The 58932-nt window shown below is 33.1% G+C and overlaps 3 protein-coding genes across 3 annotated transcripts; 2 read left to right on the top strand and 1 right to left on the bottom strand.

Moving 5' to 3' along the window:
* Nucleotides 1-34441: 34441 nt before the first annotated feature.
* Nucleotides 34442-50423, bottom strand: LOC106124761 (uncharacterized). The gene is made up of 49 exons (XM_013321719.1): nucleotides 50296-50423; nucleotides 49784-49849; nucleotides 49576-49704; nucleotides 49378-49504; nucleotides 49094-49231; nucleotides 48679-48772; nucleotides 48138-48287; nucleotides 47693-47834; nucleotides 47224-47397; nucleotides 46756-46888; nucleotides 46431-46559; nucleotides 46255-46356; nucleotides 45979-46106; nucleotides 45437-45580; nucleotides 45111-45246; nucleotides 44796-44891; nucleotides 44617-44727; nucleotides 44457-44546; nucleotides 44200-44371; nucleotides 43933-44096; nucleotides 43472-43697; nucleotides 43094-43261; nucleotides 42804-42991; nucleotides 42609-42713; nucleotides 42237-42515; nucleotides 41890-41971; nucleotides 41438-41617; nucleotides 40980-41063; nucleotides 40790-40891; nucleotides 40417-40566; nucleotides 40103-40251; nucleotides 39824-40015; nucleotides 39564-39668; nucleotides 39206-39423; nucleotides 38915-39088; nucleotides 38424-38622; nucleotides 38187-38290; nucleotides 37900-38053; nucleotides 37740-37795; nucleotides 37500-37656; nucleotides 37231-37357; nucleotides 36974-37083; nucleotides 36714-36875; nucleotides 36496-36594; nucleotides 36331-36418; nucleotides 36137-36237; nucleotides 35607-35711; nucleotides 35275-35328; nucleotides 34442-34797 (listed from the first exon to the last, which is right to left on the bottom strand). Exons 2-49 carry the CDS (start codon nucleotides 49798-49800, stop codon nucleotides 34714-34716), a joined length of 6378 nt encoding a protein of 2125 aa, XP_013177173.1. The 5' UTR covers nucleotides 49801-49849; nucleotides 50296-50423; the 3' UTR covers nucleotides 34442-34713.
* Nucleotides 50424-50902: 479 nt separating this feature from the next.
* Pex19 (peroxisomal biogenesis factor 19) lies at nucleotides 50903-54731 on the top strand. The gene is made up of 8 exons (XM_013321817.1): nucleotides 50903-51070; nucleotides 51555-51725; nucleotides 52082-52132; nucleotides 52223-52308; nucleotides 52450-52575; nucleotides 52728-52879; nucleotides 53278-53398; nucleotides 53914-54731. The coding sequence occupies exons 1-8, from the start codon at nucleotides 51007-51009 to the stop codon at nucleotides 54022-54024; spliced, it is 882 nt and encodes a 293-aa protein (XP_013177271.1). The 5' UTR covers nucleotides 50903-51006; the 3' UTR covers nucleotides 54025-54731.
* A 1290-nt stretch (nucleotides 54732-56021) lies between these two features.
* Nucleotides 56022-58131, top strand: LOC106123856 (probable pseudouridine-5'-phosphatase). The gene is made up of 8 exons (XM_013320264.1): nucleotides 56022-56129; nucleotides 56356-56542; nucleotides 56788-56870; nucleotides 57083-57218; nucleotides 57325-57455; nucleotides 57527-57625; nucleotides 57724-57783; nucleotides 57870-58131. Exons 1-8 carry the CDS (start codon nucleotides 56022-56024, stop codon nucleotides 58005-58007), a joined length of 942 nt encoding a protein of 313 aa, XP_013175718.1. The 3' UTR covers nucleotides 58008-58131.
* The last annotated feature ends 801 nt before the right edge of the window (nucleotides 58132-58932 follow it).

The following is a 58932-nucleotide window of genomic DNA, read 5'->3' as shown; positions in this document are numbered from 1 at the left end:
TTAAGTTTACATATATAAAATATTGTGAATATTAATACACTGGATGTTAAGTTCTTGTAAATTTTGTAAATTTAATTTTAAATTTAATATTTTCTTTTGTAAAAATATTTAAAGCTGTCGATTATTGATATAAAGACTGTATTAGATTTTCGATCTTTTAAATATTTACATTGTCATTGTGTATTCGTTGGTCTATGACGAGCTTTAATATTGGAATATGTAAATATATGTAAAAAAATGTAATTATAATGAATAAATGATCTTTAAAAAGATGGACGGTCTTTGTTATTTACATTTTAAAGGAGCAATGGGGACGTCATAAATTATTAATGATTAAGGGCAAGCCGCCATCTGATTACAAGCTTAACATTTATTTTGTCTCGAAGTATGGCTTAGAGATTTGTAACGGAATATAAAAAAGGCTGCCAAAGTAGGCATTTAGTGCAGCACACTTGTAAGAGGAGAGTCATTAAATGTATTTCTTCTTTTACATTACGCTTAATAATATTATAATTAAAGTTCTTATTACCTACTACTAATTTCATCATAAGGTTTCGAATTCATATAGTTTCGAAATACAAAGCAAAAACCACAGTCAGATGAATAAATAAAATAAATAAAGTGAATAGATATTTAAAAATAAAAGTACATAAAAGTAATTATTCAGAATTAATATTAATATAATGATAACTTAAAAATGAAAATAATGAAACACGATGCCTTAACTTAACCCAATAGACAATATCGTTTGCTTAAACTGCAGCCTGTCGGACACGCCTCCAACTGCCGCCACGATACTACCTCCGAAATATTTGTATATTTATATCTATACAACCATAAGATGACAAACAAATAAAGCGTGAAGTATTAGGTTGGTTACTTAAAAGGTAAGTAATACAATAAATAAAATCAAGATAGTATTTGAAATATCATATTGAAGCAGACCACGATTATAACTGACAACAGTAACTGGATCATTTGACATTTTTATACATTTAGAATTCCATTTTTAAAAATAACATTATTCTTAAAATCTAATGGCAACTGTTACGAAGCAAATCCGGAAATGAGCCAGTGTGTTGACTCAACACTAGCCTTACTGAAATGTCGACTTTTATTTCCCCTCACTATTCGTGATTCAAAGTAATAATGTCTAAAACTATGAACAATACACCAAAATTAAACAGGACTAAAATTAGGTCTCCGGCACAACACTAATCAGACGAAACATGCTATTGCTTCCGATTGACGCCTGTCTTCTGTGTGGTCGTGGTATTTCATCGGGCGAGCCGGGACAATTCGTGCGAAGATGTTAAAGCCTTACCACTGTTAAATTACATCTACATCACATTACTACTGAATTTCAATTATTCTTTAGTATAATAATGTTATATTATAAGCAAGTTATCTAATGTTGGGTGATCACCGCCATTAATAAATATTCGTAAAACCAAAACGTTAAGAATATCCTAGATTTAACATTACTTCCAGGAATTGATTTAAACCGTCTCTGTTCTAAACAGTCGCAAAACAGTGAATATCTCTTGAAAAACGTGAAAAAACACATTGTAAGTATTTTATTTGAAAATTAAAATAGATCTTAGTTTATACAAATGGATGGTATTAGAAAACTTTCGTTGTAATATTTGTAAAGCTATGTGATGAACAGATCAAACTATAGCAAGGATTACATTGTGGTGTTTTATTTTCAAAGTTAATGCACTTTTTAATGAAAGTAAAATTTAGTAATAGATTCCACATACACAGATTGATTACTTTGATAGACCGTGTATCACTCAAGTTTACTAATACGATATACTAACAGAATCTTTTGTTTAAAATCTAAATGTTATTTTTTTCTTAAAAGTATAAAAGAGAAAGTATTACAGATAAATTGTTATTAAAATTAAAACTGGATCTATTTTACTTGTATAATATTATAAATGCGATTGTTTGGATGATTGATATATTCAAAATGGCTGTATAGATTTTGATGAAATTTGGCATAAATGTAGAACATAGTCTGGAAGAACAAATAGGCTACTAATTAAGTATTTTTTAAATAGCGCGGACGGAGACGCTGTCGACAGCTAGTATAAAATAGATAAAAGCTAATCATTGTGAGAGGTGTTTAAAGCGCAATGGGTTTAAATTACATGACAAAAAGACTAATAAACTAGCTAAACTAGACTGATCTAATTAATAAACAATACTTACTTTGGAACACAGAGTCCTTTAAGCGTCCACTTAGTGGCTAATTAACGATTGTGAATTCGACAGCGAGTACTATCTTGCCCGTCTTGATAAGACATGAGACAGATTTTGGTCACCTTCAAAAGGAAAAGATTTGGTTGCCACTTTTATCCAAGCAGACCGCATTACAAGAAAAGGCAGGAAACAGGTAAAGGTCACTTAAACCTTTTTACATGCGCTTAAATATTTGGAATCGATTTAGTCTTTATAGTTACCGAATATTTAAATGTCTTGCTTTATTTCGTCTGAATTTAGAATAAAATTTTAGCATTTTAACTTTTATCTGGCGGACGCAGGCAAAGCTTCAATTAAGATCAATTAAGTTAAGGACCAATTTAGTTTTGTTTCGATTTTTAAGTAATATCATTTATTTTGTTCTTTTAGATAAGAATACAGAAAATAGCGACAATGATATATACAAAATAAACTTTAATGATACTAAATATAAAAAAATATATAATATTTAATTTTAATTAGCGTTTATTTTAAACTAGCCGTTACCGCAAATCCGTCAGCCCGGAAGCGTTATTGATAGCCTATGGTTTCTTCCACGCTGGGTTCTATGTTTATACCAAATTTTAGCGACATCCATGCATCCGGAGATACTTTCAACAAATATATTTTCAACAAGGACAGGACAAGGAAAGAAAATAAAATAATTTGAAAACGATTTAAATACAATTTTATCCGATACTTTTTTATTAAATATCCAATGTTTTATCTACAGGAAGATTAATTTAAAAAATAATTACCTGCTGGTTAAGCTTCCTCAATTACAAAATGAGCGCACAGATAACGCGCATTTATTTGTAAGAAGGGATTCATATCAGGACGTATGAGATTTATTAACCTTTAAATACCGTCCGGAGATTTTATTGCAAAATAATATTATATTATAAATGTAAAATGTGCTTAAAGATGTAATAATGAGTAAAAAAGGATTAAAGATCTACTCGAGATGACTTACACGGTAGCCGAATACTAGTGCTATGAATCCAACTATAATTAATATTTTCAAAATTTATAATACATTTTTTTTCTTCAACTGCATATAGCGCCCGTATCTTTATTTAAATTAAAAAAGAACATTATATTTCTTAAAGATACTGTAGGTAAAATTGAGGATTCTTAGTAAACCCTAAGGCCTATTAATTTTTCAAAATATATAACGGACTCTTTTCGTGATATTTTTTGGTGGTAGAGATGTTTATGGTTACAATAATTCGCCATTCTTTTATTCTCGTCTGTACATGATTTAAACACAAGTATATAGACTCGTCCGCGTGGATATAGAAATAAATTAATAAGTTCCCTATTAGTTTCTACAGACTATGTTCTACATCTATGCTAAATTACACCGAGTTCCGTTATGTTATTCTGGAGATACCTTTTAACAAACATATTCCATCCGTACACCTATATTTTTCCCTTTTATAATATTACTAAGATTGTTTATGATATTTTTTATCTATACTATTTAATAATGCGGTAACACTTTTTTGTATGTTTGTTGAGAAATGTGTTAAAACACCTAAAAAAACAAATTAGTCATTCTAAAACGCGTGAGTTGGCCCAGTAGATAATTGTGTAGATTGCAACAAAGCTATTAGCCGTTAGTGCGTAGTCGCGCTCCACATGCCGACGTTACGAGGTGACAGACATACAGACCCGATAAAAGCGCATACTTGTCAGGAACGAAATAATAAAAGAGCACTCCTTTAAGGCTGCACTAAGTGAGGTGTTTGACCGATTACGCTCGAATACTGGCATGCGAGCGCCGTATACAATGGAAAAAGGTTCTGTATATTAGTTTAAATATTTTAGTAATAAAATAGACAAAATATCAACCCAATTTCTTACTAGATCCTTAACTGTTGAAAATATAAGTCTATATAGACTAGCCTTATTCTTTAGAGATCTGTTTCTTTTTTAACATTACTTCGACGTTAATTACAGATAATTTATTATATTATTATATTTTCATATTTTTTTATAAATTTATGGTTAAATGCGTATTGTCTGACTATCTCTTACAATAAATTGAATTATCTTAAAAATAAAAATCAATGTCAAAATATAATTTTATAAAACATAAAAATTATCAAAAGCAATTTGTTCCATCAAAACAGAGATTACTCAGGTCCTTAAACATCGTTGTCACCTCAGTCCTGCTAGGAGCCGACTTAATGGCGAACACTTTTAAGGAAAAAAATATAAAAGCCTTCATATGAATCATAGCCGTTATCTCCATCTTAAACCTTTCGATAAATGGAGTAAAGCAAAGCCAAAGAATAACTACAATACTTTGAAATGAGACTATAAAAACTTTCAAAGTATTCTTGTGTTCGATTCGAATATGAGACGGGGATGATTTCAAATGATTAAAATTTTTAAGCACGTAAAAGAAGAGTATGCAAGGAAAATTTGTGGACAACGAAATACGCACAAAAACTATTGTAATCGGAAAGACTAAGTCATATAAAATACCAACTTAGAAATGTAGAGACCGAATTCTACGTGTGAGCTCTTTCATTTGTCTTCCACGTGAATGTCCAATAAAATCTTAGTATTAGTTTTAGCTTAGTCTTCGATGGCTAATCTTTGCCGAAGACATTTACGCGGGAGGTCCAACAATTTGACGCGTCCCGCGGCCGATACGTTAGTTAAGTGCGGCGCTACACCGAAAGTATCCGTGGCCGACGTGCTCGACTTGCCTCGTATAAATAATGTACACACCACTTACACGATCTGTCAATAATTGCAAACCTTCGCCCACACTGAAATAAACGTAAAAGAATATTACTAAATATTTTTTAAAAAGATAAAAATAAATTTAACCTTTAATGACAATTATTTGAAACAAAAAGCAACTTATGATGTTTACAATATTAATAAAAATAAATACAGGAAACGTAGTTTATAAGTAAAAAATATACGTATAAAAATGTATCTTAGAAATAAATCTATTCTCAAACTTAATTAATAAACTTGTCATGACAAAATACTTAAAAACTTCCGCTTAAAGTCAAAGGATGTGCGCACAAGATATATTATAGTGCCGTAAATGTCCTTTGTAACAAAACGAAACAACTGTTCCCACCTTCCAGCGTAGATAAGAACAAAATAAATCAAGTACGTTTATTATCTGATATCATAACTTTCAACTGCGTCCTCAATAAAACTTGCCCGATGAAACACAAAACAAATATGTTTAGAATATGATCGTATTCACTTGTTTTATGATATCGAAACCCGAACAATAAATATAAAGATTAGGTCGCCTTTCACACAATCCAATACAATATTATAGATATATAAATAAAGAATACTCACGCCCGAAACACAGAGAGTTAGGCAGACTTAGGATCTCCATTAGACGCGTTCCTGGCACGTCTCTGTCACTTCTCCATTTCTACATCTATATCGGTTTCGAGTGCTTCTAATGCCGCCTTTCTTGAATTACATCGATCTGGATAGTAAAATACCGTCTGCCACGTCTATCTGCCTGAAGGAATCTTTTTTCAATCTTAATTACTTCTTGATATTCGTCCTAAATAATAGGTATCTTAGATACTATATCTAAAATATTAGGAGAGAAGAGCGTCGGTGGCTCAGGGGTCAAGCACTTGACTTGCAATCTGCAGGTCCTGGGTTCGAATCCCGCCATGTACCAATGTGTTTTTCGATTTCCGATTTAGATATGTACATTTATCCGACGTTCTTACGGTGAAGAAAAACATCGTGATGCAACCAGCACATATTGTGAGAAAAAATTCAAAGATATGTGTGAATGCAACCAACCCGCACTGGGCCAGCGTGGTTGAATATGGCCTAATCATCCTTAACTTAGGGTAGGCTCTGAGCCCCTCGGTGGGGACGTAAAGTAAGCTGATGATGATGATTATTACAGATGTTCCAAATAGTTGTATTGTTTTATAATTAGGCTTAGCCCCAGCCAAAAAAATCGAGCATTTAATAGCACTAATATATTTTACAAATTTTGATGAAAGTTATAGAAAGTAATTTTTTTTAAATCTAAATTTGTACCTGGACATAATCGTAAGAGACTATTAACCGCTGGACTATTTATCAATTAAATCCCACTTCGTATCATATCTGCAATATATACGCGCATGTTTCACGACCAATTTTAATGGTAACAATCTGAGATTAATGTTGCAAACGTTACCACGTTTAATTTGAAAATGTACCGATTTTACTGAGCGATAGTAACTCTGATATTGTTTACAGTTACAGAATTATATTTTCTTCCCACTTACGATTAAAACAAACACACAAGAACTGTAATATGTCTCTTTGTATATTGTTATAACAAATGTATAAACGAGAATACATGAGTCTGAGAGAGCTGCAGTCGCGGTTAGTTCTATCAGAAAATATGTAAAACCTTCATGGACATAGAAATTGGCATAAAACAAAAAACATGACAAGATAGCTGCAGTACTAAAAGGATTTTGTGATACGTTTTTAACTTAGATACTAGTTGGTCTATACTTGAAGTTTGTGAACAAAATGGGTAGGAAATAAATGTACTTGACTTGGTACAGTCGTGTGCCCGCACCGTTAGCGTCATTTAGCGATGTATTGTGCTGAGACGCTTTCCGATTATAGCTTTTTTAACATACGGTGCATTGCCCTTATTGCGAGTTAAATTCATCGATTAGGAATCGATATTGTAAAAGTAACGTTTTATGTTCATCGAGTAAAAATTGTCTATACATTTTAACTGTTTTTGTAACGAATAAACTTATTAATATTATACAATGACATATCAAATATTGATATTGAACTAAAATCGGTACCAAAATGTTATTTTTGAATATTAGTCTAAAATGATGTTTCCCGTTGGGCCGATCGGCTTATCGATCAATTTGACATTTGGTTTTTTTTCATTGGGTAAATTGAATCCATAGAATTCTTAACTCTATGAACTAAGGTCGATCGGTCTAACAGCAAACAAGTCAAAAATCATCCACTTATCAAAAGAGAAACCTACTGCTGGTATTTGTCACCTCTAAAAATAAAAATCATGGCGAGTATTTAAAATTATTCATATTGCTAACAATACATCATTATAACACGCTTATAAATATTTCCACTAAGACTAAGAATACATTATTACTCTAACATAAATATTACAATCAATTTAAAAAGTCAAAACTGATGCGTTTAAGTTATAAGTCATCCGAAATGGCGTATTGTAAAAGCATTGATAAATAGCCGCTAGAGCTACGAATCATTGAAATAAATATTCAATATTCACATTTACACCTGCCAATTATCGATTCTTTAATTCATAAATATTTAAACTATATTTCTGTAAGTAAAATAACGAAATAAGAATTTTGTTTAACTTTTTTTTTCATGTTATACAAAATTTTCTTATTGCTGCTGTTTTGCGAAGATCCATAAATAAAACTTTGATTTGTATGACAGTGGCTCAAATTGGATTCGGCTCATCTTTCCATTGCTGGATTGACTTTAACTTTGTACCTATCGTTTTAAAATTATTATATTAACTATCGCCCGCAAGTCCGTTCGCGCAGTTTTATAAAACATAATTAGTAGCCTATGTGTTCTTCCAGATTATGTTATATTCAAGATTAGTGTAGATGTTAATATCTTGTAAAAAAATGTACAAACATTCGCATTTATAATATTAGTAAATCTATTACTTCACAATTTTTAATCCTGAACAGGAATTTGAAATAAATATAAAAATGCCACCTCCATATTAAATGTCATCTTTTTAGATCAGAATTATCTGAGGTGTCGGCCATAACTGCCGATTTATTTAAATAAGGATATATCTAATTTATTAAAGAAATCAATGAACTCGCAAATGTATATGTATGTTTTAGCTGCCATATAATATGTAAAAATCAACAATAAATCCATCTAAATTATCTATTCTTGAATCATTTGGATGATGTTATGCATGCATTGATCAATCAATTAAATTATAAAATTGCATTCTTACTTATCAATATATCGAGATGTTTGATTTAATTTAAATGTTTAATAAGATGCCATTGATTTTTATAGACTATATGACTACGATCAATATTACTAATTCAAAAAAAAAGAAAAAATCTCTCAAATGGCATGCAGTATTTCAGCAGTAAATTATTGCGAAATATATGAAGGATAAAAACATTAAGTCAGTACAAAATAAATATATAATGCATAAATGAATAATTTATTCCATCTGTCATTTCATATTTAACGGTAGCGTGATTGTCTCTCGTTACACTTTGCAAGTAATTTTTCCTATCGAAAATATAATACAAAAATTCAATTAGCATACGTCTACAGCCGCGCGAATTCGGACGAAAGAGGATTTATTGCGCTAAGGTAAAGCCATATTAATTGCTTTTATGAGAAGAATACACGCGAGTCGAACCGATCTCATTGCCTGTGGTGACGACAAAGTCAGCGAACGCAATTACAAAAAAAATGTAAAAAATATCAGGTGTCGCGTGTTTTACTAGTTTCAAACTGTGCCAATAATATTTGCTAAACAATTTTTCACTTTAACCTGTTTATCATAAAGACTAGTTTGCGTTAACATATGTTGAACACGTTAAGAAATGTTAAATTCATAAAATAACTTAAGTAATTTAATGTAAGTAGCATTGGATAGAGTTCAGTTGAAAGAAGTAAGAATACTTTTTATATGGGTTTTAACAGTTATTTAACAAACAATTTATTTTATTTATAGCATTGGATTGGAGCAAATACTCAGATAATAGCTACCTTAGAATAAAGTAGGTTAAAACTTAGTTAAAGCTACATAGATCATAGATTTTATCAAATTTTTACAAAAAAACCATGGAAAGTATAACAATTTAATTTGATTACGTTTGGATAATTCTTTTAATTGATTTATATTAGCAACCTAACAAAAGTTGTTTATTTACAATATTAATTAGATCAACAAATTCCAATATTATATATACAATTTATTTTTTCCATTACACGTGTGTACGAAATGATTGTTTTTTAAAACATAAAAAAACACCAATGAATATATTGCATAATACCATCCTTTAATACATTTTAAGTCTCAAATTATTTTGCATTTGTTTAAAAGCAATGCGTCTCGACTATCAACCTACTTGGTGGGTCTGCGAGTCCGCCGGCTAGGCTGAGTGAATTTATAATGTTATTACATATCCAAGGTGTAAAGGAATTCTAGAATCAATAAAAAGAAATAAAAATATACGCATTATTGACGTCGCCATGCCGCGACATTTTGCTCCGCGGGCCGTTTGTTATATATCTAATTTACGTTTAGCTTTTGCCTGCCTGTAGCCCATGTGTTTTTGCAGACTATGTTCTACATATATGCCAAATTTCTACGATATATTTAACTTTAAAATAACCTAAAATAATCTGTATTACAACAAGGTAAAATATAATTATAAACTGTTTAGTAAAACTTGTGTTTTAACCCTTTAGCCGCAGGGAATTGATGGACGTTATTTCGCACTTTCTAATAATCATGATTACTGGTAATGAGTAATATTAATGGGCACTAAAAAGGTTGATATATGTATTTATACTAAAATGTACTTAATTGAAACGCTAAGTTTCTTATCTTTAAACATGTCTTACTTATTACTTATTATATCGTGTAATAAGTATTCTATCATATGAAATTTTTATCACATAATGTTAATATAATCTCTAATTACATAAAAACACCTAAACGAATAAAATCCATGGATGAACAGTCGGAAGCCCGAACCGAACACCATTAGACAGAAACACGTCTCTATCATAAATTATCATAATTAAACATTAATAAAAAAAATCAAGAAGATATAAACATAAATAAAACTCGTCATGGTTATGAATTTAAATTGCATAAGTCGGAAACATAGAGTATTGTAACGGTTTTTGGCCCTTACAAGTTACAAATTTATGAATTATTTAATTTGAATAACATGTAATATTCAATGTTACTCAATCAAATAGAAACAAGTAAGACTCCTTCGAAATGTACATTCTCTACCAATTAAGTTGAATAGTTTTGAGGAAGGTATTTATAGAGTTTGAGTGAATAAAGTAATGGTCTTTACTTTAAAAGCTAAAATTTCAAGATAGTTTAGGCCGAGATTAAGCTAACATTTTTGATAAGTTCAATGCTTTTCTTGTTAAATTAACGCCATTCAAGACGCTTTGCCCTGGCAGCCATCTGTTATTATATGTATCATCATCATCATCAGCTTACTATATTTCACCACCCATGGGCTCGGAGTCTACCCTAAGATAGAGGTGACCAGACCAGAGTAAACCATGCCGGCCCAGTGCGGGTTGGTCTTTACAAATATATTTAAATTTCTTCGCAGATGTACAATTTGTGATATCAGAACCTTTCAAAGGATATTAATTTTGTCTAACAAGTTTTGTTTCTACAACTTTAAAAACAACTAGATTTCGTTAACTATCATTAGGCTGCCCACTCAAGCAACTGTTAACGCAAAGCCGGGCAGTAAGTCATCATAATTTTGTCGTATATTTATACATTACAAGTCTCAGTTCTTTTTCCCATCATGCCAGAGGCCGCGTCGGACGCCGCGGTGCTCGACGGGTGGCCGAAACTCTCCGGACAAGGTGTCGCCGACGACGAAAATGCGACTAAAATTTGCCTCAGAAATGTCGATTGGCGATTACAAAAACTACACGCACGGCATTAGCCCAAATATGCGTTAATTGCCTTTCGTACTGTTTTGATTCGATACGGTTCGTAATTTAAAATATTTTAGAGAACTATAAATTAAAATCTTACTAATATTAGAAATGTGAGTTTTAGATGGAGTGGAATTTTCTTTGAAAGTATATCTGGAACGGCTCAACGGATCTCGCTGAAATTTGGCATAGATGTAGAAGACAGTTTTGAGGAGCACATAGGCTAACCAAGTTTATTAAATCCACGCGGACGGAGTCGCGGGTGATAGCTAGTCTTTAATATTACTTACATATAAAGAGAGATGGCTATGTTGTTGTTATGCAGGTGTTACAAGTATGAAACATACTGAAATTAAGTAAAAACGCGTGTAAAGCGACTTATCTACGAACATGTTACATTACATTATGACAACTTATAGCTTGTTTCATTTATAAATTAATATGTAACATAAATTGAGGAGGCGTTTTATTGTGTAGATAATTTTAAATGTACGTTTTTATTCAGTCGACATAATTTTATGTTTGTCATATTTTATAATTAAATTTAGATCCGTGTCTTACTTCAATTGTATTTTTTCGTTATTTATAACCTCTTTTTTTAATTTCTCTGGTAAGAAATAAAGCTGTATTTCTCAATTCTACTATACTATGTAAATATTACAGTAGGATTTCACTGTTGCAACATCTTTCTCTATATTTTGAAAACAGAATGGAAGAAAGAAGGAGGGAATGGAGTGAGAAGATACTATTTTACCAGTGGAAATGCATTATTATTTTTTTTTATAAGAGAAGGGGGCAAACGAGCGGCGGGAACACCGAGGTGATCAACGACACCCATGGACATCTGCAACACCAGAGGAACTGTAGATGCGTTGCCGGCCTTTAAGGAAATGGTATGCTCGCTTCTTGAAGGTCCCTAAGTCGTATTGGTTTGGAAATACCGCCGAGGACAGACCGTTCCACAACGCGACTGTAAGAGGCAAGAAATTGCGCAAAATCATATTATATACAAATATCTTTTAAAGTTGATGTCACCTTTGAAACACCGTGAACAAAATAGACAGGATAATAGACGAAATCATTTAGAAACAAAATACGGATCTTATCTGCAATAAGATTAGGCGACATTAATAAAAGAATAATTTATAGTTATATAAATTAAAATAAAACCTGTTCCATTCGAACATGAAAACATAATAATTCTAATTTATTGTACATGTTAAGCTTCGAATGAAATACAATATCAATACATAGAAAAGATTTATTTTTGCGAGATAACACAATAATGTCTTAAAAGGCAAATAGTTGAGATAACCGTTTCTTCTTCTTCGTATTCTTCATTACTGAAGGTCGTGCTTGTCCTGGTACGAAAACCGTTTAAGAATTCATATATCTATTTAATTCTTAAATATATATTGAATCCTGGATAAGAAATGAATGTCACTTTTAATGTAGATAATTTTAAGGTTCCTTACTTTAAAAGGCCAAATCGGAACCCTTATACCCTTTGTTGTCTGTCCGTCTGTATGTCAAGACCCTTTTTTCAATTAATGAACAGTTTCCTTGATTTCACTTAGTACTAGAAACTTAATAGTATTAAAGAAAACGAAGTTGAAATAGTAAAGACCTTCTTAAGTTATAGTGTCTTAGAGAAATTGAAATTCATTTTTAAACTAGCTGTCGCCCGCGACACTGTCCGCGCGGAATTAAAACAAACGTAATAAGTACCCTATATGTTCTACATCTATGCCGAATTTCAGCAAGATATATGTAGCGGTTCTGGAGAAACCTTCAAGCAAACATCTATCCATCCATCCAGATAAGATAGTAAGATGAGTATTACGTTGATCTGACACCAGAATTCCATTGCTACTCGTGTTAATATTTTCATCTCTCTCATTCTTGTTTAAGTAAAAAGAGACAGCAATATTAGTAAATACCAGTGTCATAGAATTCGAAACCTACAGCCTGTTAATAAAGTCAGCGTCTAGACATTAAGTTAAAGTTCAACACAATAAGCAGAGGATAAAAGACGTGGCAACGATCTGTAATACAATTATCTATTTTGATATTCGGATTGCAAATATATTAGTAGACGAGACTCTAAGATGGATGAATTATGACTCTTCGCGGTGTCTATTACGCATGTGTAAAATACGTTTATGTTTATATGATTTGTTTGTATGGGAGCGCGCTGATGACGTTAGAATGTAGGGGATAAGACTTAAATATATAATATTAAATGTGAACTTATATATAAAATTCTCCTGTTATAATGTTAGTTACTCCTCCGAAATGACATTGATTTTTATGAAATTTTATATGCATATTCAGTAGATCTGAGAATCGACTATTTTAACCCCGCGAGGACGGAGTTGCGGGCGACAGCTAGTAGTTTATAAAAAAGCAATAATTGAAAGATCTTTCTTGTTACATCTTGTAAATATACATCTTATAAATACTTTTCGAAGCGTTTAGTTTGATTGTTAAATAAAAAAATAATTTGACAATTAACGTTTACAACAGACGGAAGAACAAAACACGATGTATTCAAAGTTATAATTTATACATATTTTTAACTTTTGCTATTGCAACTATTAAACAAGTGTGAAATAAAAACAAAGAAATAAAGGCATAGTGCACTTATATTGATTGGGATAATAATATATTGAAATCGTTAAATGGAAAACCGGATTCCATCAGTAAAAAAACGACATAAAGAGGCAATAAAATGGCAAATGAGGGTCATTTCACGCGCAGATACATAAGTTTTTATAAAATAATTTTGAATTTATATTACTTGTTTTGGAACTAAATTCAATTTACTATATTTTATTTCAACGGAATTTTAAATTACGACTTCATTTAGTTGTTTATTAACCGTTTCTTTTATTTTAAACTTTAACCAAAATATAAACTGAATAAATTTATACTAAATTTTAATTCGTTCCAAAGACTAAATTAAAACTTTATGACAAAAATTGTTGTCTCTGTTTTTTCCAAGGGAATGTAAAAGATGACAATATGACTTTACGTGAGGGCTTTGAAATCGTATCCATATTTTTCTATCACTAACGATGCCCTCGTCGCGAGAGACGCCATTTTTGAATATAATTGTGTACGCTTCAATAAGTTGACAGCGGTGGCGTGCGACCCAGACGTCTTGATATTTTATTTATTTTACCTTTTTGTTTCATACATTTTTACGATCGATCGCTAAAACACACTTTTTATCGTATAACATAAACAACGCCCTTGGATATTCTTATTTTTATGAGATAGCTTTTATGTTTACAATATGTTTTACGTTTCGAAATCGATATTCTTGTATGTCCTTACTCATAAATGTGAAATAAAAAAATGTAACATTTGATAAACAATTGAATCTAAATTTGAAATTATTTAGTTTCGTTTTGACACGAAAATTCACAATAAATGGCAATTTATACATATTTTTGTTCGAAATTTTTTATATTATTTAAATATATTTTGCATTAAATTATTGTAGAGACAAGTCCTTTTCTTGAGATTCAGTTACAGTAATCTACTCTATGTGATACCCTTAACGTCAATTAAATGATAAAACCTACTTATTGTGGCATTAGCTAAGTGTTAGGCAAGTATCAAGTGCTATCAGTCGATTCAGAACGCGAGCGATTCACAACCATCGATTACTTATATTGATTAATTAGTCAGAGTTAGAGGAATAACAGAAATCACTTGAACGAAGCGGAGTCGCAGCGGGCGCATTGAATTAATGTACTCTCACAGTCCGCTACAAAGTTCTACACAAACGTGAGCTCGTGTGACTCCATATCGAAAATTCTCCGAGAGTTAACAAGACGTTATGAATGATACTTGGGATATACAACTCCATCAATATTTCTATTAAGTACAATAAACGATTAATAAATATTGCATATAGCTATTGATTTGGCACGTCAGAAACTAGAGTATTCAATTGCTCGCTGTGCCAACTAGATAATAATCAGGCTGATAATATGAAATTTGCAATAACACTTCTAACAAGAGACTCGAAATTATATCTGTTATCAGGAAATAAACAAAGGGTTAAGATAGGACTTGAATCTTTTGCCTTATACTACTTGATACGTAAAATCAGTTTCACGTGTATAACTTAAACTTGTTTATATTTAACAGTGACTGAAATGTTTTTATAGTAATCTTTTTGTCGCACTTTTATGAATGAACGAACCAACGAGTTCGAATTTAATCGAAATGTTAAACCTTTTGTACAAATATTCGTATTGCCTCGTTTACAGTAAAAAACCCACACACTTTCCATAACAAGGTGTATAAAATTGCTAAAGAATCTCCTTAGCGAAGGTTTTTTTTTGTTTACACATATATTTTTTGTAACATTTCCGAAATGAATATCACGGTTTGAATTGGGGTTCACTCGATTCTAAATGTCGAATATTTTGAATCTGAATATATTTTGTGTACAAGCGATAATGACTCTTAAATCAAATGAAAATTAAGTTGAATCTTATAAAATACTTTTGGCGATCCACGATTGTAATTGACTTTTTGATTCACAAAATAACGGAAATGGAATATCGACGAACAAATTAAGTTAATTTGATACATTCGATATGGGTGGAGTTGGGCGGTGAAATAAACCTCCCTCGCAGACTAATTCGAACTCACAATTCATTCTGCTAAATAGACTTCCCTGCAGAAGCTGTTTTATGAAAACACAATACAAAAAACGTAACACAAAAGAACGACACGATATAAAAGCGTTTTATTTCTCTTTCATGCCCTGATATTTTTAATAAAATAGTTTAAACGCAATCACTTCTAATAAATCTTTATAATTTACAATTAGTGCTTGTCAAATTTAATTAATTGTTTGAAATTATTACGTAATATTTGTATTTATAATATATTTTTAAAAGGGATTTCGGTCTCAGAAACCAACTATAAGCCCCTTTTATCTTCTGATCGTTATTATAAGTGCTTGTACGAATTATTTAAACCTTTGAACGCAATAAACAGTATCCTCATCTCAATTAAGACTGAATTCGAATCATAATATTTATTTTTATTTATTTGTAATTATGATCCTTGTGTGAATGTTGACAATTTGAATGCATTAAATATTATTGATATTACGTCACATTAGATGAAATTCCAACATTCTGACCCGCACAAAACTCATGGTCCGGGATTAACCCTTTATTGGTCGGCGTCACGAGTGACGAGGCTCTTTTCAAATGAGGAATGTCTTTTTTTCTATCGATGTTTGACAATAGAGTTTGAATTCGGTTAGTTAAGGCCAGTCACACGCATTCTTTTTTTTCTTTTTTTGACAATAAGAATTGGTGAATGCATGCGTACAGCGTATCTCAAACTTAAGATTTTAAGAATACAGGCATCTTACATAAATGTTTTTTTTTTAATTAACAAATTTCTATAAATGTACAGAGGGGCAGAAAAAATGCTTGGATTGTGTTTAAGGCATGCTTAAGAGGGTCGTGGCAACCGAAATTTATATTAATAGGGCGATTTGGACAAAAATCTGATTGGCAAACCATATATAGAGTGATGATATTCAGTAAAGTACTATTATACTGATTGTAATAACATTCCCTAAATTACCAAATCTAGTAAACCTTAATAACTGAATATTACTCAAATAATAATATAAGGAAATTTACAAAATCTCCCAGGCCCGGTTCACAATGGGCGCAAACATCTTGTATAATATAAATTTTATTATTAGCTACATTACATTAAAATCTCATCATGACTAAGTACTAGACTTATTAGTCCTTAGGCTAATGAACCATACAATAGCGTACGAGTAATTTAATACGCCTTTGAAGGAGGACATTAAAAAGTTTGAGAAACGACATATGCAGTTACTTTGAGCGCTTTAGTACACCGAAAGAGGGTTGCTTCTTTATAATAAACATTTTTTTTCGATAATAAAATAAACCTAAAAGCTTATACTTTAAGGTTGAAATTACATTACAAGATTTCGCATAAATACGGAATAAAAAGGGCATTGAATTATATTTTTTTTTACATATTTGCCTAAAGAGCTATACAAGAACTGGCTTGATTTGAAGTGTTGTCAAAATCATAACCTCGATTAGTTTAAGTGGGAATATTTTATTGAATGAATGAAAGGCGAATGATAAAATAAATCTTTCGACACCATTTTATATTTTAAAGTAAAGTGTAAAGATATATTGCTTTGATGTTACACAAATTCCAATGCAATTTTAAGTCTCTCTCATTAAACTCTCATGATGAAAGTCCGAAACAAACGGTGACTTGCGAATAGACAGTCATCTGTATATATAAAAGAAAGTCGTGATAGTTACAATATTTATAACTTAAGAACGGCTTTACGGATATGGTTGAAAATTAGTGAGGAGGTAGCTTAGAGCCAGGAGACGGACATAGGACACCATTTATTCTTTTTTTATTTTATTCGAAGCATTGAAAAGCTGCTTTTTATTTAACTTATCTATATATCAAGTTTTTTTATATATCAACGCGGACGGAGTCGCGGGCGACAGCTAGTATGAAATAAAATAGTTTTTTCGTTATAAGTAACGTAAATATATATTTTTTATATTACATAGTAATTTTATAAAATTTACAGATAGATGAAAAATGGAAGCCTGGGTGGGCCACTTGATATCTGGATACTTTGGTTACAATCTCGAACGACGCATATCAATTAACTTCCTAGAAATTACGTACGTGAAAGTATTGTTGTTAAAAACTTAATTATACTTTGTACTTAAAATGAATTAATTTAAATAAGTATGACATAATTACGTAAGTAACAAAACTATTTTTTTTTTATTAAATTCTCAAACTGCACTAATGAATTCTTTAATAAGACATGTTTATTTTGACATTAACATACACGTACTAAATATAAATTACACAGTTTGATTTAATAAGGAAATTGAAGGCAATTGAAAGCCATAGAAAATTAAAAAGCGATTGATAGGTTACTACGCAATATCTTGTCATCGTGAAATTCCACTGTCCTGACTTGTATTGCCATATATTTGTGTCTCTGTTTGTTTCAAATAGAATGAAAGAGAGGATAATATGTTTTTATTTAAGTGTATCGACAATGAAACCCAAAGTTTCATCTAACGTCATGCTTACTGCTTTCAACTTAGGCCATTCGTCCACAATGCAACGTCGAAACTAATATTGTATAGTTGCGTCGCGGTAATCGCATCGCTTGCGCTCTGTACACGCAACGTTGAGTCTTCTACGCTAGCCGTCTATTCAGCAAGTACAGGCATAACAACCTACCATTTTGAAAATCGCAGCGACCTTGATCAACAGGCGATGACAGATTGAAATGTCGGGGACGTATTGTGAACGAACGTCTATCCACTTTGTAAGTCGCGTAGCGATTAAATACGCTATATACTTCCTTGTGTACAAACGGCCTAACGATACAATATTATTATTTAACATGTTCAATGGACAAAATAACATGTCTATTGTATATTTATATTCGTACATTGAATATAATCAATTTATCATATAGTTTTTATGTTATAAATATCAGGGCGGACAATTTAAAATGAGCAATCCATTTAAATCCCTATATAAAGAGATAGATTGTTGTATAATACTAACATAATGGTTTTCAATTTGGCAAAATACATATTTTGTTTAACTTCTCTGAATAAAATTCTTCTGCAATACATTCACTTTAGTTTCCTATTATTATCAATAGCTCTTTGCTGTTTAAAAAGAAATTAATAACGATAAATAGCTGCTTACAAAAACTAGAACAAACCAAGAATGGTGATACATCACTAATAATGTGGCTAAAATGGTCGTACTATTAAAACGATCTAGTGATGTTCTGTGCATATGCTGAGAAGAGTTTTTTCTTTCATTTAATGTTGCTATTATAATATATTTTCAATATTATTTTGAGGATTTTTTAGATTAAGGTTGTGAAATGATATTAATAAAACTTCGGGTTCTCAGACCAAAACTCCGTTTAAAACAAATTTTTATTTACAGAGACATTGGTCTCAGAAACCAACGGTTAGTCCCTCAAAGTTTTATAAAGTACTATAATACAATAATTATTTAAATCTTAACAGTGGTAGAGCCCGCTTTAACATCTTCGCACGAATTGGCCCGGCTCGCCCGGTGAAATACCACGACCACACAGAATACAGGCCTGAAGTGGAAACAATTCCGCGTTTCGCTTGATGAGTGTGCGTATGTCTATGGTCAACGGTCACTTCGCTATTTCAGCGATTTCAGATGGCCGCTCGCTCGTTTGCCAACTTATGATATTAAAAAAAATCATATTAGATCCTGTCCGTCTTAATAAAAAAACTAAAATAGTATTAGAAAATATTTTCTTGATATAAAAGGCATGTAAAGAACAACACTAGTTCCATACAGCTATCCTTACAATTATAGTTTTTTTGCAATTTATAATTGCCCGTCCTTTATTGTGTCAAAGAGTTATTGAGTGTCGCATAGTAAAATACGCCTCCTCATAATATTTACGAACATCATAAAACTAGTAATAACGAGATATGACCGAGCCTTACTTACCATGAATAGGGCTTTAACAAACTGAAGCTAAAGTGCGTACAATACCTTATTTAGTGTTCAATGTGAACTTAGGTAAATGTCATAAATAACCAATTTTTTTTCATGATATCTAACATTATTCTAAAGGAAAGTTGCCCGACTGACTTATGTTCGTATATGAATCTCTATTTCGTTCACTAACCTCTTTACTAAGACAGGCTATAAACCGCGTTATTTTGTGCTTATTTGATCTTCGCCATTTTAGTGTTGACGGGAGCGGTACGTTTTAGTATTACTGAGGATATGAGCTAATTATAGAAAGAATTATCTGTCAGGAACTTCAACAGACGCGTTTAAGTCGAAACGAAGCAAAAACTATAATTTCCAAGCAATGATCTATTCATTTATAGAGAATCAGTAATTTCATTCCGACCTACTGGATTCCAAATAACTTGTTTTAAAAGAGTGAGATTTAAAGACATGTCCTTGATAGGAACAATTAGTCGGAATTTTTAGTACAAAAACTTTTGGGCTGTTGAGTAAAAACATTTTCAGGTTCAATTAACTAGGAATTATCTAAATTCACAATTATAGTTCAATTATAATAATTTAGCAATAATTAAAACAATAAAACGGTCCTTTGATTGTTATTTTAATGATACTTAGCCAATTTAATGGACTCGTTAATTTTCATATTAAACTTGTAGCGTATTTAGCGTAATTACTGACTGCAAAAACTATTGACAATATTTTACCGCTAAAAAAGGTTATTTTTTGCGTCAAGTTTAAAATAAAAGGATAAATTTACAACTGTAGATTATTCATAAATATACATTTTTTAATATAAGACTAGTTGTCACCTGCGTCTCCGTCCGCACGGAATTAAAAACAATTTAATTAGTAGCCTTCCAGACTATGGTCTACGTCTGTTCAAAATTTCAGCGAGATCCATATATCCATTCTGGTGATATCTTCTAAATAACATCCATCTTTTTTTTTTGAGAAAATAATTACGTTATTAATAAGACTTCTTTTTCTTAATCTTACATACATCCATCTTGGCGTTATGTTTATATAGACTTTTAGGGTTTCGCGGATGAAGTCACGTGAAATCTACTAGTATATTATAAAAGGATATACATTATATACTATGACTAAACTTCATGTTATCATTATAAGGTAAGGAAAACTAGGTTGAATAATATACGCATTTTTTCTACAACAATAGTGCTAAATCTCATACAATTGTAAACCATAAATCTTACACCTCAGTATTTCACCAAAATTCAATTAAGCTTAGCAAAAACTGTTTCATTGTAACCTCCCCAACGCTATTAGGTTACTGTGATAAATGAAAACGCGCGATTTCTATGTCACGCACCTTTTACTCCAAATCCTACAGAAAAAAAAACTATTCTCTATGGATTAGTATTGACAATACAACAGCGCTACGAAATTCCATTGAAATGTACGTGATGAATATTTATTTTATCAGAAAAATTGTTTTGTTGCTGAATTTATTTATCTAATTATTTTTAATATGTTTATTTATTTTTCGTCTCTTACTTAATTATTAATATTTTTTTAATTTACACTGTAAAATATGTAAAAAGCACAAAAGATTGTCGTTTAGTAATCTCCGGGAATCGCTTGGATAACATCTGTGTAATATATGTTTATTAAAATATAATAATAATATATTTTAAATCTCTAGTGTGTCTGCACCCTTAAACTGTCTACGTCAAACAATAGCTAGAAGCCTTCAAAATCCGGAGTAAGGTCTTAACAAAATCAGATCTATTGTTGCGGAGCAAGCTGTTTGAAATGTCGAAATATGAGAGCAAAAGGTGCGTCAGCTTGTCGGATTTGCTTTGACAATAAAATATTTTAAGTATATTACAGATAGATTTAAGCTTTGATATAGTTTTATTAAAACTCTTTGCAGCTTAATAGTGGCCAGTAAACGACGTAGTTCACACTTGTTTACAACAAGTATGGTTTTAGCGCTGCTCGATACTTTTTTGCGCTGTGAGCGTGTTGGTAAGGCTTCATTTGTTTCTTTTTAATTTGTAATATCCTACGTTGATAAGGTTTTAATATATTTAGTTTATTCGTCTACGGCTGGACGAAGGGTCGAAGGAGGGGACGAAGTGTAATGAAACGCGACTACAAATAACGCACATAAAAAAGAAATGCAATTACTATTATAAATTATAATAATTATTTCCACATCATTGCTGAGTTATAATAGGGTAGGAATTTTAAGTCAGCAATCTCTTCAAATTTTATACAAATAGATATCCAATAACTATAGTAATATAGCAACTACCAAGTATGTTACGTACCTCAATAAAATAACAATAAAGTCAACTACACAACTTTAATTACTTAAGTTTAAAAAGCACGTGGCCTTGCAATGTCGGATATAAGTATTTAAAAAAATAAGTAATCATGTTACAACTGTCACTTAGTATAAAATAAATTGTTATCTAACAATCATCGAATTAACATGCCGCCACTTTTTGTTGCGATATTATAGATGTTGATAAAAAGTGATCACCGTTTAACAAAGAGTTGCCGACAAGAATTAGATACAATTCAACTAACCTGATACTCGTATGCCCAAACTAAGGATGTAAAAATCCTGATCTGGACGTGCTTCAATCGACTTTAGTTTTACATTATTTTCTATTGTGCGTAGAGGAATTAATTCCATATACGCAATATATCGAGGGTTTTTATATTCCAGGTCAGGGTAAAATAGAGTTAAAAAGTTGTTTGTAAGTTTACAAATTACGTTTGCTATATAAAAATGAGAAAGGCAATGGCAACCTTTTATATAGAAAACCTAGACCGTATTTTAAATACATTTTAGCTTAACATAAGTCAATATTAAGATATAAATGAGAATTAGATGGATGGATGGATTAATGGATGTTTGATAGGTGTCTCTAAAATAGGTGCATGGATCTCGCAGAAATTTGGCATAGATGTAGAATGTAATCTAGAAGAACAAATATGGGTTACTAATAAAGTTTTTATAAATCTGCGCTAAAGGAGTCGCGGACAGCTAGTAAGTTATATTCCTTATTAGCTACAGTTGATTATTTGGGTCTGAGATCTGAGATATTAGTTTATCAAAACGTAACGATTTAATATTTGTTTCCTAATATTGTCTCTTTCCCTCTCTGCTAATCTCTTAGAAGACGGAAAAAATTGTCTTCTACACTTACTCCCTTATAACTTTACCTTAGTTATTTCATTTAAGAGCAGTGACCGCATAAATTTGAAGCCTTGTTTTGTTTTTAATAAAAATTAGTGGTCGTGTGATTTCGTGGACGTGTACACTGGCTGTTTGCCGACGAATGTCGCACGTCGCGCTGCCTCAGTGTAAACAAGGCTTAATCCCTTCTACAGGATGACGTCAAAACTCATTTAAAACAAAAAATATATAAATATAAACGCTTTCGTATTACTTCGTTAGTAATTTAATGTTACAAATATTGCTTTATAAGTTTAGTATTGCTAACTGAATTGAAAAAATAAAAGGGTCAAATATTTAATTTGTTTAGACTTTGGAAACTCGAATTCAAGGTCATTTGCAAAAAGTTGTTAATTAAATGTCTATGACAATAATTCAACTAAAGCATAGATAGTGCATCCTGAGAAATATATTAAGGTTTATTTTAAGATTTAAATTAACAGATTAATTAATAAGATTTCTTACATACAAATATAGTAACCAAAATCCACATCAATGAATATCTCCTGTAACTACGAAATTTCTTACCGTGGGTTTCTGTAAGCAAAATACCCGTTTAAAACATATGACGATATGTTTATACAGAGATTTTGGTCTTGGAAACCAATGGTTCAGTGAAACAGTAATTCATTAACCTCTATTTAATTCACACCAATTTAAACGTATCTGATCGTGAAATTCCGTATACGTTATCAAGTTCAATCAATTCAAAATTAGTATACATTAATAAATGTTTATTCATGACATATAAAAATGTATAAATTCCACAATTTATTGAATTTAAAAATGTTAACCCTGTATCACTCTTCACATATTTCGGGTGGTCCGTTTTTTTATTGCGGTCGTAATCTCATTTGTTACCTTTTTAAATTCACCTTTATAGCCATAGACAAGGAAAAAAATGCCAACACTTCATAGTAATTATTAGAAAAAAATAATCTTGTCAAATATTCATTGTCTCTATTTGTAGAGGTCTCGTTTGTGTAGGCAATTCGAATTGAATAAATGTATCCCATTAAAGTCGGACTCGACGTGAGGGACGGCTCGCGAAGTCGCATGTTGGCGTGATTTTGTCAAATGTGTTATGGACACACGAAAATTAAATAGACTAGAGGATTAAATTCACTTATTTACCGCGACGATAGCTTAGAAGAATTTGAAATCGAACCGTGAGTTCTCACTGCCTAAATAATTATATAACATACTACGTCGCCAGCGACTCCGTCCGGGCGGAATTAAAAAAGACTTGAAGAGTAACCTACGCGTTCTTCTATACAATATTCTACATCTGTGTCAAATTTTATCAATATCCGTTGAGCCGTTCCGGAGATACCTTCAAACAAACATCCATCCATCTAAACATTCGCATTTATAATATTTGTTAGATTGTTATCACTATTGTTCATGGAAAATTAGAGGTATGTCAATACCTATATTAAATTAATCATTCCTCTCATATTAACAGTCATAAATTAAAAACACATTTCTGCTTTTAATGTATTTATATCCGTAACATAATAAAACAAGTTTAAAAATTGATACAATTTACATAGTAATTAAAAGTCTACTACATATTGGTCATCATCAACTAGCGCTTGCTCTTACAGCGGTCGTCTTCCAAGCATCTCTATCAGCCGTCGTAATTCACTCCCTTCTTATGCATGTCCTTTCAAATAAGTCACTTATACTTTCTTCGATCATTCTCTACCTTTGTTTCCACATTTAATTTCATTACTTATATACAAAGCTTACTTATTCCATTAATATTAGTAGTTAATAGTGGCAGTATACCCAGACTGGTAAAGTCAAGCGTAAGTTTTTCACACATAGTAACATTACGACAGGATGCGGTGTCGCCACCTCGGGAGGAATAGGCAAAGCTGTTGTTTGCGAAATACAGAACATAAGGCTGTGTACACATTAGTGTTATTTTCTGTTTAAAAGATAAGTCGATCAAAAGGATATCGGCTACGGAGAAACAGGGGATAGTGATTGATAAATATTCTCGCAACTTAATATAATAAATTTGAAAACTATCAGCGTAATAATACGCCTTAATATTACAATTAGTAGCAGGACCATTGGATAGCCCTCAGTATGTAACAAACATATATTATATGTCATGCTGTAAGCAATATTTTCTTGGCTAGGTAATTGCGATTTCATTATTGAATTTCAAAAGTCGATAATGACGTAATTTTATCGATGATGACGTCATTATAACGTCATTTTAATTAGAATTTCAGAGCTATATAGAAACAATGAACATCGCCTTTAGGCAATAAGAATATGCATTTTAAATTATCCCGTTAAGTTATGAGCAAGTGAGAGTTAATGTTACAGAAAATTGAACTTAAAAAACAGAATACACAAAACAATCTCCTCAGGGTATACATGAATTAAGCAATATATTTCTTGTTATTGATTAAGAAATTAATTTTATTTGAATAACCAATATGTCAATTTTTAGAAAGTTCGTTTAATACAAAAAGTAGTTACATCGTTGTAGTTTAATATTTTAAACCGTAAAGACGGAAACAATTAAAAATTTTATGAAGACGTAAGATAACTATGCATTTATTTCAAATCAAAACAAATGAATGTTTATATCTATGAAATATCTCTACCGTAAGTCTGTTTATTCTATAAGTTTCGACTTAAGTGTGAAAAAAGAGCTTTAAGTTACTATTATGCTTCTTCTTCGTCGTTACAGTCTTTTCAGACTGGTCGTGGTCATCAAGTATCAGAGACCCGCTTCACCAGGCGCCACCACTCCTCCCTAGTTATTATTATGCTACGTAAAGGTATTTTTATAATGCTATGAAGCAAATACTAATGAATGATTACATTAAATTGTTAATGATTACCCTATTCTAGAAACAACTCCTAATGATTCATTTAACTGTCCGAAAACGGAGAAGCTTTACACGGGTATGTTTGTAAGTAATTATTCTAACAATTAAGATGCCAAATTTGATGAGAAAAGCCGCCGGTGGGGTTGATATACGTATATTTATTATTAGCCCACATACCAGAGCATTCGGTCGGCGAGGAACAGACGCAGACAAAGTCGGACGCGCGGGATATGTCCGCCTGTTTACGACAAAGATTAAGCGGCGAACAGAACATTTACTTCTTTGTTGATATACTAAACTTTTTTTATATCTGAAATTAAATTTATCTTTTGAATTATGTATTAGATTTAAGATCTCTATTTTAGATCTTAAAGAGTAGTATTGCATATAAAATGGGAGTAAGCAGTAAACATAAACCCATATTGAACTTATTAGTATAAATGTTCTATTTGGTGTGATCAAATCTATTTTTTAACTATTAAATTAAAATGCAATTTATAGAACGAGACAAATTCAATAATAAAATAGTATATTTTAGGATATCGTCGCTATGCAGAAATCTCTATAAGCAAATATTTCTGTTGTATAATTTCAAAAACATTATACGCATAAAGATAAAATCGAAGCCCTTAAAATTTCTCAACATTTTTAATCTATATCTCTACCAACACAAACACACAAGCAATTAACATTACGATATACATGTGTGTGCTTAATCATGCAATGCGACACATGTTAAACACGCCTTAATACAACTCAAAAGCATTTTGTGCATTCGTCTGCGTCTTTCTTTTAATTTTCACTTTTTGTTTTTAATTTTTTTAATTGCGGGCCTCTGTGACATTTTGTAGATGCCAAATATATCAATCTAAATTCTAAAGTGAACCTTTTGTTCTTTGATTTAAGGTTTAAATTAAATGAAATCACATTTAAAAATGCATTTTAACTGCAATATTATAGCGATATGGAGAGACGTTTTTTGGACGGCCATTTTGGGAAAATTGCCGCGTCTTTTCATTTTCCCGCGTAATTATTATTTTCTCAGTATTGATTTTGGTTTTGCTTTTACTTTTCAGTTCGCTATCGTCTGGTGACTTTAACAAAAATTCCTATTCAATGTCTTACAAACGAGAGTCATTAATATGTAAGTTAACTTATGATCAATTTATGAAAACGAAATACTAATTAAATTAATTACTCTATAATAACGCTTTACAATAATGAGCAGCGACATAGCGCTTATTGTCACCAAATTTAGATTTTTTCATTAGGAGCAAGCAAGATGAATATTGTGGATATTAGAGATATCAATATTCAAGGGTTTATTTACTAGTGATATTTAATCTAACTAATTTATAATACTAAATTAATATATGAATAAATCAAGGATATAAACACGTTTATGTGTACAAATTAAATATTACAAATGAAAAATTTAATTCTAAATTTGAAGAATATTATTTAAATAGATTTTTAAATTGTATTGGAAATATTTTTTAGTGTTGTATTATTAAATTTTTAACTATGTTTTACCGTTTAAGGTCATTAAACAGTTATTAAAAAAAGACAAATTTCCTACTCATACTGTTCATAATTCATAGATGCTTAGTATACTCTTTTAATGTCGTTAAAATTAGAATTATATGAGATATTAATAAAGTGATGTTCATAAAATATTACATTTTAATATGCGTCTCTGGTTTGAAGTCTTTATATCAAAAAGCGTATGTTCGAATAAGGTAAAGGAGGCGAGGCGAAGTGGGAAGCATTCTATGCGCGCCCGTGTGACAGCCTACCGGTGGGTAACAATATCATAATTACGAGTACGAGGGGACTCGCCGTCCTAAGCAAACATGCATGTTTGAATAACTTGCACATGAGCTATGCGGTCAAAATTACACATATATTTTTTTAGAATATATCAGTTGTATGTGTTATCTTAAACGTTATGTTTTTAAAAATAATTAATTTTATGTTGCAGGATTTAATTTTGTGAGGATTATAAAAAATGTTGTGAAAATTGTCTCTTTGATAATGACTACTATAAATTAGGGATTCGAAATAAGGTAAAGATATCATTTGATGCTTAGTTTGCGTTTAGAAAAGTATTTATGATCAGTCAAATGAAATAATAAGACATACTTATACCAGATTACATAATCTGACCAAAAACATTTTTCTTATTTCTTATATTTATATGTTTCTAAAATAAATATTATGACCGTTTAGTTGCTAAGTCAGTGGACGTGAAGAGCAAGTTCCCGCGCAACAATACACCGCAAATGAGGCAGCCATTTTGAAAAACGAATTAAAAAACAAAGCAAGGCAGAAGCTTCAATTAGTCGTACTGTTTCCCTCACACTACTCTGCGCTGTCATAATCATCAAATTAAATTATGTATATTTTAATAAGAAGTTTTGACAAGTAGTTAAAATCACGATTAAAATGTCACTAAAATTCTCGTATAAACTGAACTAAAGGTATGATAGAGATTTGTATTCCTAATCGGTTTTTACTTTTACAGAGTGTATTACTCTGTTACATAATGTGTCTTTAAATATTACTATATTAGGTTACAAAATATATGAACCTTAATAATATGAATTATTATCATCTCCATTTTAGTATATACATTTTATGTAGCATTTAAAATAGATACTAAACTTAAAATAAACTTAAGCTTGCGTCACTATTGCAAATTTCAAAGTTTACCCATATCAATAGTTCTTAGTTTTTGAATAGCACTACAATAAAATCGTTTCCGTTGTTAAAATTCAAATGCATTCTTTTGATGTGAAGGTGTTTGTCAAAAGGCAGCCGTATCCGGGTCGATAGGCAATACAATAAATCACTATATTAGTCACAATTTAGTTTAGACTCGTCTTCCATAAACATAGCAAAGCTTAAGTGTGCTATGAAATAAATCGACCGAAATTAAATTAAAGCCTACACACACTAATAACCACTTGAATAATTTTTGGAATGTAACTTAAGTTAATTATTAAAAATATTATAACTATCGTGTGCAACAATTCTTGACAAGTTTTGTTATAAAGTTGTTTTACAGTATTAGGTAATTTTTATTTTACTGATTGAATATTATTACACTCAAATCTAATTAATTCATTTTTCATATTCACTTTTGTCCAATTGTCAAAGATATAAAAGTTAAGGATAATATCTTGCAGTATACGACAAGCTTTACGCAACTTTGAAGTTCGGAATTCTTTTCCATTGTGTCTACAGGAAATCGCAAGGCTTTAGTTCTTGTCTGTCCATTTGTATTGTTACATTTCTATACATTCGGAGACACGTGATAACTTTTTTGTTTCAAATAATTTAGAAGTTTGCCTTCAAGTTTTAAACTTACTTAAGCAAAATATTTTTAAGTTAGAGATAGGAATTAATGCATCGGGATGACAAAACATGACTAATACCGATATAAACTTTTGTACCAATCTAGAATGACTCTTATAAAAAAAAGACATATCTCATACTAATGACGGAACTGAACAGTAATATTGTAGTGTAATTCACTCCCTTTTCTTGTGACGTTTCATGACCTAACTATTCTGGTCCCAGTTTTAGGCCACTCATACTCGCAACTTCGTTTAAAACTTACCTATTAATCTTAGTCACAAATAAACACGTGTGACTTATGACGAATTTATATCAGTAGTGGTTTAAAATGCTAACAGTGCGTAGAAAACGTACCTGTGTGATGAACAAGCGGCTTCGAGGTCCCTATATCTTTTTTTGTGACACCATTGATCAAAAAGTCAATGGCATTTATGTCATTCCGCCAGTCCCGCGGCGGAACAGAAGGCTGATGCACCTTTTAACTGATTGTAGAAACCAGAGAAAGATTCGGCAGATAAATTATTTGTAATAAATCAATGTCACATGCTTGTATACGCTTTCCTTTATGTCGCTACTAGATGCTTTTTTTTGCATTTGTAAAAATTCACAAAGATAGATGAATCATTTTTGAATAATATGCAGTTTTTGAATTAAAGATTTGCTTAGATAATAAAAAACTTACGATCATGTATAACAGATCGATATTTTGGGCTATAGAAATACTTATTTACAAGTTCGGTTTTCATCTAAAGATTGTCAATATTCATTTTCCGAAATTAATTACATTTTGGTTTAATTTCATTTACTTTGTCCAAAATGTCAACTATTTTGCTCACTAAGTGCAGTGAGCACATCGAAAGTAATAAGGTTCATTATTTCTATGTAATTCATCAAACGCAATAATTAGGAAAGCCGACACCGCGACATCGGCACGGCATGGCATAGCGCAGTCTCCATTTCTTGCAGCTAAGCTTTTATTTCCCCGGACACAATGGGCGCAGGATCCTAAGCCGCTCGCCATTTCGACATGCAGATTAGTGATGTAACGAACGCGAATATCGATAATAGTGCTGCTATCTTGATCTTTTTTTCCTTTCTCAAATAAATATTCGTTATGCTTTACATTGTAACTGCAAAGTCTTACTTCAGAATAATGGTACAACGAACTCAACAACTTCATGCATTTATTTCATAGCCGTGATTTTACTATTTTAATTTTAATTTATTTAAGGATCACATAATAACGATCCCCTGTAGGCCTTATAAAAATTTACATTTAATTTACTAAATAATGAAAGGCAATTCAAGGAACGTCGAAAAAATTATCGATATGCAGTACATCACTATCGTCATTTAATGTCCTTCATTTAATTTCGTTCACGCGGCGTGTGACGAACGAGCTTCGAGAAAATCGGAAACAAGTCGTCGAGCACAGCCGTTTAATGAATATATTTGACTATAAAAGTTAATAGCTAATTCCAAACAGTTCTGTAATAAACTATCGTGCTTGCCAGATAAAGGAATAATGTAATGTCACGTATACACAAGAACTACAGCTAAAGTAAAGAATCTAGCAGTTACTACCATTTAAAATATCGCTTTTTTCATCATACATTTTTTTTTAATTATAATTTCTTAAAATATTTTTTTTATAATATGAAGGCTTGAAGTAAACAGTAATCAGAAATAATTAAAATGGTTACCGATGTTATAAAAAGAGTAGAAAATGTAGAGCAGTTATGGTAATTGGCTAAAAGGCTTTTAAGCTGAAAATTGTATGCTTTTAAAATACAACTAAATAGAATCCATCTAAATTCTTAAATTGCAAGCTGAATTTGTAAGAATTGAGCAATATCTTGATCCGGCTTCAATAGCAATAGCTTCATTCAGGGTCCTGTCACATCAATATTACAGGGAACGTTAAATCGAAAACCATTTGTACAAGTTTCTGCCTATGAAATGTAGAGTAGTGTAGGATAAAATAATACAAAAAATATTTGATAAAATTAATTACGATTTGTCAAAGATCAGTATCTTTTAATTATTTAAAATAATTTACCAACCTCCCGTACACTACGTGAAATTGAAACATTTCAAATTAAATTTATTTAGTTTAATGCGTTTCGTAGAAAGTTGCGCGTGTGTCAGTGCAAAAACTGTCATGTCTGTCGACGGAAGCCGGCCCGCGTCAACCAATGGGGAACGGCCGCGCGCAAAAACTACGTAATTAAAAATTCGGGAATCAAAATGGCGGACCCACCTGTGTTACACTCGAGTGATAAGGTCATTATTTTGTCAGACTAGAAAAAAAAATACTGAAACAAACAATTTCAAATCTCCTTTAATCGTATGCAATCACACGAAAATTCGATGATTTACAATCTATGAATCATTAGTCGCCACAAACTAGTCATCAATGTAGAAAAGTAAGGATATATTTGACTATGCTATTGGATAACATCTATTTTTATTAATAGACAATAATAAATTATTTAAACTAGATATTCCGCGAGTCTTAGATCTTAGAAAATCAAGTTCGGAATACAATAGGGTATAAATGTTTGATGCAAGTATATATGACAGCACTCGGCGGTGTCTATAATTCAGACGGGCCGCTATAATGAGTTGCTAACGCCGTAAATAACTCTGTTTTATGGTCGGACTTTAGTTTTATTTGAAACATATATCCTTCTTTCACTATAATTGAGTATTTGTAATTTCTGTTTTAACTACGTCAAATAAATTCTCTAAATTTTGAATTGTCAGTTATATGTGAGTATAGGCTTGAGCTTGCTTTAATTGTCCTCCTAAACATTTGATGTATCATAATTTTTCTAAAACTCGAGCGTATTCTTACAACTAAAATAATTAATTAATACTCGGATATAAAGGATAGATACTGTATTTTAAATTTGGTAGCAGATAAATTACTGTCTGGTCTAAATAATTTCAGCAACAATTTTTACAGGATTGTGTTTAACCATGAAATTAATATAACCTCAACGGACTATTAAAAGTCTGAATACTTACCTAATTCTCGACTCCTGTGTAAGTTGTCTGTTAGTTCGATACACTGCGTAGTGTACTTACCTGAATTTATAAGTAAATTAAATAGTCAAAGTATATTAGACAGTTGAAGTTAATATTCGCGATATAGATATAAGATAGAGTGTCGTAAGCATCAGTAGAAGGAGAGCTTTAGTTTAAAAGCGAAGAAATAAGAATAAAAATGTAAACGACCGCTTTGCTCTTGTATTAGACTTCCCTCTAATTATTATGTACCAACAGAGGCCCGCTCGGTTCGTTTTTGCCGCCAATTTGCGAGACAACTCGTACACATCTCAAATGTTTGTCGCTAAGCGGCTTCGACAGTTCAAGGATTTGTCTTTGATTTAATTTAAAGGGGAGACCGTGACGTCACACGATCCTGTTAAATACGTGTCTGGAAAGAGCAAGGGATAATCCGTGATCACACGTTAGAAAAGGATGTACAATTTGAAAAGTGAGATTTTAAATGATGGCTGCAAAACTTGACCGAAGAAGTTGTCCGTAACATATTGATTCGTTGCCCTCTATTTTATCTGAGGCCATGGGAAAAATAACTGAGCTTCATTATGATACGTTAGAGATTTACAATTATTACAATTCTTCGAGATTTTGCAAATTTAAGAAAAAAAAATGTAATTGAATATACAATGACTATAAGATGCAATAAAAAATGAAACAAAATGACTACATACTGTGACTTTATTTTAGGCGTAAAAAATAGCAATTGTACTGAAATAAAAAATATCATTTAACATTTTTTCAACTGTTCGAATTGTATCGTTGACATTAAATCACCAGACAATGTTTTTGTGAAATAATATGTACGCAGTTTTTTTACGCCTTTAATAAGATATTTTTAATATTTTCGTGAATTAGCAATACGCACCTATTTCGAGATTATGCCTACTAGTAGATTTTCTCGTCCGTTTTCCGACAAAAAATTATCAGTCACTTGCATTATTTATTTAAGATAATGATCACTATCACACTTTTCACTATATTTCACCATTGATTAACTTAAACACTTTTATAACGTAATTATCAATATAAACAACACCTCCAATTTCAAAGGGAATAATTATTTTGAGAAGTGGGTATACTTTAAAATACATGTAATCAAAGAGTATGTATCTACCAAAGAGTATGTAACTACTTCGTACATAACTGACAAGACTGGCTGAATCACCATAAAGCACGATGAAGAAAAGTAAATGTGACATTTGTTTTGTTTCCCTTTCTTTCTAACCAAAGTACTTAGAGAATATTTTTTTTAAGTATTTTTATAATATCTTCGGTTATGAATTTTAAATATTGACATATAGATTATAGTATCACTTAATCGAATGGAAAACAATGTCATATTAATTTTTATTATAAGTTTACGGTTATAATTGAAACAGAAAATATGTTGTTTACATGAATTTATATATCTTTATATACGGGCGTATATGATATGAAACATTTAAATATCGGCACAGTATCATCAAATTTTCCAGTGAATAAACTTTATAATCCGGTTTACTATCATATGGCACCCCTACGCGTACAGTAAAATAATACCATTGATATTTTAGTCAGTTTATGGTATTTAATACTCTCTTGAGACAGTAGATAAGAATGCCACTGTTTTGCTGTTCGTATACTATATTTATTGAAGGTTAATGTGTAATTAATTTCCTCGATACCAAGAATTTTTTTTAAATAATTTATATGTACTTTTGACTGCCTAAACACAAATTTAAAAACATATTTTTTTCTCAAAAATTGATATTAATATTTGTACATGTATTTTTATTGTTTAATTGGTTAAATTGGTTCATATAATTTTATACGACCATATAACACATGTTAATACTAATTGGATAGCAAAATTTCCACTCATCTTTTAGGCAGGACTGCTAAACTGTTTTAAAATATGTTGACTATAAGTCAATAGGGTACGAAAATACGAGTAGAACTTACTTCGCTTACTGACAGTGTGTACACTTTATTGCAATATTACTTACCCGCTATTCGTAACAACTTACAAGGCAAATGGATGACCCAGATAGGTCCGACACAGCAATGAATGGCCTCACACCTATTAAATCTTTATCGCAGCCTATTAACTACTGAATACGTTTTTTGCTATAATAAAACTATAAATAACTGTGAATCTCCAATGCCAAATAACTTATGCAAAACTATATTATTTTTTGTTGAAGTTTCAACAGTGAAAACCTACTGTAAATGGCTGCTTCTTAATCAAAAATTGGAAATAATCAATTGTTTCAGATGCATTATTATGTCTTTTTAGAAGAGATGATAGGCAAATATAAAAGATAGGAAAGAATGGATAGAAAGAATGTAAAGAATAAGGAAAAAATAAGCCCGCAAATAGTTTTTAATTAATTTTTATTGTAAAACTTCCTCGTTTTGTTATTTCACATCATAATTTTTTGGACCAAATCACTATAACGTGTTCAAATATTTACAAACAATTTACAATATATTGTCGACTTTCTATTTTACAATAAACTTATCGATTTGAAAATCAGCGTTAGATAATTTCAAATTTGTAGATATCGATGTACAAATACACAACAGAAAAGACAAAAGGAAAAGTACTCGATGAAATTGAATCGATATTTCATAGACCAATATTTTTTTCTATTTTTCATACTTGTTTATTCTCCTTAAACTTGTTACATCCATACCATAGATTGCAAACGGTTGAGATTCCTTGAACCGAACCTGTGATTGGAATAATTCTTTCAATCATTATCGAGTTTACATTTTTTTGTATTAAATATTAGCAGATTTTTGTGAATTTACTAATATTTCTTTCTTCCATTCCAACTAAGCTCTAGGCTTGTGCTAGGATATGGTTTACGACAATAGTCGAATGGTAGGATTCGAACTCTCGACCACGTGATCGGAAGTCTGTAGCCTTAACCAATAGGCTATTGGCGCTTAAATTGCCGATACACATACAAAAACTTATCGTTGTCTCACTAGTTCTCCTTGAATGAAAAGAGAAAGAATTCTTAGTAAAGATGAGGTGGCAGTGGTCCCAAATAGTCGTATACTAATTCTGTGTTTCCACTGTTGAAACAATTGTATAAAAACATATTTTCATCCTTTACATCCTTATTGAAACAGCTGAGATAAGAATATATTTCATACAAGTGTTACGGAAATCTTTTAATATTAGTCAATATATTGCCTTACCTCTGACTTGGCAGGAGACAGGTTATCCGCATTCTTATCTGCACCTCCTTCATTCTGTAATCATTTCATAGTTAAAGTACACATATGTATATAATATTTTAACTCCTAATTTTAGTTTAAAGTAACAAATTCATTGATCTCCAGAATACTTCAAGGCAGACTGCAAGGCTGCGAGTTCAAAAACAAGAATACATTTTGAAAAGATCTAAGAGAAAAAGTTATAGAATCTGATTTAAATTAAAGCCAAAATTATACCATAGAATTAAACCGTAAGTAACTATATTGGTTGAAAGAGAAGACTAAGTATTTGTTTTTAAAAATATAAAGCTTACCGCATCAGGTTTCTTCGCATCGTCCAAGTCTTCGGACGGGACCTTTTCTGGTTCGATCACATTAGGCGGTATGTTAGCACGGAGCTTGTCTGCTAAAGTTCGAACCTAACACAAACACATACAAATGTCATTTAAACATAATTTTATAAAAAAGTCCTATAAGAATACTCTTCTTTCCTTAATCTTACTAATATTATAAATGCGAATGCTTAGATGGAGGCAGACCCAAAACAAAATGGAAAGATGTAGTAATAAAAGAGTGTCAAGTCTCAGAAGAAGATGTCATGGACAGAGCGGGGTAGAAGAGACGGATTAGAAAAGCTGACCCCACCACCTTGTGGGATGCAAGCTAGGCAGAGAGAGAGAGAGAGAGAGAGACAGATTCTGGAAGACCACATTATTCTACTAATTAAGTTTGTTTTATTCCGCGTGGATAGACTCGCGGGCGACTGCTAGTCTATCAATGAAATGAAGAGTTTATTAAGATGTGGATGTATGTGAATGTGTGTAATGGTGTACGATGGTGTTACATTGGGGTACTGTGAGAAGCAGGCGCGGGCGCGGCCGATGCAGGGCGGTGCCACAGCTCGCCCATAGCGGTCGCGGTCCGCCGGGTCGAACATGTAGTAACCTACGCAATTACGTACACCAAATAATTAATTACTTCAACCAAAAACAAGACTATGACCACCTTTTCTTTAAAAAATAAAGGAATCATTTTTACCACGCGGTGTTCTGAATAGCGCTACAGCAAATTCACCATTGCCAGCCACAAATACTCCAGAACGTTCTTCACGGAAAAACTCAGTCACCTGAAGAAATTGCATAATTTAAAAAGCACAAGTTCATACGTAAAAATACAAGACCTGATGATCTAAGTTATGTATACCTGAGTCTCCAGGTCCTCGTCGACGAAGCCAGTTTGTCGCGCCTTGTACACCACCACGCGGCACACACAGTTACCCGGAGTATAGAATTTACGTAGGATCTAACAAGCATTCATTATTATGATTTGACCAGATTTTACAGTGGTTTAATACAAAGAAATCGCTTGAATGAATGGTCCCCAAAAATAAACTAAGTAAAGAAGAAAAACGCCATAGTAACCTGTTGGATTCTAAGGAAGGGCTGTGCAGGGCGGTAATGAAGGTAGCTGTCCTGGTAGAGCTGGTCTCCGCTGTCCAATACACGGTCCAGCGTGGCGGCGCACCAGCGGCACACGTCCTCCACGCGAGACATAGCCACCGCCATTACAGAACAAGCCAGAGCCTGCATCAACATACACAGTTTAATTTTAGTGGTTCATATTATGGACACTAAAACTCAAAAGAAACCCCAAGTGCTAAAAGATAATGCTACGTGTGTACCTGTTTGCCTCTAGACGCTGCGGAGAATCTTCGACAAGCCATCGAGTGCTGAGCTGACAAGAACTGTGTGCCGTCATTCAGCACCAGCCATCCGTTGGAATTGCGTTGTCCTATACAGCAAACATAAATGACTAAGACATAAGAAATGGAAGCCTGGCAGAAAAGACAACAGCAAACAAATCGGTTTATTAATCTACTTCATAAGCAAACTCTTCCGTTACGATGAGCCTTTAATATTCGATCCTTTAAAGATATACCTTTCAGCCTGGCATCCTCCTTGTCTCTATTCTCAGTGGCGCGTTGTGCATCGAGACAGGTCGCGCTGCCCGGCGGATGCTTGCGGTCTTGTTCAGCAGCACGGCGCTGGCTACCGTCGACGTTCACCTAAAGATTATCAAAAGAAAACAACTCCTAAGATTAAGCAAGAAACAATGGAAAAAAGTCTATTCCAAGCGGTAGATCTAAGGATGATGATGAAAATCTATTTAATTTTTAACAAGAAGTGGCAAAGGCTGTCGTTTCTTACCTTGCTAGTAGCTGGTATAAGAGTGACGCCAGGAGGCGCGCGCACCAGCGGCGGATCGACTCCGCCAAACTTCCTAATGGGCTGCACCGTCACCGACATCGCGTAGAGCTGGAAGTCGTGCTTCAGACGTTCTCCTGGTGGCACGTTCTGGAGATATCTATAAACGGTGTACATTATCGTTTAATTGTTTATCTAAAACATATGAGCACAATATACTATTTAACATATAACAAATCTTACGCAAACGCCATCAACTTCGGTGACGTGAAAGTCAATACGCAAGCTGCACCGTCGTCCTGAAATTATTTCATAATGAAAAAGGAGAATGTACAAATTATCCCTTTGATGATTTTCTGATAAGGAAGGGGTGGGATGGAGATGTGGATTTGTCATGTTCAACCTGTGCATCTGCCCGGAGACCCGTAGCGCCACAAGCGTGGGGCTCGAACATATAGAACGGCGGCGCGCCGGGGTAGCGCCACACCGCCACCGCGTGCGGCATCGACCACAGGATGCCCGTTGAGTGGTCCTCGAAGAAACGCTCCAGCGCACATCTGGACCAAGCAAACTGTACATGTGAAATCATGGCGCCTAAAGTGACGTCCTTTTTTACCTGAGGTCAGTTGTTATCTTCCTCTAACAGCTTCTATGAATATCTGATGCTAACTAACAAACGAACCATTTTACCTGACAGTCATCTCCGTAGGCTCTCTCTGCTCAAGTTTGCCAGAGTACGCCGACTGCAAGTCGTATCTGACGTAGTTCACGCCCAATATGAAACGTTTCAACACCTGGGAAGTGTTGCAAAATTAGAACATACTAAAGCCGTACCAAAGGTATGTCCCATAAAACATTTCTATAAAACAATGGAAGATCCCCAATCCTTTCAGCGTTTCTGGATGGCTTCATTTGTAAGTCTGTTACCTGCAGAGGAAGCAGCACGTCTTCCCCAGGTCTGAACTCATAACCCAGGGTAGAGAGGGATGCGGCAAGCAGCTTGCCCCCCACCGCCATGACGTCATCGACAGTGCGGCGTGTCCACAGCGGCGGGCGTCGCACGTGCGACATGCACGCGCCCGCGATCGCCCCGCACGCAGACTGCAGCAGTGCGTCTCGTGTAAACCTGACGATATTATTTATTTATAACTGTTGCTTATAATGATCCAAGAAAAGCTGGTTCAGTTCCGTCCAATTATCTGGTAACTGATAGACATAACATGGCTACTTCTGTACGCACAATCTTTTAAAGGTCAACAACCATCAAACTAGCTCTGTTTAGAAACTCCAGAACCATCCATTCTTAAGACATTTACTATTGCAATATAACATACTCATATTTTTGAGGCACATGACAATTTGATCTGAACTGCCTCACAACCAGTAGTTAATCTTGCATTTGGTATGTTGGTACTAACTTGACGAGATCAGGCGGCCTGGTGCCCCGCAGTATAGTGCGGCCGCGCGCTGTCTCCACGTAGGCCGTGAGCACCTTCCACTCATAGCCCTCGTCTGGCACCGCGCCCTGTGGGCTGACTGCGCTCGGACGTTTTGAGTACTCCCAGAACACCTTCACTGATGATATGCTGTATCTAAAATTAGGGCAAAAAACCTTTATTTATATCAATTCTTGCTTGATAAAATCCGATCAATCTTAGTTCCCTTTGTTTATCTTGTAACATTGAATCTCTGTAAAGACAAAAACTTACTTGTTACTTCCCGGCCGCATAAGTGTTTCAATATTATTATTAATAGTCTCTGCTAGTTGATCAATAGTGGCAAAGAGGACAAGTGCTGACGCCCCGCCGGGTGAAAATCGACCTGTGGGACCTACTGCGTGTGGTTCCCACAGGCAGTATCCGTTGCCTTCTGAAGACTTCCATACTCCAACACAGTATCCTTTAGCGCAAACTACGCCATAATTATTCTGAAATGATTAACCTTAGATCGTAAAGGGATTCTAAAAAGGTTTTTAAGTCAGTGCGAAACAAGTAAGTTATGAGGTTAAATTTAACTCTTATTAATGTACCAAAAAAAATTGTATATGTAGATTTATACATCACTTACAGATTCAAAGAACGTCTTAAGCCCTCTTCTTAAGTTCAATACAGCTCCACTGTTACCAGCTTTTATGTCTCCCTGCACCGCGTCTCCCTCGACCTCGAGTTTCACCTGAGGAAGAGATGCACACCAAACAAGGAAATTTTCTACGTCCTCCAAAGAAGTATTGAGTTATTTCCAAAACAGCTTAACGAAAATAATCCAAATTGAATAGAACCTAAAGTAAAGTTCGAAGAAAATAAATTGATTTCATTATGAAGACTTACATTAAAGTTGGTGACGTGGAACTGCGGCTGCACTTCCTCCGGCGTGAGGCGCGGCGGGTTGGCGGCACGTGGCAGAGACGTAGTGTACAGCCGGTCACCATACTTCAGTATGGCGTCCACCAACGACATCTTCCAGTGAATGTATGGCTCTATGTGTTCCACTACGATACCCATTACGGCATTCGCTGCGTCCTAGAGTATGAAAAATTACAATTTTGTTTATTCTCTCTAGTTAAATGAAGGCACAATCCTAACCTTTTATTGAAGTAACATTCATACCTGATTGTCTCTGTTCGGCTGATCCATGAAGTAGTTCTCGTTCTGGGCGACCCGTCCTCGTAAAGACGCAACCGCGCGACTGATGCGTGTAAAGTATTTGCCCATCACCGAGTCCTCCAGTGGCTCTATTAGAGCATCTTCGTCTTCTTCTAAAATGTTCACAATCACCAATAAAGTTAACATTAAATTAGTTTAGTCGGTCAAGATTCCTAGTTGGTGGTATTAATATATCCCCTCTCCGTACTATATGAAAAACAAAAAAAATTAAACTACTGATTCATAAGAAACTATAAGAAAAATAAAGTAATAACTACCATCTTCATCTCCTCCTTCATCGCCTCCAGCAGTTTTCTCTGGCTTCGGTTTCCGCTCCTTCAACACCGATGTCAGTTCGTTTATGATCTTAACTTTATACAGCTTGTACGGCGCTAAACATTGCTTCCTATCCAGCCCACCTTGAAGCGCTGTAACGAAAACCAAGAACTAAACGTGTGAAAAAAGCTGAGAAAATACCAATGCAATTTTGTAGAGTCGTGCTATACGTGACTAATCTATCTAGGATGAGAAAATTGACAAGTATAGCCATAAAAATGGGTACATGTAGTAATAAAATTAGTAAGTTGTGCACATTATTCTCGTATACTTTGTGGTTTTATTTTAATAAGATATTAGTGAAGTAACACTAACTCATTTTATCCAAGAACTCTCCAGGACTAGCGAACACCATAAGGGCGGGTGTTGACTCTGGAGGGACATATTCTGGCTCCGGCTCGGGTTTTTCTTCACCTTCTGTTATTTACAAAGTCAACGTAAATAACATTATTTAAAATAATAAAAGTCCGAAACACATGATGACACATCATATACGCCATCTTACCTCCTTCGGCTTCCTCATCCTCGGCTTCCTCAGCGCCTTCACCGGCCATCTCGTCTTTTATTCTTTGTAAACGTAGCTCATCACCTAAACGCAATACTTTATGCTTATGAGTTTTCAGGCAGAATTTGGTCGAGTGACACTTATACAAACAGGACAAGAAACTATGTTTCTTCATTATCTTTCGTCGGAATCATTTAAAAAGTCGTTACAAATATAACTTGTTAACTACCGCACTCAGAGACTAACCGTTGGTTTATGAATCCAAAATCTCTGTATAAAACATACCGTCAACATTGTCATTATCTTTGTCAAAGAGATCTTGGTCTGAGTAACCCACGGTTATTGGTACCCTTGATATTTCCTGCGATTTAATATGCAAAATCTATATACAGGGTTTCTCTTAATGACCATCTTAAGTGTAAAATTGAGAGACACTGTAAATTGTTTAATAAGATTACCCTTCTTAATTCTCTGGGGTGTTAGCAAGCCTTTCGTTAAAGTGGGTGCAGGGTCGAAGGCCACCACCTTCCCGCCCGGAGTCAGCCAGACACCCAACTGATGGTAATCACCCACCAATAGGCACACGTAGTTAGGTTTAGTTGGATCCTCCCACATCCTGAACAGCGCGTCTTTAATTTCTGTTAAACAAAGAGAGAAGATAACCTTAATTACATTGGTTTCAGAATTCGTCTAAAACTAAATGGTGTGCTCTAACAGAAATAAAGCTGAAGCCCTACAGGCGGACACATGAGAATTCAAGAAATCTTTATGAAATTATATTGATAGTATGTATGTTCATTAAAACGATAATTTTAAAAATCCAAATGTTTGTGTTAATTATGTGTGTGTGTGTGTGTGTGTGTGTTCTTTTAATTGTTAACTGTTATAAATAACTTAAAGTTGGACCTACGTTTCATTGGTTTCTCTTTGATTTCTTCTTCTTCCGCATTTTCACCGAGTTCATCGTTTTCAGCCTCTTCTTCGCCACCCTCCTGCAGAGATAAACTACAAGTTACGAAAAAGTATCTTTACATAACTATATGAGTACTGTACTTTTTACGCTTTTTAAACGCCTTGCGCATTTAAATAGCAATATAACTTTGCTTTTTATTGTTCTGACATTGCATCCCAGGCAAAATAAAATCTTAAATATTTTTGTACACTTGGGCGATCCTGTAAAGTAGCTAAAGACATGGAACTTAATAATTTAAATTTCAATTGTTATCCTTTCCGAGGAGTTCCCCCTTATCAACTCACCCCTTGAGGTTCATCTGGAAGACGCAATGGTAGTGTGACAGGTTCCTCCAACTCGATGGAAAATGTGTTGGCACCCATTTCGAATTTCTCTGTCAAATCTTCAGGAGTTACATCTTTGCGACCAGTCTTCTTTACGTGGTTTAAGTAATATTCAGCACCGGCATCTAGGAAATTGTACATGTGGTCTTGATGCATGTGCGGTGGGGGAACGGACGCAGTAGCAGCAGTGAACGCAGCTGCAGCAGGCAAAGCTATGGTGCGACCGGCCATATCGTCCTCCTAAAAATATCAATATTACAATTAACAAGCAAGCCACCAATTAGCAACTTAATCCTTTTCATATCTTAGGTTTTCTGGGATATTGGAACTTACCCCAACACCAGCTCTTTCCGCAGCCTTCCCGATGGCAGAGTTCTCGCCTCGTGGTCCCATCATTATAGCAGCTGTTCCCTTTGTGATCCACTGGAAAGCTTTGCTCTGTAAAAAACAAATTGCAATGATATAAATTTCACAAGTAATTTCTAATTTCACAAAACCTATCACATAAATGCCTAATTATCAAATTACCTCAAGTTTAGTCTCCGGTGCGCCAATGACCTCATTCAGTCTGGTCGCAGTTATGGCGACTGGTGACAAGTTGAAGCTGTCATCGGAGCCCGGGGGCAGGTTGCCGAGGATGACGTCAGCGAGCGCATCCGGCCCGCCTTTCACTCTCACCAGGCACGCAGCCGCACGAGCATCATCCGATGGATATCCTGTAAACAAAATATATAATTTCATGGCATAGGATAGACGAGGAGAATATAAAGAAATACAAGGGAAAAGATACAAAAACACTAGTCAGAACCAAAACCTACCGTTCTCATCGCAGGCGTGAGGATCGAAGAGATAGTAGTGGTCGTCGTGCTTCCATACAGCGTTAGATGCGCCGCGCGCGGTCACCACGGCGTGCGAGTGTTCACGGAACAATTGGCGCAGCGATTGCTTCAGCGACATCACCTCGTTCGATTTGGGGCTTAATTCACCTAAAAGTGAATTAACTTGTGAAAGGCTTTCTCGTACCATTACTCGCAGTCTTTCAAATAGATTTTCATTAAAATTTATAAAATTATATTTTAGAGTCATTGCTTAAACTATATGCTATGCTTACATTACATCAAAGAATTTACAGTTAAATTTAACTTCAGAACGGCAAAGTCAAACTGTAATATGCAAATAATTATCAACATATTTACCGGTATAAGCGCTATCCAATATATCAGTTTCGATACAATCGTAGTCAGATATTCGGAACTTGTCCAGCACGTCCGCAGCAGCGAGAGTCCCGCCTGGCGAACCCCCTTCCTCTTCTTCTTCAACATTCTCGGCTTCGTCGGTCTTGGTGGTTGTATCCAAGCTTATACCCATTCGTTCAAGATTCTCCATTGTATTTTGGTAAAGTATGTCACCGCGTGTTAAAGACTATAATAAGACAAAATTCGATTCAAGTTTACTATGAAAATGTCATTTTAATTGGTCCTACTGGAAGGTTGGAATGTTTTAAGATTGGAGGGTTTCATGTGGTTGATTGAGTAGTCGGTCAAATAGTCGGTCGTTTAGTTGATTGATTAGTCGGTCACGGATTCAGTCGAGTACTTGGTCGACCGGCTGGAAGCTAAAAGATCTACTTAAGAAACAGTTTCAATTAAAGTGTAACCTCGTCGATTTGATCAGCGGTCCATTCTGAGGGGTCTACGATGTGGGCTAATGCTATGGCCGCGATGGAGGCCGGCGTGGCTTGGCGGCCGCGGTGCTCCTCGGGGAATCTCTCGTCTGCCTCGTGGAAGCGACCGCGTACTACCCAACGGTTGGGCGCGACGGCTGTTCAAAACAAAATAATTTATGACTTACATTTATAACAATTTGCTGGTCACTATCAAAATACAATACCACTTTAGTCTGGTCTTACAATTTCAACACTTACGTTTTAGTTTGTTGACTGGTTCCGGCATCTCGCCCAGCTCCTGCACGGTCACGTCAGAAATGCTGAACGGCTTGCGCTTCATGTCATTCGTGCAGTCCAGCAAGTGCTCGCACAGTCGCGATATCCGCGTGAAGTATAGAAGACACGCCTTACCACCATCTTGTAAACCGACCTATGCACCGGAACACAAAATAACGAAAATAATAATAAGACGTCTGTACTGCTGCAACTTGAATAGAATAAATAATAAGCCTTACCCTATAACCATATCTGTCCGCTGGCCAAGGATGGTAGATGTAGTAGCGACCACCCTCATTCCAAATAGCCACTTCGTACTCTCCGGGGATCTATAAACAATACAAGAAAGTTAACCACAAACAAAAAACAGAATATACAGAATACACAAGCTATCCTAACCTGCAAAACGCCGGCGTCCGATTCCTTGAAGAAAGCCTCGATACCTCGACACAAGTCGAAGACTTTCGGGTCCGATGACAGTATCTTACCCCATACGGCTATACCACGTTCCTGTTCAGTACAATAGTAAGTTATTGTCAAGTTATTACCCCATTTCACGCACAGTTGTAGAAAATTACCTTATGCTTGTACTCATGGTCTCGTATTCTGAAGGTTTCTTTTATTTCCCCGAGAACAAGACGTCTAATCGGTCCACCTCTTTCCAAAAGTGATTCCTGTTAATCAATTCAATCATTTCATCCAAATTATTGTAAAAGTAGATCTTTTGGAATAACTTTATTCAATATTTATAACACTGTTCTATCTTACTTTTCTAAATATGACGCTTAGACTAGGACAAATTCTTAGTACATCGAATAAAGTATCTGTCATTTCTAAGCTCTACCTGATTACTTAGACTGTACTTCTATTAGAGATTGTTACGATATTTATACCCTATAAATATTGTAGCCCAAATCCAGTGTTTCATCTAGGATATCATCGTTCCAGGCTCTCGCGCGCAGTCGTCGCAACATGGCGAGTGCGGCCACACAACACGCGATGCTTGTAAATGTTTTAAATGTCTGATATCTGTAAAGTAAGAACACTTGACAGTTAAAATATATAAAAAAGGAACCTATCTAGCAAACCAAGTGAATTATCAATAAAATTTGCAAAGAAGTGACGCATTTGCATATGACAGAATCAAGAAAACGTTTACTCATTTCCTATTGGGTTACCCTCAAAAATATCTAAGGTGATATACAATTCTTGGGATTACCTATAACTGGCCATGTGTCGTGTTGCATGCAAGATCCACTTCTCGACATCCATCTGTTGGAACTGTGAGTGGAAGTTCTGGTCGGCGATCTCCACCGGACTGTGCAGAATCGTCTCCGACTTGGGTAGAGGGATTATGTCATCTCTAAACAAATATTGAAAATTAATTTTGGTAATTTCAAGTATAACGTAGCATCTCTAAATTCCTTCGTATGAAATCGTCTCAAACCAATAATTTGGGTGGTACCTCCAATTTATATTTCTACATATTTAAATTAAAACTGGCTGTCAGCAGGACTCCGTCCGCGTGGATATATAAAAAAACTTAATATATAGATAAGTTAAATAAAAAGCAGCTCTTCAAGGCAGAAATTCGTAAAAAACCTCCTACCTCCTCACCAATATTCAGCCATATCGGTAAAGCCGTTCTTGAGTTTTAAATAGTGTAACTAACACGACTTTCTTTTATATATATTATAATATATAGATGAAAAAGATCTACGATCTAGTTGATGCATTGGTGATTTGTGACACTTTATTTACCTTCCATAAGTATGTGCGTCTGTATGTGGACTGTAGAGAAAGAAGTCTTCACCGCGCAGCGACATTATTTGTTCCTGAGTGGGAGCTGGAGGGGGTTTCTCGGGAGGTACAGGCAGAGTTGGAGGAGGCTAACACATTATAAACCTTTTTAGTAAGTATAAAGTGCGAATTTCTTTATTTCTACGTCCTACGTCCCTTTTTAGTCTAGAGTAAGTTATTTTTTTAAATCTTGATTGGTTTATAAATTCTTTACTGCAAAAATATTTAAAAACATACCTCTTTTGGAACTTTCTGATAAAATTCTCGAACTTTCTTCCTAGACGTTGCTCTAGAGGTCGCTAAGCTGACCGCACTCAACGAAACCAGAGGATATTGTCCCTTAACAACGAGTAATATAAAACAAAAACAAATATAAAACATATTATTGACAACAAAAAAGACAAAAAAATTACCTCTGTCAATTTTTTCTCTATGAGCACATTCATATGAATACTTTCCCATTCGCTTTGACAGTGGGTTTTTAAAGCTTTCAAATCCAATTCATACTTAGGTTCACGGGTCAGAGGTTCAATTTGTACAACCTGCAAAGAAACATGACTTAGTATTGTTGTCTCCTTCTTTCTTCTCCTCTACCGTAGCATTCGTAGCGAGCGTAGCATGTGTAGCCTTCGTAGCAAGCGTAGCGTAGCATAAACAAAACGGAAATTTAAACGACTGAAGTTATCAAGTTGGAAATTCTATAAATACATTTATTAAGTAATATTGTTATCAACAGACCTCAATATTAGTTAAAGTAATCGGTGGTTTTGGAGTTCCCCTTTTAGCTGCACTGAGATCTCCGTAGTTGGCAAGAAAGTCTAATACGAAGGATGTGATACCAGCGTAGCGAATGAACGCCCCAGCACCATATCTAGTGATAATACATTGAACCAATATCATTACAAATGCATAGTTTTAACAGTGAAACGAAAGCCATTGGCACTAGCAAATTCGCAACAAGGAGGTGAGTCAAAGATTTAATTCTTTTCTATAGTCAAAATACGACAATAGATTAAGGTCATAAAAAGAGGAAAGGATTGTATGGGTATTCCTATAATAAACCATAAGACTGATGAAGCATCTTATTAAAATCCAAATTGATTCGTTTGACCAGAGCCATTGCTCTTTTTTCAAGACTTTTACCTGCTTTATTTCCTAGCAATATTACCTAAAACGTTCTAAAGATTAGTGCTTTTGCATACTTACAGAGTATTCGGCTGACCCAATTCATTAAGCATGTGCGGATCGAATATGTAACAAATAGTTTTAACAGTGCTATTCGCCTCCGGTGGCGGGGGATGACCCCAGATTAGGAAATGCCTTTCACCGTCAATACTCAAAATCATCATGTATGTACTGCCATTTAGTTTTTCCATTAATCTAAAAGAACAATAATAGTATTTTATTTCAATTTAAAAGGAAATCTAGGAAATGCAGCCATGTTTTTTTTTTATTTTTTTTTATAATAGAAGGGGGTAAGCCAGCGGCGGGAACACCGAGGTGATTCACAACACCCATGGACATGCAACACCAAAGGAACTGCAGATACGTTGCCGGACTTTAAGGTAATGCTCGCTTCATTGCAAAAAGGTTAAGATAAAGGTGAGATTAGATTTATTTTTAAACTTTTGGTATGATATAGGAATAAACTATATTTGATAGTCAATAAACTTACGCCAAGAGGTCGGACTGAGCCTGTATATTATCAGGATGTTTCGCCAACAATCCTGACATCGCCTCTGTCATTTTGACGGTATATTTCTTGTCGTAAAGGTAAAACGATGTGAGTAACTGATTCAATTGTAGTTGGGGTTTGCCTATAAAACAAAACATAGGGATTAGGTCTGTATGAAATTTAAAAAAAAAATTAGTCGCCTATATGCTCTACGGACTAGCAGGAGAAGGTGCAAGACAGGCGACTTTGACGATCTCTTGTGTCGGAGGCCAAGACCCAATTTGGATCGATGCGCCAGCGAAGTATATGCTCTACATCTAAGCCGAATTTCAGCGAGATTAGTTTAACCGTTCTTGAGATGTTTTCTAATAAAGATTTAAACTGTCAAATTTATATTATTAGTAATATTTAAAACAAGAGAGTTGGAGAATAAAGTAATTCAAACCTTTATAGCACTTAAGTGCCACCATACAGCGCTTGTAAAACCTATCACCCCATTCTATCACCTCGTCAACGTCTCTCTTCACAAGCTGCGCCGGTGACTTCTCTTCCAGTAGGGCGCGGCAGATCACTGCTATGCAACCCGTTTGAGAGCCTAAAATATTGTCATCCAAAACATTAGCAATAAAATGAGCCTAGAAATTGACCAACTTTAAGCCAAAAAATAACTAAATTACAGCCACAAATTTAGGCAAGAATTATCGTAATCGGCCCGGAAAATTTAATGGAGGAAGGTTGTTCTGTCCTTATAATAATGCAATGCAACGCTTCTTTATCAAAAAATCAGTTTTTATTCTTCGTGTAAATACGTAATGTTAGGAAGAAAATCCGACACTGTGCCGGTGTACTGGAACAACACTAGCCTTACTAAAATGTAAACGTTTATGTCCCCTCACTATGCATTCTGACTTGACTTTGTAACGAAAGCCCGACATTCGCGTCAAAGGATTCTAACTAATAATGTCTAAAAGTATGAAGATAATTACCGCAAGCAGTTGATGAATACTTTTTAGAATTACAACCTACAGTCCCTTGTAGGATCATCTTGTTTTTCTCTATTTGCATAAAGCTATGCCATATCTGTAATAAAAAGTTAAAATAACATTTTCAGTAATTAAAAAAATAAGTTTGCCACCTGCAACGTTTTTATTCAATTGTGGTGGAAAGTCTTTTATTGAGAGCATTTTACTCAATTTACGTGTATGACCTAAGTGTAGACATGGTTTATCATAACTTGACGAAACCACTATCGCAATTCCTAGCCCTCAATATTCAGGCTAAGAGCGTTGTGAAAAACATTAAAGTGTTGACTTCATTGTCGTCTTATATAAGTGCCCACTTAAGTTCTTTAAACACGCCTAAGTTAAAAATAACTTAATCAACCACTCTATGTTTACTTACTCTTCTCAATTTCGCACATTCGTATAACGGCTGAGTGATTTCCTCGGCGGGTATCCGTGGCAACCTGGGGCGGCGTCTTCGACGTTTCATATATGGAGGGACCCATTTTCTTGTTTTAAATTCAGGTTGTTCTATTATCTGCAATAAGCGTTGCGTCCAGATTATTGTTTCATGACTACCTTCGAGAACATTCCCTGAACATTTAAAGTAACTGTAGAAAATATTATTTTTATCTCAACAGTCAAGCTTAGGTTGTGGTCACTAAAGTAACTACTGTTACTAACAATCGGTGGTAATCTTTCCGGCGGTGGCGGTGGTTTCCATGGTCTCGTTGTTATTTGCACTTTAGTAACTTCAGGCCATCGTTTTTTGAATCGAGTTTTTCGCAACATCGCTCTATATTCAGCTTCTCTGTAATGATAAAACACGTGAATATAACTTGGAAAATTTTCTTTGATGCTAGAATACTTCGAGATTCTTACTCTCTAGCAATTTCTGATGCTGTCTTCGGTATCTCTTCGGGTACTGGAGGCAATGGTTCTTCTTTCCCTTTCCCTTTACCTTTTCCTTCTGGCTTTTTTTCTGTGGGTGCATCTCCTGCAGCGGTTCCTCTACAAATAAAGTAATCGATGTAGCCTACACTTTATTTTTTTTCTTTCACATATATTGGGCAAAGTTTCGAATACCTACTTCTTTTTATCAGCCATTGTAGTTTTATCTAATGCTTCTTCATAAACAATTTTTTTTCAATTTTTTCTGCAACAAAATATTTTCGTTTTAATTAACTCTAAATACAAAAATTGATGGAGAACTAGGATTTGAATATGTAAGATTCGTAGTTCCTTTCTATTACTTGCTTTACCTTAGAACCACGTTAACTTATTGTGGATTTCTGAGACCAAAATTCCCGTTTAAAACATTGTTATCTCTGTTTTGTCAAAGATTTTGGTCTTAGAAACCAACGGTACCGCCAGTCTGAAAGTTACTAGACTGCCTAAGTAAAATTTGTATTAATTAAGCTAGTTAACTCTATATTACAACTACGATAATTCCAGTGACACACGGAAACCAATAAGATACACATGTTTATTCAACGAAGAGAAAGTATTTTTAATAAACTACATATCAACGAAAAATATATACTTATTTTTTTTTAAATACCGACGATTTACTAAAACCTATTTTAGTTTTTGCATACTCACGTTTTATTTTTTCCGCTTTTTATATTTTATTTTTGTAATTTAAATAAAAAACATTACAGTTTAGAGTTTATATTCCATGTTTACAGATCTAACGCAATTTTTTGTTTAGAACATTTTTAAACGATTTGTTTTTATTTGGCGGCACCTTTCAAAAGTAGTGTTGTCATTGCTTACTGCCTGTCGTATTTTATAATTTAATGTCATCAAAATAAAATAAATTGAAATATATTACATTATCTTTTAAGTCATAAAATTAGAGAAATGCAGAATCAATTTAAATATTAATTTCCAGAAAATAAAGTCTACCTTTTCGATTGGCGTTGGCAACACGGCAATTAAATGTAGCATGTCGAAATCACATGATTTTCTTAAAATTCGAATTTGATATCAATTTCAGCATTAATGTTTGAGCATGTGGTGATAATTTGCACGTATGAAGGATTAAAAGTGTTAACTTACATTTATTTTGCCTATTTAATTCAATATTAGAACCAAATTCATACAATGAATACGTTAACAAAATGTAATTTCCATACAACAAAATTATAGAACAAAGTAACACCGTTATATACTCTATACGGGTATACTAATTTCTTAAGTCAATCTGTGACGCAAGTGGAAAAAATTGTCAAAAGTCAAAACTCGAAAACTTGAAATTTACTTTTTTCCGGTTTCACCTTCTTCAACTTTAATTACATTGTCCATCTAACAATGTCTGATAATAAAGATGTTTCCAAAAAGGACACTGATCCTGAGCTCGGTGACTTATTGGATAGTAAGTTTGTTTTTGTCTTATTGCATGTTCTGTTCTGTCATGGTGTTACACAATCTTTAACCTAGTTCATATTTAATTTAAATTGTAAAAGCTTGTTATAAGTGCGTAAAATGAAATTAGAATTAATGTTTAAAAAGATTAGTTTTATACAATGTTGAATAAAGTAAGTGTAAATGTGTGTCATATCCAAATATAACTTTGATATTGACAATACAATTTTATACAGATTTTATTTATATCAGTTCAGATTTTATTTACTTTTCTTATATTTTACCAACAAATTCAACTATTCTCCGATATTGTTCTTTAAAAGTAACTAAAAATATCAATCATTATAATCTGAAGATGTCGGAAATAAATGTAATGTGTTAAAGTATATATTAAAATAATCTTCAAAATTCATTTTACACTATCAACATTAAAGCTCTTATAAGAAAATCAATTTCTTCTTCTCTCAATCTTCAATAATTTTATATTATTAAAGGTGCACTCCAAGATATGATACAAAAAACAGAAGGTAATACAGAAGAAAATGAAAATAAGTCAGAGGAAGATGCTCCTGCCAATGTGTGGAATGAAGAATTCATAAGAGAAGCTGCAGCACAGTTTGAGAGTAACATGGCTGCTCTGCTCGGAAATATCAGTGGAGTAGCAGGTACTGGATGATACAATTTCTTAAAAAGTATAGTAATGGAAAAATATATGTGATAACATATAAATAGTGATTTTTATGTTGATACATTTTACTATAGAGTTAAGAATTAAAACTGGATATTTGACATGTTACACAAAATACAGTTGAACCAGAGTAAGCAAGAGTCCAAAGGACTGATATTTTTCTTATGAAGAATATCCATTGGTACCGGACAAGAACTCTTGTCCCTCTCTCTGCATTATATTTAATAAAATATAATAATTATTCACTTTTTTTTATAATGAATTAGATAAAACTACGGCTTAAACATCCCATCTATGTGTGTTACTTAATACATATATTATTTATACTTACAGATGAAAATGTAACTCAAGAACAGATTGCGCATACCTTCTCCAAAATGGCTGGTAAGTACAAATTGAATGCATAATTTTTATTAATAAAAATTTCATAATAAATAATAGAACTTGTTTCAAGACATTATGTTTTCTTAACAGAGGCAGCAGCGCAAGTGTTGAAACCATCAGATACACCTGCAGTGGATACTGCCAACGATACGGCAACTCAGGAGAAAATAAATGAGGTGACTTTTTAACATCAATCAACTTTACAACGAATAGTGATGCAACATGATCTGTGGAGTGTGAAAGATGTGTGAAGTTGCAACGTTTGACTAAAGCTTATGAAGGCACTCTGGTGTGATTGTAATGCTCTTTGTTTTCAGGTATCAGAAGCGATTACACGAACTCTGCAGAATCTTAACACTGATTCAGAAAATCTGCAGACACCATTCTCCGAAAACGATTTAGCTAATATGTTTGCCAACTTTAATATGGGTGAAGGTGGACAGGTAAAATTTTAATGGTTTTTATTACTAGCAATCAATAATTATTGAAAAATAAAGTTAGTAAAAGTAAATGCAGTAAAACCTTCTTAATCTCAAAAATTACATTTCGTAATCATTTTATAGACATTTTTTTTAATCACACAATACTCTTTCAGGAGAACAACATGTTTGTGCCATTCATGCAAGGCATGATGCAATCACTTTTATCCAAAGAGGTTTTATACCCATCACTGAAAGACCTTGTGGAACGTTATCCCACATGGCTGGCTGAAAATAAAGGCAAGATTGAACAGGCTGAATATGAAAGGTAATATTTTTATATTGCTATTAATTTTAAATGTAGAATACCGTTGTCATGAATTGTATTTATACATATTACTTTCATTCTCTTTAATAAAACAGAAAATACAATGTGTATTCATTAATAACAGAGGTCATGATAATTGAATATTGTGGTAATAAATTTCAGTGACAAAAAATACATAATTCACATAAATTATGTTTGTCCTCTAATTTGTTCATACTTGTTTTCGTAAGTCTTTTATGATTATGTTTCTACATGAAATAAACCACAAATAACCTTAAAATTAACTGCTATGAGGAACCTGCTTTAAATATAACATTCTTTAAAATCAACTTAGTGATTCAGGCTACAATGTCGTAAGGGACAGAAGACACTATGTACTATTATATATTCATTTTTAGATTCGAAAAGCAACAAAAGCTTATGGAGGAGGTATGTGCTGAACTAGAGCCGGAGCAAGAATCAGACCCTGAAGAAGTAAAGAGGAAACGCTTTGAAGTTGTTTTGAATCTCATGCAGCAGGTAATGTATTCAGAAGTTAAAAAAATATTAATAAAACCTGAAAATAAATTCTTTAATAAAGAATACGAAACTTATCGCACCTCACATATCCAAATTGGTTTGTTCCCTCACATTCATGTAATCTGGGGGCATGGCAATGCACCCAATGAGGCCAATTCTTTGATAATGGCTTGATATTTAATTTATAAATTTCACAATTCTAGAAGTATGTGAATAATAAATTGTAATATGTAACTATTATTTGTTACATCATTCTTCTTACTAATATTATAAATGTGAATGTTTGGATGAATGAATAGATATTTGTTTTAAGGTATCTCCAAAACGGCTCAATGGACTGGATGAACACATGGGCTTAGTTACAAGCACACTAATTAAGTTCTTTTTTTTTCGGCGTAGACGGAGTCGCGGGCGACAGCTAGTGTTATATAAAGTTAATGCATAAAAATGCAAAAGATGTCTTCTGTGTTTAAAATATAATAATTTCCTAATTATTTAATAATGTTACTTTATAGATGCAAGATCTCGGTCAACCCCCCAAGGATCTGGTGGGTGATATAGGTGCCCCTCCCCCAGGCTTCGCACCCCCTGCTGCTCAAGACGGTGGGCAATGTGCTATAATGTAACCATTAGCAATATAAACTAACGAGGTATGGATAATGTATGGAGGCTAAGATGGTTTTACTAATAGTAAATATATAAAAAACATGTGATGGATTAAGTCATCACAATGTATGTAACCACTAGTAAAAGTGCAGAAAAAACGTGGAATAAAGTTGTAACTTGTATGCTAATAAATTATTAGAGACATATCTTTCAAGTGTCAATAAAAATGCAATATATCTCCGTATAGTTTTATCATTCGAAAAATTATTTCTTTAATTGATTCTCTATTGAAAAATATAAAAATCGATTGTATGTAATCGATGTATCGAGTTAATAATCAAATAATCGGACGATTTTGACAGCTGTCAAATGCGATTATTGTTTTTGACATTTCATTATGTCTTATAAATTATACATATAGTTATAGATACAAACATGCCAGTTGAATTATTCATATTGCTTTTAAATATTATTTGGCATTGTTATTTTAGCTTTTCGATATTTTTCAAATGTAGGAAATAAAATCAAGTAATAATACTAAATTATACTTACACAATGTCGATGAAAAACTAATTTTGCCGAAATGACATTAAATCATTATTTTCTCTATAATTATAAAATTTCAAATTGTGCACAAGTATCTTCTATTTTGTTGAATAACGAATGTTTTAGTTTTTAATAACTTTATTTATAATGTAAAGGAGGTTGTTCTTGAATATTAAAAAAAATATATTTTAAATGTGGACAAAGATATTTACAATTATCTATAGCTATATACATTTTGTTTAGTATTATTATTGGTGAGGGCTTTCCTTTATAGAGAATTTGAAATATTTATACAAAATGGGGAATTGTGTCGTAATTTTTGCATCACAGATCAATGTATAACAAATATAAGAAGAGAATTTATGATCATTTTAAAGTATTAAATGCATAGTAAAATATAATGTAACCAAACATGAGTAAATACTCGGTGAGAGACTATGATGTGCCTAATCGTGTTTGTAAAGTCAATTTTGATTGACATTAAAATATAAGGTTATTTTGTTTTAATCATATATTTATATTTTTATTTGGTTTATGGCTATTTTATTTTATCTATTTTGAGTGCCAAAGACAATCTTATGGTATATCATTGAAAAAAATAAATATATTTAAATGTAAAATAATCTATGATAAATGTTGATGGGATAATTAAGGAATGAATTAGTCCTTATAATTCTTATTTAAAATAATCTATTAAATCTAAATATCAATTTATCATACAGTACATTCTCAAAACATAAAGTTTGTAAACAAAGAAACGTCACTTAGTAAAAATGAATGCCATTACAATGTTGTGTAATAAAAAATGTTATTTTATCAAAATAGCCATATTAAATGAGGGATGATGATGATATGAGCAAAAAGTAATGAGATTGAATATTAGTGGCTACAAAGGTAGTGTAAGACTGATAGGAAGACCATAGATTCAGATATGACGGGTGTTAGAGATGTATGGAGGCGGTGTACATACTGTGCCGACCCTCCATAGGGTTAAGGGCAGGTTGATGATAAGTCATATAAAAGGAGGACGTCAGGGAGTCGTATAAACTTGATATGAGTGAAAAAAGAATTCTCGATATTTCATAGTTTACGAAATTTTGTTTACAAACTTTGTTTTGTATTAAAATAATATAACATAGATTGCTTGATTTATTTGGCGTATTTTACCAAGTCCTAAATGAGTAGTTCCTGGCACAAATATATTATTTTGTAGTTGATTAGTTTCCATATTTAATACAATATTGTATATTACGTGTAGTAAAGTTGCATTTGTGTTTTATTTAGTTGATATTAAAATTGTTTAAATATTTATTGTGTTTTATTTTACATATATTTGTCAAAAATAAGGAGGAAAGCCATATGCGTCAAGTGTCCGCCTGTCATCTGTCAAAGTTTTTATATGTCATTCTCAAAAGTTAAAAATGTATCGCTCATTGAAAGTGCCCTGAATTTTTTTTTGGCGAAGTCTGCTATGGCTACAGTCGAGCAAAATGTTTCGGAATTCCGTGGTATAATATTTTTGGTTCGCATCCTTTTTCATGCCGACATCTATAGAGAGGCGCTGCTATCGCGATTGATTGTGACATAATACACATAAAATCCATTTAGACACAAAAAATAAAAAAAATACATAACAGCTACAGCACAAAGAGGATCTTGTGTCATTTTTTGACATAAACAGAGTGGCGCTAGTGAGCTGTGATGATTTAGTTTTACTTTATGCCCACCGGGTCAGACATCCTTGTCATTCTATTTGCCTGCAAATAAAAAACGATAATTGACATGAGTCATATTAAATTTAAAAGATATTGACATTATTTAGTTATTTTTTTCAAAATGATTGGAGTCAGGCAGTTACAAAATTTTACAGAACCCCTTTGCTGTATGAGAGATCTTATTTGAATTTCTTGTATTTGCAAAATAAATTTAGTTCCACAAAGAAATATAAAAAAGTAACCCATTGTTTATTCGATTTGGACGGCACTATACTAGGTATGGGATTTTTACTCAGTAACATAACATTTTGAGATATTTAATTTTAGATTTAAAAATTCAATCTACGTGGCTATGCCTTTAATAACATTTCATTTAAATATTAACATCGAAACTAAACCTTGCACATGGACTCTTGTCAGATGTATGGAATGGATGGAAACCATAGATTATAGAGGTTTTAAAAGTACAATACTTACACTCTAAGCTTAGATTAATAAAAAATTACCTTTGTCAAATTTCAGATTCAGAAATTATTTACCACAAAGCAATACAGAAAATATGTGAGCGTTATGGAAAAACATACACTAAGAAATTACAAAACCAGGTAAACTCACAGGGTTAATGTATTCACATTGAAGAAAAAAATCCTGAGTTAAAAAAAATACGATCGAATAATGGCGGTAGTTACAAAACAATTGGTTACATGTCTTTACCATACTCTCTAAAGTGTATCTTTCGGATAAATTAGATCGACTTTAATATGAGATGGAACATTATTCATTTACTTTTATTTAAGTACATTATTTATTTTTAAAGTTATATGGTGTAACTGATCGTCAATTGAGTATCGGAGTCGTTAGTGCACTGAAGCTGCCCATCTCTGTGGATGACTTTGAAAAGCAAATGACTGAATTGGTACAGAAAAACCTAACAGACTCACCATTTAAAGAGGGCAAGTAATTGCTAATATTCGTAATATTTTACCAGGATGAGTATCACTAAGACTTTATTTAGAAGATTTTTTTTAATTGCTTAAAAACTCTTTTTACTCCTTATAGGTGCTGAGCGGCTTTTATGGCATCTCAGTACCAGTAAGATCCCTATAGCACTGGTAACCAACTCAACAGACCAAGCTGTACAAATGCACGCCAAAGCGAGACCTAAATTGTTCAGTTTATTTCATCATAAGGTAATCTTCGAAGCAGTGTTTTGTTCTAAATTATTTAACCATTAACTATTCAATGAATAACTTTGTATCAGGTATGCATTACGGACCCAGAAGTGAAGCGCGGCAAACCTGAACCTGATATGTACTTGCTAGGCGCTGCAAGATTCACGCCGAAAGCGAACCCGACCCAGGTTAATGCTTCTCTATCATACTCTAAGATATGCCTGTAACGCTTCTGAGCACTGGTTCATGCATAGGATAGAAGTAAATCGCCTAATATTATTTCTAGTGTCTCGTTTTTGAAGACTCAGTAGTAGGAGTTGAAGCGGCGGTTCGAGCTAAAATGCAGGTTCGTTAATCCATTTTTTTGTAACCCTAATAAAAAAAGTATATTTTTCCGTTTATTGATATATGTAAATCAACATTTATATTCAGGTTGTCATGGTACCGGATTATCGTATTGATAAAGAGTTAACATTGAAAGCAACAATTGTTCTAAAATCCTTACTTGACTTGGATCCAACTTTATTCGGAATACCCGCATTCAAAGATGGCGTAAAACGTGGCAGTTGAAACGAAAATTGGTAGGGTAGTACGAAATTTTTCGGTTATAAGCGTCTATGTCCTTGGCTATTTTTTACATTTTTATATATATTTTTTAGTCGATTTTATTTATAAATAAAAGGCGTTGGTATTTTTCCAGTTTTTTATTTGCTTAAAAACCAAACCCATATTGTTATTAATCACAATTAATTTTGTTTTAACTCTACAAAGTACATTTAATAAATATGTAACATATAGATAAATTCAATTATGTTTACACAAAAACTAATAATGTGGTAAAAAAAAGTGGTTGATAGTTTCTTTTAATCTGGAACACAATTCTATAAATTTTATTAGTGTTGGTTGAATAATCTGATGTACGGTTGATTTCTTTGAAATACAGGGTGATTAAAAGTACTTTAATTTAAGAAAAAAAGCACCTTTGTATTATTTGATAATGAAACACAAAAACATATTATATTATAACATAGTACAGCGGTGAAGGATATATTGAATAAATAATAAAAATCTTTTAATTCTACTTTATAAAGTACTGTGACTACATACATATATCTATATTTTACACTTTACATTAGATTATGTTACATTATTTATACACTTTAATTTAAAGCTAATTAGTAAAAAAAAACTTAATTGGGTGATAGTTATAGTAATGAAAAATGAAGAATAAAAATTTGAGCAAGAAAAAACAACAAACAAAAAATAATACCAAAATAAAGTTTTTCTTTAATTATTTTATCTAAAACTATTAGAAATGGTTTTTCTTTCTATATATTACAGTCATATTAAGCTACAATTTTTGCCAAGTTAAAAGTGACTATTCCACTGTTTCAAATCTGCCCTTACTAATAATAGCCATTACGATCTGAATGATTTTAATATGATTTAGCAATTGTCTGTAGGTCCCCACTGCTGAAAACTACATATAAACATT

This window comes from Papilio xuthus, unplaced genomic scaffold (assembly GCF_000836235.2).
Source record: "Papilio xuthus unplaced genomic scaffold, Pxut_1.1 DF825946.1, whole genome shotgun sequence".
Classification (NCBI taxonomy): domain Eukaryota; kingdom Metazoa; phylum Arthropoda; class Insecta; order Lepidoptera; family Papilionidae; genus Papilio; species Papilio xuthus.
This window is presented reverse-complemented; position numbering and strand designations above follow the sequence as displayed.

Bases quoted from the DNA above. Each gene is read 5' to 3' on its own strand.
- LOC106124761 (XM_013321719.1), bottom strand. The intron at 49,232-49,377 runs GTTAGTAACAGT...CGCTTATTGCAG, and splicing joins CGGAAAGATTACCACCGATT to ATAATAGAACAACCTGAATT. The intron at 35,329-35,606 runs GTAAGCTTTATA...AAATGATTACAG, and splicing joins ATGCGAAGAAACCTGATGCG to AATGAAGGAGGTGCAGATAA.
- Pex19 (XM_013321817.1), top strand. From the start codon at position 51,007: ATGTCTGATAATAAAGATGTTTCCAAAAAGGACACTGATCCTGAGCTC. The intron at 52,309-52,449 runs GTGACTTTTTAA...CTTTGTTTTCAG, and splicing joins CTCAGGAGAAAATAAATGAG to GTATCAGAAGCGATTACACG. The intron at 52,880-53,277 runs GTAATATTTTTA...ATTCATTTTTAG, and splicing joins GAACAGGCTGAATATGAAAG to ATTCGAAAAGCAACAAAAGC.
- LOC106123856 (XM_013320264.1), top strand. From the start codon at position 56,022: ATGGCTACAGTCGAGCAAAATGTTTCGGAATTCCGTGGTATAATATTT. The intron at 56,543-56,787 runs GTATGGGATTTT...GTCAAATTTCAG, and splicing joins TTTGGACGGCACTATACTAG to ATTCAGAAATTATTTACCAC. The intron at 57,626-57,723 runs GTTAATGCTTCT...TATTATTTCTAG, and splicing joins CGAAAGCGAACCCGACCCAG to TGTCTCGTTTTTGAAGACTC.